The 67,289-nt window shown below is 50.7% G+C and overlaps 11 protein-coding genes across 17 annotated transcripts in view; 3 read left to right on the top strand and 8 right to left on the bottom strand.

Annotated features, from left to right (window-relative positions):
- Positions 1–5,516, bottom strand: part of LOC128274221 (1-phosphatidylinositol 4,5-bisphosphate phosphodiesterase classes I and II) — a 43,290-nt gene extending 37,774 nt beyond the window's left edge. For all 3 annotated transcript variants that reach the window (XM_053012337.1, XM_053012338.1, XM_053012339.1), the window contains exon 1: positions 5,277–5,516. In XM_053012337.1, the coding sequence (XP_052868297.1) occupies positions 5,277–5,516 (240 nt within the window). The remainder of the gene's footprint in view (positions 1–5,276) is intronic.
- Positions 5,517–12,737: 7,221 nt separating this feature from the next.
- On the bottom strand, positions 12,738–13,690 carry LOC128273670 (protein cornichon homolog 4). The gene is made up of 3 exons (XM_053011693.1): positions 13,472–13,690; positions 13,061–13,383; positions 12,738–12,983 (listed from the first exon to the last, which is right to left on the bottom strand). The coding sequence occupies exons 1-3, from the start codon at positions 13,544–13,546 to the stop codon at positions 12,911–12,913; spliced, it is 471 nt and encodes a 156-aa protein (XP_052867653.1). The 5' UTR covers positions 13,547–13,690; the 3' UTR covers positions 12,738–12,910.
- A 245-nt stretch (positions 13,691–13,935) lies between these two features.
- On the bottom strand, positions 13,936–31,508 carry LOC128274797 (calcium uptake protein 1 homolog, mitochondrial-like). 4 transcript variants are annotated; one of them, XM_053013106.1, is made up of 10 exons: positions 31,403–31,508; positions 30,967–31,318; positions 30,717–30,894; positions 30,123–30,282; positions 29,024–29,061; positions 26,086–26,200; positions 15,089–15,258; positions 14,722–14,963; positions 14,433–14,650; positions 13,936–14,366 (listed from the first exon to the last, which is right to left on the bottom strand). In XM_053013106.1, the coding sequence occupies exons 2-10, from the start codon at positions 31,287–31,289 to the stop codon at positions 14,212–14,214; spliced, it is 1,599 nt and encodes a 532-aa protein (XP_052869066.1). In that variant the 5' UTR covers positions 31,290–31,318; positions 31,403–31,508; the 3' UTR covers positions 13,936–14,211. The 4 variants fall into 4 exon arrangements, with proteins under 4 accessions (XP_052869066.1, XP_052869068.1, XP_052869065.1 ...); XM_053013108.1 differs by having other exon boundaries at positions 15,098–15,258; XM_053013105.1 differs by lacking the exon at positions 30,123–30,282 and adding an exon at positions 29,372–29,537.
- On the top strand, positions 21,078–23,683 carry LOC128274274 (carbohydrate sulfotransferase 11-like). Its single transcript, XM_053012410.1, has 5 exons — positions 21,078–21,464; positions 22,393–22,789; positions 22,869–23,131; positions 23,200–23,483; positions 23,557–23,683. Exons 1-5 carry the CDS (start codon positions 21,078–21,080, stop codon positions 23,681–23,683), a joined length of 1,458 nt encoding a protein of 485 aa, XP_052868370.1.
- A 318-nt stretch (positions 31,509–31,826) lies between the features above and the next one.
- LOC128271883 (hsc70-interacting protein 1-like) lies at positions 31,827–33,780 on the top strand. 2 transcript variants are annotated; one of them, XM_053009558.1, is made up of 2 exons: positions 31,827–31,963; positions 32,026–33,780. In XM_053009558.1, the coding sequence occupies exon 2, from the start codon at positions 32,052–32,054 to the stop codon at positions 33,354–33,356; it is 1,305 nt and encodes a 434-aa protein (XP_052865518.1). In that variant the 5' UTR covers positions 31,827–31,963; positions 32,026–32,051; the 3' UTR covers positions 33,357–33,780. The 2 variants fall into 2 exon arrangements, with proteins under 2 accessions (XP_052865518.1, XP_052865519.1); XM_053009559.1 differs by having other exon boundaries at positions 31,845–31,963; positions 32,029–33,780.
- A 66-nt stretch (positions 33,781–33,846) lies between these two features.
- Positions 33,847–35,745, bottom strand: LOC128271082 (zinc finger protein 391-like). The gene is made up of 3 exons (XM_053008518.1): positions 35,599–35,745; positions 35,383–35,534; positions 33,847–35,311 (listed from the first exon to the last, which is right to left on the bottom strand). The coding sequence occupies exons 1-3, from the start codon at positions 35,743–35,745 to the stop codon at positions 33,847–33,849; spliced, it is 1,764 nt and encodes a 587-aa protein (XP_052864478.1).
- Positions 35,746–36,345: 600 nt separating this feature from the next.
- On the top strand, positions 36,346–37,222 carry LOC128273054 (trypsin-1-like). Its single transcript, XM_053010966.1, has 2 exons — positions 36,346–36,400; positions 36,468–37,222. The coding sequence occupies exons 1-2, from the start codon at positions 36,346–36,348 to the stop codon at positions 37,220–37,222; spliced, it is 810 nt and encodes a 269-aa protein (XP_052866926.1).
- A 625-nt stretch (positions 37,223–37,847) lies between these two features.
- Positions 37,848–38,603, bottom strand: LOC128271081 (trypsin-1-like). Its single transcript, XM_053008517.1, has one exon. It carries the CDS (start codon positions 38,601–38,603, stop codon positions 37,848–37,850), a length of 756 nt encoding a protein of 251 aa, XP_052864477.1.
- A 470-nt stretch (positions 38,604–39,073) lies between these two features.
- LOC128273055 (trypsin-1-like) lies at positions 39,074–40,017 on the bottom strand. Its single transcript, XM_053010967.1, has 3 exons — positions 39,963–40,017; positions 39,590–39,885; positions 39,074–39,517 (listed from the first exon to the last, which is right to left on the bottom strand). The coding sequence occupies exons 1-3, from the start codon at positions 40,015–40,017 to the stop codon at positions 39,074–39,076; spliced, it is 795 nt and encodes a 264-aa protein (XP_052866927.1).
- A 1,466-nt stretch (positions 40,018–41,483) lies between these two features.
- Positions 41,484–47,898, bottom strand: LOC128273056 (uncharacterized). Its single transcript, XM_053010969.1, has 4 exons — positions 47,852–47,898; positions 47,169–47,351; positions 42,134–42,291; positions 41,484–42,065 (listed from the first exon to the last, which is right to left on the bottom strand). Exons 2-4 carry the CDS (start codon positions 47,227–47,229, stop codon positions 41,829–41,831), a joined length of 456 nt encoding a protein of 151 aa, XP_052866929.1. The 5' UTR covers positions 47,230–47,351; positions 47,852–47,898; the 3' UTR covers positions 41,484–41,828.
- A 12,565-nt stretch (positions 47,899–60,463) lies between these two features.
- The window catches only part of LOC128271080 (uncharacterized), an 18,425-nt gene continuing 11,599 nt past the window's right edge, over positions 60,464–67,289 (bottom strand). The window contains exons 6-12 of the mRNA XM_053008515.1: positions 66,382–66,541; positions 64,843–64,984; positions 64,427–64,567; positions 63,218–63,385; positions 62,759–63,120; positions 62,157–62,696; positions 60,464–60,935 (exon numbers count right to left, since the gene is read on the bottom strand). Of these exons, the coding sequence (XP_052864475.1) occupies positions 60,464–60,935; positions 62,157–62,696; positions 62,759–63,120; positions 63,218–63,385; positions 64,427–64,567; positions 64,843–64,984; positions 66,382–66,541 (1,985 nt within the window). The remainder of the gene's footprint in view (positions 60,936–62,156; positions 62,697–62,758; positions 63,121–63,217; positions 63,386–64,426; positions 64,568–64,842; positions 64,985–66,381; positions 66,542–67,289) is intronic.

Here is a 67,289-nt window from a genome sequence, read left to right as displayed (position 1 = left end):
TATTTATTTATCTGCTGTGCTCGCGTTGGAAATCGAAACGGTTGATGGCACACTCGAAGATGATCGGGCTATCGGGTAGCGCGCGCGAGCAGGACACTTTTGGGGCGTAAGGCGCTAGGTAGTGCAAAATGTGGGCACAGCGACGTGGCGATGCGGCTGCTGAAATGTTCCTTCCGAGAACGACTATAAGCATCGAATAAATTGATCAATGTAATGAACGGTGAGGTACTGCGTGGCGCGAAATTGGCCAAGAAATGCGGTATTTTCTGCAAGCCTGTATGTGTGCGGCGCGACAGCGGCTCACCGGGTTCGGACCCGACCACAAACAAAAGGCCACCCTATAAATAATAATATCAATCCCTCGGCCACCGGAAAGCTTCGGAAAAGCAAACGAAAAGGTTGCTTTGCTGGAAATTACTTTCTCGCCATCAACGAACGGGCCAACAGGAACTGTCAACAGGGGTTTGTTTTTCGGGCAAACTTTGGCCGGCGAAGGATAAAGGCGAATCCAACTCAATCACCAATACCGCCAACCTTACCGGACCGGGTGTGGGAGCGTAACTCTAATGGTTTTCTGTTTTCCAAGCGGTGGGTCTTTGCGAAACGCCCGCCTAGGACCCTGAGGCGTCGCGCAGTAATCACCACATACATCCTGTGGTTTGTGTGTGCGCTCTTTTCTCCTGTCACGAGCACCACGCAACGCCGCCGGGGATCATTATGGCCGCCCAATCGGTGGTTCGATGTCGGAAGTCGTGCGCTCGATGGCCGGAAATCGATAAGCAAAATCGGCGGCCACCACTAACTTCGGCCATTGACTTTCTGCATTTGGCCTTTCAGCTTTGCCGCGGTGATTGATGGCCGCACGTCCGAACATGCTCCTGTGCCTGGGCCCAGTGGTCGTGATCGGTTAACCTAATGGGGCACATCTGTTAACAAATCATTAATCGACCACCTCCGACCTCCGGACTGAATGATTTTTGTTTCCGTCATCCATTGGGACCATTAATAACGAATTTCCGTGCAGTAACAGCAGTACCGTGTTCCCACGAGGCACCTACAGCTACGAATTCACCTAATGTTTGCATAAATTAGCAACTCGAGTGCAGGAACGGTACGGGGCTTTTGCACTTACAGGACCCGAACGGTCCTTTGATGTTGTTGACTCTATTTATGTCGCTCCGAAGACGAGCTGCATGGTCCCCAAAGTAAATCCAACTCTCCACTTCCCTAGTTGTTTTATACCTTTAAAAGTTTATCCATTTTTAGCCCAAAGCGACCCCCACCAGCTCCGAGCCATTGTTTCGGCCTGTCACTTTGCTGTCAGTTACTGTTCCTGGTCTCGCTGCTCGTATGGTAGCACTCCCTCCCACCAACTGGCTGGCTGGGCTGGCTGGAGCAGACAAGATAACGACGTCAACGAGACGCAACACCACAGAAAAATCCTGCACCACCCCACCAAGGACCCCTGCGATCACGTGTGGCTGTGTAGGAGAGAAGCACAGTAGGGACGAAACACAAAACAAGACCGAAAGGCTCCCACACCGAATATGAGGCGGCGAATGAAAGGAGACAGATTCACACGAGCACGAGCGCCGGGTGAATCTGTGGGCGACGTAAGCGGAAGCCCAACTTCCACCGGGCCAGACCTTGAAGGCTCATTCGTGCCATTTTACTCTTCTCCGACACAACTTTATCATCATCAAGGACCCTAGCAGCCCAGCAGCAGCCGCAAGCGTCAAAAAAGGTGGCATGTTCAACAACCTAACCTCACTTTGGTACCAACGGTTGTCGTACGGAAAAAGCAGCACCGAGGGCCAGCGGAGAAGATCCTTGCCTGGGGATTTGTTGTATCAACAAGAGTATGTAAACACAGCGTGCGACAGAGAGAGTGAGAGACAGCAAAAGAGAGAGAGAGAAAAACCTTGGGCTGGTTGAAGTAGATGGCACTGTGTGCTGCTCATGTTGATAATATTTCTTTGCCGGAGCTCGAGGCTCGAAAAAAGCTAGGAAATGGCCCCACTTCGACTTAAGCAAATGAGACCGACACCGAGGAAGAGATAGAGAGAGCGGAATGCGTCTGGGAAAATGTGGTGCTGAAAAGGAAAAGACGACACCGTGCGGCCGTCCACCACCCAAGCGAGGGCACAGCAAAACCAGCGACACATACAGCAGTGGTGTAGCAGGAAATCTAGTTCAAGAGCATATTTTATGGGACTCGTTTGAAGTGGCTCGTTTCTGCTTCTTTCCAGCGACTGGCCTCCAGCGAGGGAGCTTCTAACGGCGCTCCGGACACGGAAACGGTTTCAGTTGCAGCTTAAGGACACGGGTAATCCTGCACCCTACGTGTGTGTGTGTGTGCGCGCAGCAGGATTACAATGGGCCTGGAATTACGGCCAGCAGGATCAGGGTGCGCTACTAAAGGACACACCACAGCACGCTGCCCGTCGTTGATCGGTGCACCGTTACCAGGAGTCTCTCATCTTTCACTCACTCTCTCTCTCTCTCTTTCTCTCTGCACCGCTAAGTCGTGGCTGTAGATTTATAGGAAAATGAAATTGTAAGTCTCCTCTTATTCCGTGTGGTAATCATGTTTCACCTCGGCGCATAATGCACGAGGTGCACAGGGCAATGTATGCGCCGTCGGTATTTATAGCTCCGTTTTTCTGTGTGTGGACGATGAAAAGCACACATACTGGTTGCGCCAAGGGTGCTACTTGGCCAGCAGTTTGCCAGAGAGGATGAAATTAAATTAAAAGGCGAATTAAACAGGATTTTATAAACCATTTCTTCGGCAAGAATCTGCAATGTGCTAGCTCCAAGTTGTCAAAACAATTCAAAATACCATGAAAACATAATGGTTTGGCTATGAAAATACCGTATTGAATAACTAACGAAGAATATCGTTTACGTATTTATCAGCGAGTTGAGGCCTACTGCTATTTTCCGGTCAATTGAACTGAATGGTGCCGCTGGATGCCATAAATCATAAACTTACCAAGAGCAAATACCAAATAAGGACAGTCAACTCGTTGCACATTGGCCAAATTCCAAGAATTTAACATATTTAGAACAACTCATTGACAGATATGAATGATATCGAGTAATCGTAGCAACCGGCGATGCTCGCTCACCGACTCAACCATCTCAACATTTAACCGACATCGCAACCGTTTCAACCGTTTCCGTTTCAAAGTGTTTATAGGTTTTAATTTGCTGATCTCTTGTTTTGAACTTGGGAATCTCGACAAGTTTTACGCAGTTTAGATCAAAATTATAGATTTTACTGTCAATTTTAAAGAGTTTTAACTAAACAAGCGAGACGCACGTACAGCTCACACCCGAAATAGTGAGTCCCATCGGTCCAGCAAAGAATTCCTAGAATTAAAACTCAGCGCAGCAAAATGCTGCACGTGGGGCAGCTAATTGAAAAAAGCGCAAAGCATTAAGCAGCTCTATCAACAATGCAATTCACAGTAAACCAATGCGCGCCCGTGCACGGTTCGCGTAATCGAATCGAAAAACCACACACTGTTCGCTGCCAGTCTTTGGGAACCTGGCCGCAACGCAGTGGTGGCACTGGTGGCGCCCCACCGCTCCCAGCCCACCCCGGAAAACTCTTTCGGTAATCCGATAACGCGCGGCGTGCGCATCGTAAACACGCAAATCGAACCCATTTGCCATTTGCAGTCATGAACCATCCCCACCGCGTGGCGGCCGTGGCGGCCGTGGTGGCAGCAGCGCACTGTTATGCGATACATTCCGCACACACGGACACGGGGCTTGTGCCAAAACCCGGCCACCGGCCGGTCTTTGGCAGTTGCGGTTTCGGCGCTTACACAGATCGTGGCGATGTGGCCGAGAAACGTGCCGGAACGTCCTTTATCCAGTTCGCCCGGTTACATCCGAGCTGGATCGAGCGGGATTCGATTCAGCTTAGCTTTGCGGTTCAGCGGTATTCTGGCCCGACCATAATCCACAGGAACGAGCGACAGAGTAAGAGAGAGAGAGAGAGAACCAAACCCCACCGAGCGTTCTACGGAAATGCAGTCCGGGCCACGGGCAGCTCATCCCGGAAAGTAATTAGGAAAATCGGCCAACTGACCCGGAACCGGAACCGGTTTGATGTAGCACCGGCGTTAACTAATCTTTGATGGAATGTTTGAAGAAATGTTGATTAAAAAACGCGCAGAACCTGATGGTGGCCACCACTGCTCATCAGTGTTTACACGGGTTTGTGGTGCGAGTACATGCAAAGCGCACCCTGGGAAGGATAATTGAAAAATCTTCAATCCCTCGGCCCGGAGGTGCGGGTGTTCCTGGGAGTTTGTTGCTCGGCTCGGGAGCTGTCTTTACCGGACGAAGCTCTCGACTGATGCTCATCAGCGTAGGGTACAGAGAGAGAGAGAGATAATCAATAACCCATAATCATGAGGGATGAAGTACAGAGCATCCGTGCATCCGTGTCCGTCCGGATCTGGTGGATCCTACGCTTCCGACGTGCGTTCCACATAAAAAGCGTCGCACAGCTTCCAATCAAACACACAGCCATAGTGAAGGAGCATATTCCTTTCGCTTCAATGCTATTTTATGCGCCGTTCCGAGTGCCCTTCAAAACCCGACGGTGTGGAACTCCTGCGGGGTGGTAACTTCAGAGAACCCCACCCCGATTCGACCATTTAACTTCGTTCGGGCGGAAAAAGGATGTATAAATCCTCCCATTTTCCCCTTTTGGCATATCCGAAACAACACCGGACCTGGGGGGATCCCGGGTGAATTTTTACGATCCTCGAACACCGGAGCCGGAGCTGAGTGCCATTTTCTGCGATTAGCGTGTTGGCACATCGCGCCAAATGGAACGAAATCTGGACTGGTTCGAAATGGAACGAAACGTCTGATGAAAATGCCAATTTTCTCAATAGCCGCCAGCTATTGAGAAGTTGCCCGGCCGTTAATTGGTGGTAACGATGTGTGCCGAAAGGATTTTCCCAACCATCACTTGACACCCGCAAGGCGCGAGGCCCTTACGTCAAACCGATTTCATTGTCTGCTCGCCGATCGACGGGCACATTCCGCTTGTCTGTACATTCCGGTAGACCGCGCACTACTGCTGCTGTCGCTGTCAGCTCGAATTAATATCTCAGCCGATTACAGAACCGCCGATAGGCCATTTTCTAATGCAAACCTGGATCCTTGGAACCGGGCAAATACACAGCCTCATTGCATATGCATGGCGCGCGCGTGGCGAGCCGTTTTCCGCGAAGCCACTTTCCACTTACCTCGTCCCATTTGATGAACTTCTCGCCGTCCTGCAGCGCCTTCGGGACGTCCATAACGCCCAACTTGACGGCTGTCGGATTATTCATGGCGGAGGCGGCGGAATTGCCCGTCGTCTGGCCAGCATTCTGGGCGTTCGACGGGGGAGCGCCGATCCGCGGCGAGCAGGACTGGGGCGACACCGACTGCTGCTTGCCACTTGCGTCGGGCGACGTGCAACCGGCCGTGAGCATGGAAGCCATCTCCGCGTCTGTTCGTCTTCGGGCACGGCGCGAAAGGATAACGCGAACCAGCAACCGGCACGTAACCGACCTCGACGCGGCCCCCGAAAAGGGACACCGGCAAAACACTGAACCCGGGACACCGGAACACTGGAGCTCGGCAGCTCCCTCACTCACTCACGCAGCTCAACACGTGCGCCCGTGGACCATACTGTTGCGTTTTAATTAATATTCACACCCGAATGGATACATTTTCAATTAACCACTCTCGGTTCACCTCTGTTTGTCTCACTGTCCGCGTCCGCGGGGAATTCGAAATCTACAACGAAAAAACACAAAAATTGGTAACAATCAATGGGCGCGTGAAAGATGCGAATATTTTATGGGCCTCGGACCGGAATGGAGCGCCGGATTAATTCGTCCGACGCTTGCAGAGACCGCGAGCCAATTTATGCAAACGACAGCACAATCGCCACCGTAAAATCCTTCCCCTTTCGGTCCCGGGGCACGGAGGAACCGAGCTCGCAAATCGCCCAACCCCCCGGAAGATGCAATCCTCGTCGACGGAGTGCACCACCCGTTCGCTGGCGGTTCCCGATGATTGATGGTAACTCGAACGAGATGGGCACAAATTATGGAGTCGGCCAAACACATGGAGCGAACGAGGGGGGAGCACTGGCGAAATCGTTTAGCCGCGTCCCGAGACCGCATCGGGAAAGAAGTCGGAATGCCATTCTCGGCTTCCGATGCTTGTTGCTCGCGCCGTCCACAGGCTGCCAGTGGCCACTCGCCATTCCCTGAGCCGGTGCTCAGCTGTGATGCTGTGCGCTCCGTTTGGCCGCCGCCTGGGTCCTGGGCAAACACTTCCGACGGCATCGAAGCAGGCGGGCAGAAGCCGCCGCTAAGTGATTGATGATGAATGGGCGGCGTCGTCGTCGTCGTCGGTGCACAGCCGACGGATGAGATGATTTGATTTTCAGCGTATAAATGTTTTGCGGATTTATTTTGCCACTTTCTTCCTGGCGTACTGGCCGAAGGATGGTAGCGAATGAATTTTTTATACGATCGTTCCGGCTGACTGACGGGCACGGGCCAACGAGGCCGACACCCGCTCTCTAATGTAATCGTTTTGGTGCGCCAATGGTTATTCAATTCGATTCAAGGAGCAGAAAAAATCCTGTTAAACAAGAATTTAAACCCACCGACCCATGGAACCAGCCTCTCTGGGGATTTTTAGTTGCGAGTGTCAAACCACAACTCCATTCCGATGGATGCTGGGTCCCAGCATGCAAAAACATCCGCCGAAAAGGGTCCCCGCCCTGCCTGCACCATCCTTCGGTCACCATCCACCACCGAGAAGTGACCCGAGCTCGCGGTTGGCGCCTTCACGGTCGAACGTTTTGTTGATTTTTCGCTTCACCGATGGCGTAGTTGGTCCCCGGCCCGTGTTCCGACACATGTGGCCGCCCGCAAACCATCCCACAGCTTACTGTAACTTCTCGTTTCGGTAAAGAGGATCGAGAGTCCACTCGATCTCCGCGGGCACGGTGAGCACAATATTATTCTAAAGCTGGCTCCAATTTGTCCGGTGTTATTCGGCGTACAGAGCGCCACCGTTGCGTCGCGTAAGTTTCCCACGAAAGTCTGTCGAGCGTAAAACGACCCCGCTGCCGACGTACCCGCCCCGTTAAAGGGCTCCGGGCGTCTGTCACCAACGCAACACGCCCATCGACGCTAAGAAAGGTGTGCTACCATAAATCGGTGTGCTACCCGCCCGTCGCCTGCCCTCCCAACTTTGACGGATTGGAAATGGATCCATCATCGTCATCTTCGCCAAGCCAGGGCCAGCTTTCTCACACACGCGAGGAGTACCGACGAACGGTACGCCATGCATGTCCCTTATCCGTCGCCACGACACCGACGATGACGACGACGGCGACGGGAGAGAGCTCCTTGCCAGCTCCCCACAACTGCTTGTCATCGCCATTTATAGGCACACGTTCTCGGGCTCGGAACCACTTAGCTCTCTTGATCGGCATGTAACGCCGAGAGCCCGAGCAGCAAACATATACCTTCCGCACCGGGCACCGAGAAGGGGGCCTGGCTAATTGAAAATAGCTCTCAGCGGCCCAGGTACGTGGAGCTCATGGCACGGCACGGCGTTCTCCGTACGGCCCAGCGCCTCCGGACGAAGCGCCTTCTGATTGGTGGGCCGTGAAAAAGGTTGGTTTTCTAATGAAATACCTTTCGCCGGCTCCTGAAAACGGCTCCTGGTGACACATTCGGATGATGAGCCGCCCGTCGAAGGAAGGCCTACACACCGCAGCAAAACATGACCCGTTCCCTTAGGCTCTCGTGGGACCACTTTCTGGTTTTTGTTCTTGTTTTTGGCTCCCGTACCGTTATCCGTCAACTACAACCGCCGAGCAGTCCTGGCCTGGCCAATAACCTGGCCTGATTGTACGTTGTAACATTTGAAATACACCAAAAAAGCTGTTACGTTGTATGGTTCCGGCCTCAACCTGAATGTAAGTTATTCTATGCGCCCTCGTTCCAACCCGTCCAAATTTTATGAGATAAAACTTTCGGATCTGCCACACGATCGGAACACGCGGAAGCGGATGTGAGGTACGGATGGACGCAGTTTCAGTCCATTGTTTTTAACTCCGCTACTCCGCTACTGCTGCAATATGCATCAGCCGGTTTAATCAATAATCGATACGCGCGCGGACCGGTGCACAACTGCAGCGCAGAAAGTTTTGCATACCCTCGAGTTTCCCGGAAAACTGTGGGGCCGAGAGAAAAAATTCCCGCCTTTTTTGGAGTGGGTGAAAGCCAACGGAAACGGTTGGTCCGTTGGTTGGTGGCAATAACGAAAAATGAAGTGCCGGATAAACTGTATTACGATACGATAGTGTTCGCCCGGACCCTGATCCTATTCTCCATTACTGAAAAGCCACTCCAGGGTGACTTTCAAGCAAGTTTTGAGCGCACACAAACGCGGGAAAACCCGGGCGCCCTTTCAAAGCAAGTTAATTATGAATCAGATAAATTGGATAGACCGCCATAAATAAGACAAACTTAATGCTTTATCATTCCCCGTTTGACAGGGGACCCAACCCGAGCGCAAATAATATTCACCGTGACGGCAAGACACCGGCGTGGCGGCCACCTTTCTTCCTGATTGATTTTTTATTCCGGTGTCGGACAAATTTGCACAAAACGGTCCTAGAAGGGCGCCGTGTCTGCGCCGTGGTCTTATCGCTCGGTGGCGGCACCCTAAAATAAAGATTCATTATAGAAAAATTATTTTTATAACGAGGGACGGCGGACGGACGGTCGGCGGAGTGGTGGGAAAGGAACTTCAGATAATTTACGAGCGCATTTGACTAATTGCAGCTCATCCTTGCAGTGCCGCCGGGAGATGTGCGACTAAGTGCTCTCGGGTCTTGGGACTGCACTTGCTCGGGCTGGTTCACGACTCGGGCGCGACTTGCCCGTAACCGAAACGGTTGCAAAACGATTTTTAGCGCTGCGTCCCTCGTTAGCCATCGCGGAACCACCGGGGGAAACGCGCGTATGAATCATGCTCAAAGCAGAAGGTCCACATGCCGACGACGACGACGATCGTCACATCGATCTTCTTGGCAGAGCTTCGTGCGTCACGACACGCAAGCCGCCCACCAGCGTGCGGCGGTTTGCGTGAAACACCTGCGCGATGCAGTTTGGCGTGCATCTGTTTAAACCAAGTCTCGCGCCGCGCGACTCAGAGTTCGTAACTGGCGCACCATTAGCGTAAGATACTGCCCAGGAAGCTGCCCCGCAACTAGCCGATGGGCATTTAAAAGATCATTTCGATGGGCGAGATTTTAGGACCTAAACTAGATGCGCGGCGCGGCGATCACCACCGTGGCCCCGCCGAGATCGAGCGGCAGTTCTAAAATAAAACCTCCACCGTGGTGCTGCTGCTGGACGGGAAGGGTTTTCCGCTAAAAACAGTTTACGATGCAAACACCTGCCACGCGGCTGCCCGGGTTGCGAAGTTGGGAGCGACCAGAACGAAGCAACGCGAGTTGCGTGGTGATGTTTATTTATTAGGACGTAAAACGTTGGCCAGGCCGCGGTCGCGGTGCCGGTCCACAGACTGGCCGGGGATAATGAGTGTACTTTTGGTAGCAAATCAACGCTACTTTACGGTCCAGGATTGCCGATTCTCGTTCGCCTCACTCAGATAGATGTCCAAATTTCCAAAATGGTTTATTTGAATTGCTAACTGCCTAGGCTTCTTCTTTAAAATATGATTCTACGAAATGAAGAAGCGTGGCACACCTTGATTGACATACATTTCCACGTTGACGAGTAACCTTTGCTCGTCTGTCTCCAAACTGCCAAACTGAAACGCACCAAATTGTCCGCGGTCAGGGATCACGCTTGGCTGAGTGTCGTAGGGCCACAGGCCAATCTTAATGTTAGCCGCCTCTTTAAGCAACCTTATTTTCAGATCCACACTCTAACCACCGCGGAGACTTGTTGATTTGAAACAACTTTCGATAATTTGCCGGAAAACAAAGCCATAATCCGCCAATCGTCGGCCAATGAGTTTACGCGAGCACCGCGCACGCACCACAAAAGCATCACTTTGGGCGGCCCTGCCCAAAAACGTACCTCGCCTCCTCGTGAACGCAAAACTGACCTACACGCGGCGGCGGCGACCCCCGTCGCCGATGATGGATGGCGCTACTGGAGCACTGACGTTTGTTTGGCAACTTCTTTTGACCTGCAAATCACTCTTTCGCACGCACACACACAGAGAAATGCACGCTGTCAGGTCCGATCCTGGCGAAAACAGTTTGTGGAAATGGCCAACGGAAAATGTAGAAAGAAAAAAGGAAACGGTTGCCAACACCAATCGTTCCCACGCGACCAGAAAAGTCACAGCCGTCCGTGTCCACTCGTGCGCCCGACCCAGTGATGAATGTCGCGCGCGCCAAGCGCCAAGAGACACCCGTAATCGATGCTGAGGCTCCACCAGAAATCCGGTCCCACGCTCTCTCGCGTGCCCATTCAAGCTCGCGTCTCTCTGGAAACGCGATGCGCCGGAGAGGGAGAGCCTCGCGCTCCTTTCTTCTCTCGCTCTCGCCCTATTACTCTCGCTCTGGGGAGGTTTATCTCCTTATTTGCTGGCTCTCGCTCGGCACACAGCACAACGCACACACGCACGCAGGACACACACGGCTCTTGGGGGGGTATCCGTGGTGCGCTATCGCGTGGTTAATCCAAGTCATGTTATGACACAGAGCGCAGAGTTTCTTTCGTTTCTTTCGTTCCAGTGTCCGCTGCCGGAGGAACTGCAGCACGAAACATGGGACGAATGGCCCCAAAAAAGAACGATCCCATCAGAAACTGCAGGCAGAACAACTGGTAAGGCCAGCCTCCGCGGATGTACGCCTCGAAATGTGGTTCCACGTATGCAAACGCGACACGCCACCGCAACGAAACGGGGGAGCCCCTTTCTCTAGACACTCCTGCTTACGATCATCACACCGGGAAGGAGCGGGCCGCGACGATCACGGACGAGAGTCGTCCGTTATCTGTAAAAATGATCTCTCGTGCCTCGAGGTGGTGGGTGTATGCGTTGCACCCCCCTTATGCTGATAAGCCTCGACCGACCGTGGCCAAGACCGGCCGCGGGTCCCGGCGTGAAGAACCCGACCCGGTCACAAGACCCTTTTTTGGAACATCGGTGAAGGTTGCGCGATCGTTCCCGATCTCGCGGCGATCGGCAAACGCGTCAACACCGTGTTCTCCTTCGCCGTGACAGCTATGCGTGCACGCGCGGCGTGTTTTCATCATTCACGGCTCTGGTCCTCCTGGTGGCCACTTTGCACTTGTTTACACATTTATGCGTCACAAACAACAAACAGTGGTCGTCGTCGCTAGAACGCGCCCGATCCGTTACACGCACACACACACGCGCGCGGACTTGCTGACAGTGGCCGTCTATGGTCACACGCACGCACTTGGGGACGCGGCGCGTTCGCGAGTGCAAAAAACGAAGGGTGCGCAAGTTGTTTTTCCATTTCAGACCCCCGCTTCGGGGTGCTAACGGAGCTTCGCGATCGCCTGCGTTGTCCACGAACAGCTGAGAGCTGGCCGCGCGTCAATAGGTTCACATTTCTTCTGCTACCGTCTTCAGCGCATTCGGTGGAGCGGTTACCGAATTCCCGGAGGGGGGACCCGGGGAACTACGAATCGCACCAACATCTCTCTGCGTTGCACGCAAAAATTGAGCATCATCACCTGACAACGGCAGCGCCCGGATCGAGGACAGCCACTCGCTCGCTCGCTGCCCCAAAGCATCCGACATAAAGAAGCTGCCCCAGTGGAAGCAATGATTTCACCGCGAACACGAATACTTAACCTGGGCGAACCTAGCTATCGCCTGCAGGGTCCCGTCAATATTATTGTTTGGCTTGTTTTCTGTCCCGTTGCCCGCCGGTTGGTCGTTCCAGCCCCGGCCACGGTGACCTGGTGGGGATGGGGGCCTGCCAACGCACACTCGCCCCCCATAATGCACTCACTTTTTTCAAATCGCGGTCATTCGCGCGAAAGCACGCCAGCGGACGGTGCAACTGGATGGACCAGACCAGATACGGAGTGACCGCAGCAGGAAGAAGAAGGGTGTGTTGCAACAAACGGGCGACCCTCTGCCGCCCTCCGCGATTTTTAGTAGTGATTCGCCCGACGCCCGAAAAAAAACGGATACGGTACGCGTGACCACCCGACTGAAGTAAACGGTGAACTCTGAGCTGTTCCGCGGAGCGCAAAACACACGCAGCCTGCCCCCAACTGTGGCGCGAGAGCGCACGGGCTTTGCGTGAGAGCGCAGGTCAGCGCAAGAGAGAGAGACTACGAGAGAATCGAAAAGATCCGATCCAGATTCCTCGCACTATGGGAACCCAACAGGGAGAAAAAAATAAATGCATCGTAAGATTCGGGGCCCGGAGATGGTTTCTCGTGCGGAATCGGAGAGCAATTTCTACGAAGAATGTCCAACTAAACCTGACGAACCGCCTTGATCGCACTCGCTCACCGTTCTCATTCTTTCTCGCGAGAAACACACACCGGGCAAGTGGCAGTCGCTCCTAGTTGCGATTCCCACGAGGACATGCGAGTTGGGGTAGTATAATAGGCGCGCTAAAAGTAAATCTAAGGGTGACTTTATTTTAATTCAAACGTCCTTAAGCTTAAAACTTCGGAAAATCTTTGGCTAACGTTCTTATGCTCGGCTACTAGAAAAATGTCATTGCTGGCGCTACATGCTACGGAAGAGGGGCTAGAGGCATTGAGCAGTTTACGATACGGGTCGTCCGTATCGAATTTAGTCGTCTTCGAAAACCAGCTCCTTGAAGCGCCTAGAACTCCGTTATGATTTCCTCTTCCTCGTGACGCTTTATTGGATCGCCTTTCAATAAGGCAATTATCATACTGGAAAGAAACAAAACAGAAAGTAAATCAGAAGTTTTCTTTCCGTGAATAAGGTGTTGCGACACCAGAGCCCTTACCAGTACAGATAGATGAAGAAGATAATCAAATAAAACCCCAGTCCGATCATGGTGTCCCGTAGGTGTTTCTTCACCATCCCACGGTTGTGGATCTCGGCCGGATCGTACACGCCAATGTTACCGGCCGGCACCTTGTACTGCTCGTACACCAGCCATCCGATCATCGGAAGGTTCAGCAGACAGAGAATCCAGTTGCCGTGCATGAGCAGCAGGAAGGCCAGGAACCCGTGGCCGGCCAGCTTCGGGATGGACCAAAAGTTGAGCTTCGAGCAGCACTGCTGAGCGTTGAGGTAATCGCATTCCAAATCGGACAGTATAATCAGCTACGGAGACACGAAGTTAAGGAAATACCACTTACTTCGCGGAGCGGACCGCGGACCAAGAGTGAAAAGGTTTGTTTGAAAAGGATACGAAGTAGATCAGCAGAAACAGTATCGCGCCCGTGATGAGCAGGGCCAGGGCAAAAACCAGCGTTTCAGGGAACATTTCTCTATGCGAATAGTTCGCGCACACCGAACAGAACCACACGATCGCTCCGGAGCTAGCAACCAAACTGTCCCTCGTTCATGTTTGGAAGACCTGTACTTTTAAGGAAGAAATGTGTAGCTGGCGGACCACTTTTTCGGTCTCCGTGCGTCCCCAGTTTGACAGATAAACAATTTCGGCAAGGAAACCAAAAAAAAAAGAAACTGGCGCGCACGCGAACTGAAACACATTTTCTGTGACGTGAGTGACGTCACTTACGTCACAGAAAATGTCAACAAACCCGTACACCGTGAAATGAAATGGGTGATAAAATTTAAAATTTATACAACAATACGGTACAGAAGCACACACCAGTTACAACAATTATCGAACATTTATTTTCGCAACAAGATTCATTGAGATGACATTTCTGGATTAGTTACAAACTGGAAATGGAGAAATTGAGAAGCGAATAACAAGCGTCAAGGTTGGTTATGGCTCTTACAAGATGGCCCTCGCAGGACTTTCACAAACACTTTGTTGACTGTATTTAAAATTAAGAAAAACTTATCGATAGGTAACACATATAGGTCCCGGGCAAGATCGCTCTCTACCTGTATTTGATTGACTTGAGGGGTTTCTTCGAACTAGGCGAATGCTAAAAGAATTGCTAAAGAAGATTTCGTTTACAGATCTAGAAGAACGGGTTTGGTGTCTTTTGCGCACTTCAGAATCGAGTGCATCAGCTTCACGAAACCGGTATCCTTCGGTTTCTCCAGCCCCCGTAGCAGACGGTTTTTCATCACTGCCACAAACTCGCGATTACTCAGCTGTCCGTCCACTGCACAGAGAACAATTGAATTAGTTCCCTCCCCAAATGGGACTCAGCTCAGCTTACTGTACTTACTGTTTTCGTCAAAGATCGTAAAAACTACGTCGATCACGTGATCGGAAAGCTCGACCAGCGCAACCGTTTTGGCAACGTGCTTCAGTGTGGCCTGATCAATCGAAGCGCCGGCAATGTGGTAAAACGTTAGTGCCGTGTCAACGTCGTTGATGTTGTTCAGAAAGTGGAAAAAGTTCAAATAGTCCTCCTTTGAAATGCCGGAACCATGATCACGGAACCTGTAAGTAGAAAAATAGACACATAAATGAGAGACAAATGTTTTCCAATTCGCCTCGAATTGCCATCTAACCTCTTCTTGACGCGCTTGATCTTCTTCACCTTCTTCTTCTGCGGGTAGCCGGCGTACGCCAGCAGGAGCTCGGCAAAGTCGGCCTCACTGATGTTACCGTTTTCGTCCGGATTTTTGCGCATAAACTCGAGGGTCAAAATTTCGCGCTGCAGTTGCTGCTGAAAGTCCAGAAACTTCTCGATCGTCAGCTTTTCATCGTTTTTCGGCCCAAAGAAGTAGGTCGTCAGTGCCGAGTTGACACCCTGTGATAATAGCGAACAACCGAAAATGGCGGAACCGAACCGGCCGGAACGGAAATCAAGGAAAGCAAAAGAAAATAAAAAGAGGAGCATTAATTCAGCATCAATCTTTTGGAGAGTGAAATTACTTTTTTTACTTTAAACGTGTTGCCCGTATTTGCATGATCTCTGTGTCTGTTACCAATACTAGTTTGCTGCCGGATCAGATTGGCGACCTTTTCAAACTCTTCACTGTCGACATCACCGTCCCCGTTCAGGTCAAACATCCGGAAAGCTATCTCAAAGTGTCGCCGGGACGCTGCGAAAAAAAGAGGGCACGAAGAGACAGGGGAAGACGGCGCCGTTTAGTAATCACCATTGAAGAGGAAGCGGCCAGCGTAGGCTGGTCTAAATAACAGTACAGGTTAACTAGGAAAATATGAAGACGATTTTCAAAAAAGGTCCAACATTATGCAATTTTTTTATCTATTAAACAATACTCTACATTCAACGAAAACAGCAAAACTGAATAAACGATTCAAGACAATGATATTTATTTTTGATTTGAAACCCTGCTTTAAGTACCTTTTTGTCCAGTGTGCTGATAAAACTTTGGGGAAATTATTAAAGCAATAGTTCTTCCATATTTTCGAAACCAAGCACAGGCCATCGCGTACGGGTCTGTTGAGAACCTATCCGCAATTTCGAAATGGGTCGAAAATGGCCTCATTTCCTTCAGCTCTGCGCGCCACCGAGAAAAGCTTCCCTCATAAATCCTGAACGTCGCGCCAAATCCGCTGTGCAACTCGCGGTGTGGTATAGATAGTGGACAGCCGAACAAAAAATGGCGGGAAAAGAGCGAAACAAAAATAACCTTCTAACTAGCGCCCCGTAGCGCTGCGCCCTAGAAGGCAACAGGAAATTGTCTCATCTTTACTCCTTCCGTTGGCCGAGGCAATTCCGGAGCCCGCTGCTATGTACGTGTGCGCGCGGATAGTGACCGGGAACCTTCGTCCGTCGAATTCAATCGCCAAAAAGCCAAATCATGCCACCTGTTCCTGCCCTCTGCAAGGCTGGTCGGTCCTGCAGATCAGGTTTCTGTTTTACCCGCGGTCCCGTTCATGCATAAAATTGAGTGTGCCCTAATTTTTGTGCCAACAACCGCCAACGAGCCAGCCAGCCAGTTCTCGGCCAGTTCGGCAGAAAAACAATTTTCCGCTTTCCCACTAAAAGCATCGCGCGGTTTTCAGTGACGAAAACAGTGTCCATCGTCCAAAGTGGCACACCACTCTCTGTGTGTCAGTGTAAAAATAAAAGCATCCGACCCGCTCCGGATGCAAGTAAAGACCGGGTGCCGTCCATTGCCACGGCGCAAAAACTAAAAGACGAATCAACGCCGCGAGTGAGCGTGGTGAAACCTTGTGGACAAAAATGTCCTTCGGGCGCGCAAAAAAACCAACGAAGAACTGTGGTTCTATGGTAAAGGAAAAGGATATGTTGGTTCCTCCTGTCTACTTGCTTCGCGGAGGCACCGTGTTTGCACCGTGAAACGGTTCTATTTTTGGATCCTTTTTAAGGACACCCGGCCCGGCCCGGCACGTCATACGACTTCCGCTCGGGTCGCGAAACTAACAGGCAACCGCCACGCCAGGACGAGCATGCTAGTGGCTTCCTGTTTCCGGGTTTCTTTTCTCCAAGGACTTCTCGGTTAATCGAAACACATTTACAAGGGGCACTTAGGGAGGGGAGGTACACGGAAAGCCGCTTCCGAGGCGTGGTGGAAACCGTCTTCGTGGCCCATTAAAATGTAGTCGTTCGGTCGGTGCCGGCCATGGTGGCGGCAATCCACTGGCGGGTGGGGAATGCAAAAAATCCAGCACCAACAGCGAATGCATCAGAACGGGACAAAGAAGAAGTGCTGACATTCGCCACGGGCACTGAGTTCCGTTTCTAGGAAGCGGCCAACAAACGGAACAGAAAATGTTAGCAAAGGCACGGCCAACAAAAACATCAACAACGTGATACGCCGAGAAGGTTCGTTTCCAACCATCGACAGTGTGTGTGTGTGTGACTGCACACCAACCTGTTAGGGCGAGAGCGCGTCGAACAGATTCTTCCCAAAGGATGTGCCCGTGCCCTTGTGTGCGTGTAACCATCTTCCGACGGAGAGAGCTTTTAAGTTTGATAAGAATGCAATTGAAAGCTACTGAGCGTTTGCAGAATCTTCTACGGAACAACCACCAGCTGGTGACTACCACACGAATACTCTCTGCTTCTCTTTCTCTCTTTCTCTATCTCCTTCTCTGTCACTGTTATCCTCTCTTTCTGCCCGGCTTGCTCTCTTAAAGGACATACGTCATTCTAGAGTAGGTTTTTGTTCCTTTTTTACGGGGCACATCAGGAAACCCATAGCAAAGCCAGAAGAACGGCTGTAGCCGGACACAGATTGGATTTGGGGACACAAAACTAAACAAACAAAAGTACCAACTAACATCATCATCCTCGTCATCAGTCAGCCGGCCAGCGACCAAAAGGAGATGGAACAAAACGTAGATGCAATTCCTTTGGCGCTTTTAATGATGACACACCACTATGCGGTCTCAGTGCTGTGCGAAACTTCTAGGAATTTGCGCAAGTCACAATCACAATGTGACCGCTGCGAAAGGAGGCGCATGGTAGAGCGTGGAAGTAGAACACGTGGGGACGAAAATGTTCCCGAGTAGCTGGCGGTGATCTATGTGTCTATTAACAGCTTTTACTTTAAGTTCGGTAGTAAATTAACCGGAACAAATGGAGCTGTAGATGGTCTAAAATATAAAAAAATGAACAAAACAGCTAAGCTTTTATTAAGCTTTTATCGATTTAATTCAGTGTATTGCGATGCGAAAAATTTATCACATCCTCGGAGTGATGATGACGGTCAGTAACAACTAGTCAAAAGATGCAAAATGCATCCAATGGCTGCTAGATTGGTATGACGCCGTCATAAAATTAACGGAACCACTGTTTATACCACCTTTTTACCAGTAACAAAAAAAATACAAATATTGGCCTTTCAAGGCTCTTTTCTCAACCAATTAAGTTCAATAATACTTTTGCAATAACTAGGCACGCAATGTTGGCCCCGAAACGATTGCCGTTCCAAGACGTTTCCAGCTTGAAAATTAATCTGTCTTAAAAGCGACAAGGACTGCTGCGAAGCGAAATTGATTTTCACTAAACGCGTAACACAACTAAAACCCATTCCGGGAATTGGTTTTGCGTCCCTCCTTCGCTCCGCTTGCCATCCGTTATCAGTCGCGAGCAGATGCATGTGAAACGCGCACTCCGAACGCCGCACCGCCGAAGGATGATCGAACTTAATTAAAGTAGCTAATTTTAGCGCCCCCCGGTTCTGTTGATTATTAGACCCACCAGCCGATTCTTCGACGATTGTTTATGGGAGCGGTGCAATTTATGTTCGCACGAAAGGGCAAGCTCTATTAAATTGATCGGGCACCCGACCCACCCGGAGTTCCCGCGCGCTGACAGCTGGAACATGCAAATCCTTTCTAATTAGATCAAATCCCGTCGATAGAATGGGAGGGCCACCCGGCACACAAACACACACACGGCACAACCTTTAAAACCGCTCATCATCAACCTCATTGGGTCCGTGGCGACCGTGGAGAGCCGCTTGACGCAGGTTTTTCAACAACAAATCCTCGTCCAAAAATAGCCACACCAATTCCCCGAGGAGTAGGAGAAAGAGGCACCAATCGTCACGAGCATGATAGTTGGGTTTCATCGCGGGATGAATACTTAAAACAATGCCGGAGGCCAACCGATCCCCGGAGGCCGCTGCCATCAGAGCGAACCGAGAGGGAGACTGCAAACCGAGCCGATAATTTATGATACGTTCATGTGCTGGATCGGTGCCAACGCAAAAGTCCACAGAAAGTGCGGTGTGGTCGCCGGAGTGGTGCCGGTCCGACTCGACGTCCCGGGGAAAACCCGAAAGTGATCGAAAGTGAACGTTTCGACGAGTACGGAACGCGGTTCGATACGCTCGGCGTCGTCGCCTTTTGCGGCCTTTCCCGACCGTTCGCGGTCACACCGCGGTCGAACCGGGAAAGTGGCGCCAAAGTGCCAACTAGCCGTGGCTGTACATTATCTCCGACTGCTGGAACCGGGCAAGTGTACAAGCTGCCATCAAGCCATCAAACGCCCCAAACCCAAACGGTACTCGCCTCGCCGCGCTAGCCAAAAAGAAAGGACAATGCAAAAGGAGTAAAGAAGCTTTGGCACATCGCACAGGGTCGTAGCGAAAGTGATTCCGAAAACTTTTGGTTGTATCTCTTTATCGCTTCGACTCACACAGCCGCAACTGTACGCTCCGGTTCTACGAACACCGTGTAGCTCCGCGCCGTTACTTATCAGAAACGCCGTGACCAATACTGTGACACAAAAAGGACACCCGTTGTGCGATTTTGTAATGTTTTGCTTCTGGTTTTGTGTTGATATGCGCTCGCCCCAATCGGGTGGTCCTTGCGGTTGCCGAGAGATTCGCATCACAACGCGCGGAGCGGAGCAGGCGATGCACACCAAATACACGCGCGCTCGTCGTCCTTTCCGTCGTGTGGCGGTGTGTTGGTGAAATGCCGTCAGCCAGCGCACTCTTTGTCGGGCCCGGTTCGGCTCCTGGTGTCCGCGCGGTTCGGCTCCTGCCAGGCCGCTCCGGCTCCGTAGTGGTGTTGGTGCCTTTCTGGGGCTCTCGGTATAGTGTGTGCGGTACGCAAATTGCAAAACCGACGGTCCGATATCCGTCACAGCGCGGCCACTCGAGCAGGTTCGAACACTTGAACTTCGGTCCTGCTGCATTCAACAAGGTGGCGTGGCACTCTGGTCCTCCTGTGGTGCTGTTTCTGTTTCGGTAAGCCTCCAGAGGTGCTGCTCGTCGCAAATTCTTCGGAACCTCGGAGGTCCGAAAAGCTCAGTGTTGCCGTTGGCTGTCCACGCGGTCGTGTGTGCGTTTTCAGGCTCAACGCAACGAAGGAAATGCGCTTAATTGTCGTGCAGTGCAGCGAGTGGCCCAACGGAATGAATCACTAATTACAAACGTGGAGTTCCGTTGCCTGCTGGGAACCTCGCAAACGAGGAACCGAATGGTGAAGTTAACGTGAACTCTGTGACAGTCCAAGGAACCCGAGCAGAATTCGCCTCTGTTTGTGCTTTCGATTGTCTTCCAGAGCAGCAGAAGGCAATTCCGTTTTTACTGCTTAATATTCCCTCGTGCAAAAGGCACGGATTTGGGACGGTGGGCATAGGCCATAGAATAGTACCATGGTGAAGTTTGTGAGTCCTGTCCCGGCCCCGTAGCACCAGCCCGCCCCCCCGGCAGCAGCAAGATAGTGTTGTTTCGTGTTCCGTTAATACTCCGTCCAATTAACACGGTTTGCCGTTCGCAAACAAACCCCGGGCAGCAAGAGTAAGCAAAAGGAGCACACGCAAGCCGAACTCAATTCCAAGTTGTGATCCACCAGAAGCGCGCTCCTCTTCACGCTTTGGTGTGTGTCCTCCTTGCTTCTTCGTGGCCACTTTCGGGTCGGGGGCTTGCGGAGCACACCGACAACGGCGCGACAAGTGATTACAATATGAGGCTCACTAACACACACCGGTATCTTCGCCCGTTCGGCCCATCCATTTCCGGGGCCTAGGGAACTGGGTTTTGTGTGTGACATAGTGGGAAAAAAGGGGCAGACACCAACAAAAAAAACCACCAATGAAATGCAAACAAACCCTTAAAACAAATCCCTTAACGAGAGCGGACAACAACGAGTCCGTCCCTGGGCGGCTGATATCATCAGTCGCGCGGTCGGAGTATTTTTAATGATTCAATTACTGGCGCACCAAGTACCACCAGGCGATGGTTGCTGACTACTTATTGTGCTTTGTACTAGTTACAGAACCGGTCTACCGAAATCCCGGAGTGGCGGTTACATGATGATGTGAACCAAGTGCTATCGGAGTGTCACAGCGAGTCGTGCCATTAGCGCGCAGCAAAAAAAACGTCTATCACAGTCGGATTCACCGAGCGGATGTGCACCGGGTGGTGCAAGAGTTAGGTGCATCAACTGGTGCGTCGACATCAAACAGAAAATGTACCACAAATCACCCTTCCTGATGGTGGGCTCTCCCATTCTCGGGACTGGCACCGGCGGCGGAACGGTGGTCGGCGGCGGCCCGTCGGGTGGCAGTGACAAGCAACGGTTGCGGAAAATGAGCTCACTGCTACTTCCGGTAAAGCTTAGCAAACGGCGGTGCTATTTGTGTCTGAAGATTGCCGTCCTCGTGGTGGTGTTCGGGCTGTACTTTATGCTGCTACTACGGGAATCGATGAGCGCCTTGACCGCTTCCTCGTCGTCCTCAGCTGCGTCCTCCTCCGCGGGATCGGGATCCTCTCCGTTCGCGTCGTCATCGGCGGTGCCATCGTTTGCCGCCGTCCTCTCGCAACGGACCATCGGCGGCAGGCAGGAAACAATGATGGTAAGTGGGGGACGGTCCGTAGCCCGCCACCGCCACCGCGACAGGTGGCAGTATTTATTATGTAAATAAATTCCCATTCTTGCAGACCCGGGCCCCCGAGAAAGGTGACCCATATATTTCCGCCATTTGCTCCTTCCGAAACAATTTTTGCCTTACACACGGCGGGGGGTCGGACGGGTAGCTAAACTCTATTAAATAATACATTCAAGCGTGTGCCTCATAGACGACATATTTTACAGTAAACGTGCCCCGTTTACCTGTACTCCTCTGCCCTGCCCTGGTCACTCCCTGCGGAAATCAAGCGTTGATGCGGACCGCCCCCCTATGGGGAGGTTATGACTATAATGGACTCTCCGATGTTCGGACGATCAGCGGGGAGCGCTGATAGGAAAGAAGCGAGCTCGGACATAATGCCCGTTATTGCCCCTCAAAGGAGCAACCTGATGGACATCCGATGGGGCAGGACGTCCGCTTCACGGTTGTAAAGTAATAAGGGGGGAGACCCGAAAAGGGTACGGGCGCTCGTTAAATATTCAAATGCGTATTCTTGTCCATCGGAGCCAACCACTTCGCTTATCATTTCTCCCTTAATCAGTGGCCACCCGCCGGAACCGGGAGTAGTGAATGATTGGCGGAGAAAGTGGATAGTTGCGAATCGTGGTAATGAATAATAGACAAACTGCACACACACACCACGAGAAGCAATGGGGCGATCGAAGAAGGCGTAGCGTTCACCACTATCATTCAAGCAACCATCATCGAGGACGCGTCTCCAGTGTGGCGCGCCGTTTGCAATGAAAATGCAAAACCGGACACCGGCCACCGGCCACCGGCCACCGGCCACCGGAGTCCGTGTGGCGGGCGCGATGAAAAGTTGATGGATTTTTGCCACTTTTCTTGCTTTCTTTTCACCCATGCCCTCTGCCAGAGTAAGCGGAACGAGAGGGCGAAACACAACAGTGTGGCGGGCGCCGAGGGCCGTCGGTTTGCCAAAGCGGGCAACAGTAAACAGCAGCGTCCGTTCCCACCGCCGTTGCAACCGGACGTGAAGGAAGGAACGCACGGTGGTCGGCCGGCACCGGCCGGTGGCAATCAGTCCACGTTGAACCCGGTCTACGAGTACTCGGACGAGATGAACGCGGCCGCCGAGACGGACTTTAACGAGCGACGCATGATGCTGTGGAACGTGTGTGCCGAGCATCGGATCATCGGCAAGTACCCACCGAACGCGTGGGAGTTCTTCATCTCACCCGGCCACGGGATCGCGTGGTGTAACATTTTCAAAGCGGCCAGCAGCACCTGGATGTACTACTTCAACATACTCGGTAGGTATCGCGCGCGTACCCGGCAATCGGAAATTATCATACCCTCATCTGTGTGTGTGTGTGTGTCCTCGTATCCTAGGTGGTTACAGTGTGCAGTACCTACAGCGTACCAAGGCTTCGCCCATCGATCTGGCCCGGAAGCGTTTTCCGCGGCCCACCACCAACGAGCTGAACGACTACATTTCCAACACGATCTCGTTCCTGATCGTGCGGGAACCGTTCGAGCGGCTGCTTTCGGCGTATCGGAACAAGCTGGAAGGATGCCGGAACAAGTACTACAAGCTGCTCGGGGAGCAGATTGTGAAAAAGTTCCGGAAAGCAAACCCACTCAAGGGCTCACAGGTACGGCAGACTGAGTTCCGAGGCAGCCGTGTGTGTTTACATTCCCGTTCTTCTTTGCCGGAAAACAGAAAACACCGCACGGTCCCACGTTCCGGGAGTTTCTCGAGTTTCTCGTGAGCCACTATCGGTCGGGGGGCCGCTTCGACGAGCACTGGAGCCCGGTGTACTCGTTCTGTACACCGTGCAGCATCAACTTCACGCTGATTGCCAAAATGGAGACATTTCAGCGCGACAGCGAGTACATCATCCGGCAGGCCGGCCTCGAAACGCTGCTACTCAACAAGATGCCCCGCTACAAGGCTCGCTGGATAACGAATCGTTCCACGAGCGACACCCGGAACTTGATTCCCAGGTACGCCCGCTGGCCCCATCCGTGGCAAACTGCAAATCACCCAGCCTCTCGTTTGTTGACTTTTCATTCGCAGATACTTTGCCCAAATCGACGAAAAGCTACTGACGGACGTGCTGGAAATCTACCAGCTGGACTTTGAGCTGTTTGGCTACAACAGCACCAAGTACTACGGCTACGTTCAGTCGCCCGACTACGGATAGCAGTTTCTGGGGCCGCGCACCGAAAGCAAAAACAAAGACTAAAAAGACAGACAGTGAATGTAGATCGTATCGTCGCAGTGGTCGCATCCGGGCGGGCCAATCCGGGCGGCACCGATAGAGATTCGTAGAGAGTTATTTTGCGCACCCTTTGGGCACCACAGAGTGGTGTGTACCGCACCAAGAATATTCCCATTATACAAACGTATACCATTCGCGTTCGAGATACTTTACTGACCGTTTTTTGCAACATGTACATTTCCTGCGACCTGCGTTATTACAAGAATCAGCTATAGCTGTTTAGTAAACACCCTTCTCTAGTGGCATCCAACAGTGGCTCATCCAGCGAATGCGGCCTCCGGCCCGGGCAGGTGTAGCTAATGATACAGAAACCGACCGTACAAGGACTTAATCCCACCATAAATAGTTATGTATAAGTGGCATTAACGCACTGTGTTTCGATTGTTACGTTTGCAGCGCAGTTTGCTACCGTCCGCCGCAACAGGATGATAGAAACACGAGCACGATTTCTTTTCTGTTCCCCTTTAATGAGCTTAAGAAATCGTATTTGGAACGTTTCACCACCGGAATTAGAAGCACCCGAGACGGTTAACATGGTAGATTTGAAAATCGGTTTGTAGTACTGTGAAGAAATCTGCCACGGGCGAGAAATTGCAAAAGGAAAGCCGGTAAACGACATCAATTCATTTTTAAAGCTTCCGTAATGACGTTCCGTTGCAACAGGAACATGGACAACGCCCGCTCACAAGCCGCATCAGCCGAACAGCGATGATGGGATTTCAAAGTGCCAAAACTGAGAGAACTAGAAAAAACCAAATCTTCGCGCATCTTCTTCGCCAGGATGATGAAGGGTTCCGCGTGTGTTGACATGGTGCTAGCGACAGTGTGCTGTAACCGCCCGGCGATACTCCTTTAGCAGAGTAGGAGAGAACACATCTTTGTGCACATAATGATCGTAGGATATAGAGATAGGCGGGATGGACTCCGCTCGACGAGGTGAAAGCCACAAAACGGCGGAAAAGCATCAGTAGACAGTCGGACCAGAACCGAACGGAAGTGGTCCGGGATGGGGACAAACTCTAGGGAAAATATTTACACAATCGCAATTCCATTAGTATGCAGCCGGAACGCGGAAGAAATGACAAAAATTGGATAAAGATTTACGAAAAAAAAATTGTTTGATGTTACCTGTGTATGTCGTATATATTGTATAACGTGAAATAAAATTAAAAATAGTATATTGAAAATAGTAAGACCGGGCGAACACTGGGGGGCCGATGAGTGATTAGATAGAGGCTGGAAGGTGGAACGTACAAGCAACATAAAGAGACTAACAAGGGAGCGAAAAAAGCAACACAAGCGAAATAGCAAATGAAAAACAGTTTTGTGAACAATTTTTATAAAGATATTTAACCATTTTCGGAAGAAAAACAAATCAAAATTCTAAATTTTGACTCAAACACCGTTTACCGTTTTCTGTTTTCTGTTTTTACTTTTCCTATAGGCGTAATTTGACGCGAGCGAAAGACACAACAGAGAGCGATAAAGAGCGAGGCACAAAAACAAGAAACAAGAAACAAAACAGTATGAAGCACACACCTACACGAAGAGAATCGAACAAAGTTGGAAAAAGATTCAATAATTTACATGGACAGCCAGCCCTCGAAACGAAACCGAACATGAAACACAACACGATAGCTGGAGGCAGCCACATAATAACAAAATAACATAGTTAAAACAGCAAATATTGATGCTAGTGACTACTTCTAAAGGTTAGATCTAAAATATACAGTTTCAACTCTATTGCATCACCGTTCAAAGAGGACAAAACAAATTTGTCAACATTACCAAAACGACAGTTCGTTCAAAAAACGTTCGATAATTATCACCCACAGTACCGCGTAGGAAAGCGAAAAGAAAGTACACATTAAGTAAACCATTTAGAAAAGGAAACGTCACTCAATAGTAGGCTTCGTCATCCAAGAGTGCTAGCGACAGACCGACCATTCTTACACACCCGATGACAACCCGCAATCGACGGTGCAAATGGACCATCGCTTCCTGAAATCCGGAATCTGTATTGCTTACACACACACACACACCCACACGTAAATTGAAACAATGAAATGATATTTAACAACTGCATCCCATCCTTCGACTCGTATTACTATTGTTCGTAGACCCATTGTCGTTTGTCAACTAATGTACCTTCGATATTATCACAAACCGACCGAAGAAAATTGAGGCAAATAAAATACGGAAAAAGTATGCACTTTCTGATACTGTGTTTCAATCGAAATAGAAAGAACCAAAACAGCCACCAGGCATTCAGCGCCACGGGTGTTCCCTATCCAGGTGTAGGTTGGCCCAGGGGATCTACTTACTTGACAGAACGGTCAGCAGAAAAATGTAGTCGGAGAACGAGATCAACCCGTAGGCGCCCAGCTTGTAGAAGATGCTGTCGCTGTCCAGGTGCAGATCCAGGCGCGTCGACACGCTCTGTAAAACCGAAACATCCCGACATTAGTGGCGCAGTCCTCCGTGTCACCCATCGTTACCTAGGTTTTTAGCCATTACTGAGCGGCGGGGCAGGCAACCGGGGAAGGACCGGGGATATAGTAATGGGAAGCGAAGCAGAAACAAATCAATCTTAACTCGATATTGCTCGGGAAAAACGAGGAGGTCGGAACATAAGCGAGAATCACAACAGAAATTGGGGAACATGAGGAACATCTCCCCAAAATCTCTCTGCCGTTCTGCTGACGGAACAACGGAGGACACATATTTTGTCCGGTGCAAAATAGCGAGCGGGTTTGAATCTAGTTTGAATTTTGTGGAGCTGCGTTCGCTCAACACAAAAGGCGGCCAAATTAGCGTCCCAATTTTACGGTACGGCCAATTTCTTTCCCACAGCAGCAGAACGATAGGGCAGAAACATCAAAGGACAGTGCCAGTTGCCAAACTCGCCGAGAGTGCTGCTCGTACGCTAGGTGGCCATACGCAATAGAGTACGAAACAGGAAACACACAGCCAACGAACGTACACTAGGCAAGGGGGGACAGAGCTCTAGAGCGCCATTCCCCCGTTTTGTTAACGCTATTTCCATCTAACAACACAGCACGAACCATCGAGAAAACGGTGCAGCATTTTGTTAGTAATCTAGAGACAAATTGGCTTATGCGCGTACAATTTGGATGTAATGGACACTTGGCTGTTCAGTTGAGCCGTTGGCGGAAAATGCTTTTGAGTAGAGATGGTGATCGTTCCTAAAACGGTCAAGATTGATTCTCGCTAGCAAGCGTGCCCGGCGGCGCCATTACTGCGTGCAGCGAATAGAGCGACTAGAAGCTAAGCGATCGTGAGCCGCGTTAAGTTACTACCGAAAGAGAACTGTAAAACTATTGCTTTAATGTTAAGAATGTCATAACAGTCAGAAAAAGATGTGATAAGGTTAAGTAAGAATTTGTAGCAGCTGTTAGCAGTGCCTATGATAGTCCGAAAGAGAGAGAGAACGATAACAAGTAGCTGCAAAATAGCTCATGCAATAATGTGTGAGATGCTGACGATAAATTTGAACATGTGCACAACAAAACCTTGATCTCCCTTTCATTAATTTCTGTATTGTTAAGGAAGGATTATCGTAACTGAGTATACAAATCAACCTCTTAACTGTCAGTGGCTTAACAAAACCTGTTTTCTATTGCTTTCTCAACACACGACAAATGCACCAAATGTAAAGCTACAAGCCTTGTGATAACTTCTATTCTAAAACTAGCTTGAAGCAACCGAAATTTTGCTCCCAAATTTGAGAGACACCACTTTAAACTAATACTAATGCTTGCTGCTGCTGCTGCTGCTGCTGTTGGTTACGGAATATTGTTTTGTTAGCTACTGTTGGTGTTGAGTGTGTTGTGAAAAAGAAAGGAAACACGGCAAATAATCACAACCACAAGCGCACAGCAGACACAGTTATGTTAAGTTTTACGAAAAGCTATCACAGCATTCAAATAGACAAAAAGAGTTCAAAACAGTTAAACCATAGACAAAGATCTGAAGAAAACAGAGCTTTTCAGCAAGAGAGAGAGAGAGAGTGAGAGAGATATAGGGGGAAATACTGGCTTGTTTGGTTTGGTCTTTTGGCTCGTTTCAACGTTTGGAAGCTTGTTTATTGTTTGAATCGTTTGAAGGCATTTGCTTTCAAACGCCCATTTAGCAATACCTCTTCAACGCTCTGAAAGTACACGAAAGTGAATTGATTGAGCATCAAAAGCAATAGATTAGTTATAGATAGTGACCGATGGTAGATGAGAAAGAGAGGAAACGAAATTGAAGATGTTCGTGACACGTAAACGCAAAAGACTAGGGCCCTATGGTCGGTAAATGGTGATACTTTGGCATGGCGCACGTTGATGTACTAAAACCCGTCGGTTGTGGATGTCCGTTCTAAAGGATCAAAGTGTCTACCATTGGGTCACAGCGTACAGTTTTTGAATGAATGGCTGACCCTCTATTCTAAATGAGCTGTTCAAACAAAAACGATACCACCACGAGTAGGAAAGCGTTAAAAAGTTAATGAAAACCGTTACTTCGTTACTTATTCCGTAACCTCACCACGGAGAGAAAGAGAAAGAGGAGAAAGCAAAACGAACAAAATGCATAAACTGTCTCTTCAATGCTGTACAAAAGTACATCGAAAGCAAACAAATACATGAATTGAATTGAAAAAACATAAACCATCACCCAATTAAGTTAGTTGTGGCGAAATGGCGAAACAATGAAGGATCGGAAAACCAAACCAAAAGAGTACACAACGAAGTACAGGACAGCAAGTCCCAAGAAGGTGTGTAACAAACATCAAAGCTACAGTTTCGAGCCGCGCGCTTGTGTGAAAAACTGGAGAACCGTCATTCGAACGCGGGGGAAAGGGTTTTGGAGAAAAACTTCAAAAGTGATCAAGTGATCTGATTTCAGTGTGATTCAAACTGGAAAAGATGCTGTTGCATAACAGAGAGAGAAAGAGAGAGACAGAGAGAAAGAAAGAGCGAGAGAGGGAGAAAAACAATAGAGCAAGAGTTTGTTTGCAAGGTGAATAGACATAAGATGAGCTTAAAACACTGATCGGCACGTAAGTGTAACAACCGGCGCGGAAGAGAGTGAAGTACAGTTGTCGAGAGAATATGCAATATGATGGCTGAGTGAGAAACAAGGTGGACGAGGAGGTTGTAACGTGATCCGTGTATGTGTGCGCTTTTAGTTTCCGGAAATCAGTGTATGTCGAGTGTGTGCGCATGTAAAAAGTTAGTCAAAATGTAGGCCACCTACCTTCGAATCGTAGCGCTTGTATTGATCCAGTCCTAGGCCTGCGCAGCCACCATGATCCAGCCACCGTTGCATTGATTCGGGAACAGTAAAAATAGGAATAGAATTAGTATGATAGACTATCGATCATAAAGGCATCACATTAACGAAACTACTACGAAGCAGCATGCACTACCCCTACAATCCCCGTCAGAGAAAAATAAGGCGCCAGAAAAATAAAACATAAGAAATTGAAGAAACTTTTCTGTCCGCAAGGGAACGGTGTGAGTTTTCCAAAATAAAAAACCCGAAAGCCCGTGCAATATAGAGCAATAAGTGTTATTACTACACCGAGAATAGTTCCGATAATACCCTCTGGTTGCTTCATTCCCGGTGTCATGCTAGTGAGGAAATCGATCGGAGTCATGAACACCTCAACGCTCTCCCCGGCGCCTTGCGGCGCTTGGATGGTGGCAAAGTAGCGGAACACTTTGTCCGGTGTCGAGTACTGGCGGATGCGGTTCTCATACTCAATGATCTGGCAAAAAACAACGGTGGCGCAAAGAGGCTTGGTGTGAGCTTGGGCACTTGGGTCAGCTTAGAGCATTTGAGGAGCAAAGTGTGTCGAATGTAACTAAAGTGTTTGTGTGTGTATCGAATGATGAATAAACTGATCATAGGTGAAGAAAAGAAAAGAAGTACATAAGATAAATCATAATTTTGGGAAAGATTTTAATTCTTCACATCAAGGGGCATTGTAGTTTAACACCAAACACACGACACGTTTGTTTGCCACACATGCTTGGTTAAGAATCTAAGCTAAATAAAAGAACGAACTAACACGAAGCGATGTTATTAAGCAGCTGTTGTTTAAAAAGCCCACAACACAACAAGATACTCAATACTTGTTATTAGTTATCTAAGCAACGTACGACGACGGTTGATGGTTAGCACCTCAGCCCGGAAAACCACGCAAAAGTCACGGTACCACCCGATACCCGGGTCGTCATTAAACACGAATGCCTAGACTACGGTTAGTCGACACGGAAACGGACGGACAGAGTTCTTTGGTTTCACAATTAATAGGAACAAAACACAGCAAAAGCACGATGAAAAACATTACCATCCGGTTGCTTCATTCCCGGGGTGATTGCGCGCAGGAAGTCGTACGGTGTCATATAGACCGTGGACGATTCCCCGTGAAGCAGCTTGACGGTGGCAAAGTACCGAAAGATCTTGTCCGGTGTCGAGAACGTTCGCATTCGATTCTCGTACTCGATGATCTGCCCCGCCCGGGGACCGCGATCGCAACACATTGACAGGCCGAGGCCGGAGCGCAGGTGCATGTGCATGGATGCAGTAGGTTGATATTTGCATTTTTGGCAACCCAACGGTGTGTTGTGGATGGAATATGGTTTCAGTTTGGCGAGATATTGTGTTCGGCGACAAATGGTGGCAGCGTAACGTAACGTGCGTCAAGCAAATAATACATCAGCAAAGGTCACGGGAACACGCGTATTGAAAGTGTTGACCAAAGGGCGGACGACAAGATGAGGGTACATAGAAAATAAAACGATGACAGTGGGTCAAATAATAAAAGCGCAATCCGGAAGATCATGTTTACACGGTTCTTCTATTTTGGGACTAGAAAGTGAAGTTGATCCTGTCTAGGAAACATTAGTTCACTTCACGGACATCAACAGCGGGGGTCCATTACCTTGCGATCGCGAAAACCTATCTTTTCCTTACGGGGCTTCTTCCGGCCCTGGGCATCCACTTCACCATCGCCGTCGCCGTCTTCGTCGTCCTGCTGCAGCTCCTTGTGGTCGTCTTTCTTGCCCATCTCCACGCCGGCATCGGCATCCACTTTCGGCAAGCCGATGGCGCCCCTCAGTCTTTCGATAGAGCAAAGTGATGTAAGAGTGTGTGGGCCACAAACCGTTTCGGCACAACAATGGCCAACTTACTTTTTCCAGTCCACACACGGCAACACGATCATGGTGAAGAGAAAAACGTAGAACAGCTTCGTGATGAACGGTTCCTTCTCGTGCTGATGACCAAAGTTTTTGTAGCCTCTCCGTCGCTGTCGATTGGAGTCCTGCCAATCCGTGAACGACAGGATCCGATCACTTCCGGTCGGCACTATTGCTTTGCCCGAGGCGAGGCTTGCAAGCAACCTCCGGTGATTGATCGACTCGGTTGCCCAGAGGCCCGGATACGATACGGCCTTCACTGGCAGTGGCAAACCATTGCGATTCAGCACACTACAAACCTGCCGTAGCCAGGCCATCTTCCGGCCGCACGGTCGCCCAGCGGGTTCTACGGAGAAAGATACACGAAACACACAAAGTGGAACGTTTAAGCGTACGTCGTTCGGTGCCTTAGTAATCTGTCGCCATTCACCTTCGCTACACTTGTGCCGGAACCAAACGTTCACGTTTTTCCCGAACTCACAATACTGGAACCACCGAATAATCAATTTTTCGCACCGTTAAAAATAGACCACCACCAACGAAAACACGAAAACATCCCATTTGACATTTGACAGCGCACGAAAGAGAGAGAGAGAGAGAGGAAAAGGGGATTTTCACCACGGTTCGCGTGCGATTAAGTATTCCCTTGTTGAAACGAAAATCGATAAGGGATTCAACAGGGGTTTTTACGGTTTTAATATATCAAGGACTTAGGTGTCCAATGAATGCGCCCTAACTATTGTTCTGATGGTGCACAACGATTTTCATTTTCAAATGCATAACCAAACTTTGTTTTCACCACTCACGCGCTCACCTTCACCTTTACTCATCTTGGTACCGTGGTGATTGGAATAGCCAGAGCCGGAACGCCGCAGCAGAATAGTTCTTTTTTCGTCGCCCATTTCTGACAGTTTCTGGAATCATTCCGAACCGGCAGCGTAATTTTTCTCATCAAAACATCATCGTCATTGTGTTGAAAACGCAAATAAACGTAAGTAACACGCCCTTTCTCGTGGTGCGAAAATGTAACGCGCACACCTTCCCATCCCACAGCAGCAGCCTGCTACGAAAGAAACAAAATGGAATGCCCCATCAATCCGGCCGAGCTGCTGAAGCTCAAAGGGTTCGTCGACTTGTGCCAGAAAAGTCCGCAGCTGCTGAACCTTGGACAGTTGGACTTTTTCAAAAAGTTTGTCGAAAGCTTGGGCGGAAAGGTGCCCGAAGGTCAGCCGGATTTTGCCAATCTGGGCGCCAGCGCAAAAACCACCAGCAGCAACACGCCGCCATCGAGCCACAGTACTAGCGGCAGTGCCAGTGCCTCGGCGGCGGATTCGACCACCACGGCCGGCGAGGAACCGACCACGGCCGGCAAAGGGGCAGAATCGGACCCGGAGTCGGACCTCGAGCTGGACAACGATGGTTGCGTCGAGCCGGACACCGACCCGGACCAGCCGATGGGTGACTCATCGAAGGAACCGACGGAGGAAGAGTTTGACCAAGCCAATGACCTGCGTTCGCAAGCGGCCTGTGCGTACGGAGAGCAAAAGTACGACGAAGCGGTCAAACTGTTCTCCAGTGCAATTCAGCTCAACCCGAAGAGTGCCCTGTACTATGCCAAGCGCGGCCAGGCGTACCTGAAGCTACAGAAACCGAACGCCTGCATCCGGGACTGTGATCGGGCGCTGGAAATCAACCCAGACTCGGCCACGGCCTACAAGTTCCGTGGGCGCGCCAACCGGCTGCTCGGCCACTGGGAGGAAGCGGCCAAAGATTTACGGCAGGCGTGCAAGCTGGACTTTGACGAGGAGGCCGACGAGTGGCTTAAGGAGGTGACCCCGAACGCGAAGAAGATCGAGCAGCACAAACAGAAACAGGACCGGCGCCGCAAGGAGCGCGAGCTCCGGGAGCGACAGGAACGCGTTCGGAAGGCGCAGGAAGAGAAGCGTAAGGCACAGGAAGAGGCGGCCGCGGGTATGGGCGGTGGACCGGGTGGTATGCCCGACTTCGATGCCCGGGCCGGTGCCGATTTGTTCAGCGCGTTCCGCGACCCGGAAGTGACGGCGGCCATGTCCGACATCTTCGCGAATCCGGCCAACATCTCCAAGTACCAGAATAATCCCAAAATCATGAACATCCTCATGAAATTGTACTCCAGCCCGGGCGGTGGTGTTCCAGGCTTCCCGGGAGCCGGCGGCGCGGGCGGCGCCGGTGGTGCTCCCGGAGGTTTCCCGGGATTCCCCGGATTCGCTGGTGGGTTCCCTGGTTTCGGTGGACCCGATGCTGGCGCTGGCGCAGGCGGCGGTGCAGCAGGCACGGGTGCTGGTGCTGGTGCGGGCGCAGGCACAGGCACAGGCGGTGGTGCTCGCGTGGACGATTTGGATTAGGGCAACTTCATCAAGCGCGTGTCCCCTGCGACAACCGGCCGGCCAGTTGCATTTCTGTTTTGTTCTTTTGTTTCACCAAAAGCCATAGAGCCACCTAGGGCCAGTTAGTGTAGGGTTCCGCTTTCACTCCTCTTATATCCTCCTCCTTTCGGTCGATCTTTCTAAACTAGATTCGTAGCTATAGCCCCTCTTGTGGAAAGAGCGGGTGTTCCGGTTAGGACAGCGGACAGAGCGACACTATACAATCCATTCGATATATTTTAAGCGAAAGGGCTAAGAAAATATTGCAAAACATAATGTCGGTCATCGTGGACGGGTAGAGACACGATAACGCTTCCGGCCAGCGTGTGGCGATGTCGTGTGCTCAACTCCGGAATGCTACTTGTTATCTTTAACCGGGGCTGAACAATAAAACAGAACTCCAATTAACAATAATCATCCCAGTTGCGGCTGTTAGCTTTGTTTTATTTTAATTAGCTTTAGCCGGACTTCACTCATCGAAGATGTACGTCGGTTGCGGATTCATGAGACTAGGATTGAGCACGGTCGGCGCCGGCATGCTGTAGCACATGTCGTACCCTCCGAGCTCGTAGTGCGGTTGCTGTGGCGCCGAATGGTAGGGCAGATAGTCCGTCGAGTAGAGGTTAGCACCCGGCATTTGCTGGTTGCCGCTGCCGCCGGGCATCGATTGCACAAACGGTTGGTGATGTAGATGGTGGTGCGGCATTCCGTGATGCTGCTGCTGCTGCTGGTGCTGCTGCTGTTGGTGATGGAAATGTGATGGATGGGTCGGCTGGTGGTGCAGCTGCGATTGGGGTTGAGCAACGGAATGCTGCGGCATGAAGGTCTTCGTGTATGGCATGCCTCCGTACGAGAATGCCGCATCCATGCCGTACGAGGTGGCTACCGACAGTTCCGAACTGGCCGTACTTTCGACGGACCGGTTCTCGTCCACTTCGATCGTGGGATCATCCAGTTCGCCGATCGGTGCCGGTGGAACGACCGGTTCCGGAGTGGCCGGCTTCGGCCGGTGCTGCTGCCGGATGTGGCGCGCCAGGGCTGACGATTGGTTGAACTTCGAGTCACACTCGCCACACTCGTACGGCTTCTCGCCCGTGTGCACCCGCCGGTGGGCGATCAGGTTCGAGCTGTTGGAAAACTGTTTGCCACACTCCTGGCACCGGTGTCGCTTCAGTCCGCCGTGCATCGTGTTTAGGTGCGTCTTCAGGTACGACAGCTTCACGAACGCTTTGCCGCAACGGCGGCACACAAAGTTCTTGAACTCGCTGTGCGTTTTCGCGTGGTTTCCGAGTTCCCGGTTCGTTCGGAATGCCCTCTCGCAGACCGAACACACGTAGTTCCGCTCTTGCGAGTGAGTTTTCAGGTGAGCGTTCAGGTTGCTGGACGTTTTGAACATTTTGCTACAAAACTCACACTGAAACCGCCGCTCGTTGTGGACCCGGAGATGCATCCGCAGGTTCTTGGATTGACCGAACTGACGGTGGCACACGGAACATTCGAACGATTTCTCACACGCTCCCGCCGTTCGCTGGTGCGTCTCCAGCTGACCGGCGTAGTGGAAGAACGTGCCGCAGCGCGAGCACTGTTCCGGTGGCTCCAGTTGCGCAGCGCGTCCCTTCCCACTGGCCACCTTCTTGCGATCGGTGCGTTTTTTGCGAAATATCTTAACCTTCGTACTTTCTACCCACATTTTTTCCTTGTGCTTAACCAACAGTTCATCGAGCTGTGATTTCCGTTTTATCTGCCGCTGGGAACTGCCGCTGCTTTTCGCCGCACGGTGTTCCACCGGTGTTTTCTCGATCTTCGCCGCCGGTGGTTCGGGGCTGTCCGACGGGCCCGTTGTCGTGGCTGACGGTTCAACGATTGGTTCCGGTTCTTCGGGGCCAAATATGTCCGTCATGGTGGCGTACAAGTCGTCCTCTTTGGTGTGCTCACTAGAGAGAGGCCAACGGTGTAACCGGTTGAGTAAGCGAAGGTAGGGAAATGCAGCCACTCGGTCACTTACAGTTCGTTTTTGCTCGGCCCGGGCAAGATGTTGAGGTACTGGCGCAGCTTCTGGTCCGAGGCTTCGCAGCGATTGCGGAACTCGTACGACATGCCCAGTTTGAAAAAGCAATCGTTACAAATCGCCTGTGGCAGCCCATCTTTTTCGTATACCTACGAATTTACGAAAAAGTAACTCAACAGTTGGCCGGTCGTCCTGTGGTGGCCCCGTAATTACCTCTATTGATGTACAGCGTGCAAGCATTACCGAAGGGTTAACGGAGATACTGACGGTGAACAGATTGACCAGCAGCCCATTTTGTAGCTCCTGGATACACAACCGGCAAACTTTACTCAAATCGAACGTGAGATCCGATTTTTGCATGATTCTCGGATAACGAAAACAGCCGCGAAACAGGAATGTTTCGTTTGTAAAGCAAAACAATGCCAAATTCGCTCGTACCAAGGTGCTTACATATGCGAGGTTCGTAGAAATGCGAGCGAAAACCTATGTTTACCTTCCTTCAAAATGCTTAAAAAAACCGTTACCGTGTTGTTTTCTGAAATCAAACAAATCTTTTTTTTCGCCATTTTCATACCTTTCCAATTTTATAGGTAGGCTTATTAGAGCAACCTTCCGCACTGCGATATGCTTTGTTGCTGATAAGTTTGCTACATTTTTCCCAAATGTGTTGATTCTAGTAGTTTTTAATCAAACTTGGTTTTATCTTGCCGGCGTATTGGCGTATTTTCCTATCGTTCGATTGAGGCCGCTTATCGAGTTACACTTCTGATGACGTCGCTCTCGTTCGGGGTTTTCTCGCTGTAAACCCTGATCCGATCCCAGCGAATTTAAGACTATCACCGATTTATCTAATCGTACGCTTAGGTATGCTGTTATCGATACGGTGCCGTGCAAGGCGGTAGTTATAAAACCCCTTCAACTGCGGATTGTTGTAGGTAGTTACCGTAGTTGTTGCTGAAAATGAAGACCGTACTTGCTCTGCTGTGTGTGGTAGCTGTCGTTGCCGCTGCGCCCCGTAAGAAGCCTAATTTGTCTTTCCGGCTGCGCTGTGGCTGATTCGTCTGATTTTATACCCCCTCTAGGCTCGGTGCAGACTAAATACGGCTTCCCGAGTGGACGCATCGTTGGAGGCATCGATGCGCTTCCGGGAGAATTCCCCTCGATCGTCTCGGTTCAACGAGTGATTCTGATCCTGTCGGCTCACGTTTGCGGTGGCAGCATTTTGAACAACTTCTGGGTCATAACCGCTGCTCATTGCATCACCGAGAGTCCGGCAGGAGCCAACTTCGCGATCTGGGCCGGAACCCATGATGTTTCCGCCACGGAAGGGACTCGGCAGACTATCGCCGTAGCAAGCCACACAGTGCATCCGGAATACCTGGGTGGTGTGAACCCGTCCGATATTGCTGTAATGCGGATGGCTAGTCCGCTCACGTACACCGCCTTTATCCAACCGATCACGCTGCCAACCGTGGGCAGCACACCAACTGGTGCTGTAACGCTGGCCGGATGGGGCTCGACCGGTGGAGCTATCCCTCTGCCTGCTAACATTCTTCAGAAGGCCACCAAGCCGTTGATCACTTATGCTGAGTGTGAAGCCGCCGCCGGCGCTGACTCGCCCCTCGGGCCGACCAACATCTGCACTGGCCCGCTGACCGGAGGAGTGTCCGCTTGCTCCGGGGATTCCGGTGGCCCACTGTACCGCATCATCGGTAACGTTCACGAGCAAGTCGGTATCGTTTCGTGGGGCTGGATCCCGTGCGGTACCGTCGGCTTCCCTTCGGTCTATGTCGGTCTCTCACACTACATTCCGTGGGTTCTCGCCAACACTGACTAACCGAACCACTCGTACCTAGGAGTAGCAATCAACAAAATAACAATAAAAACCCTAGACATTCCTGGCCTACAAAATAGTTCTCCAAACGAATGCGTGGTATGATAAGCTCATTTACACATTTAACAAATCGCGCGGCGTGGAAACACAACTTATAAAAAGGAGCAGATTCGGACACTGGTGCACTAGTAAACGGCTGAAGCTTCAGCACGATGACGTTCAAATTTTACTACGCAATTCCGCTGCTGCTTATCGTCCTTATCGCGGCCGAGTGCAGCCCCACCGGTGGCAGAGTGAAGCGACAAAACATGGAGCAGGCCAAACCGTGGATGGAATGGGGCATGAAGTACGGTGGAATCAGTAAGTAATTGATGCCCGGTGTGGCAAAATCTGCGTGCAAAGCTACTAACATTTCCAACGTAACAACTAGTGGCAACTACCGTCATTATGCCGGCAGCTCAGGAAGCGGCCACTATCGCTTCGGCAGGCCGTGAAGGAGGTGGACAACGTTGACACGCGCCGCGCTGAACACGCGAACTAAACGACAAAAAGGCCAATAAAATGTGATTGACGGGGAACGGGGAACGCATTGATTTTGTCTTTACTTTACTGCTGCAAGAATCATACTCTATATCTGAGAATTAAGATTGATCCACTCGACGAACGCCGACACGCGCGTGGTGATCGATGGGAAACCGTCCTGGCCACAGGTCGACACCGGCCAGGAGATGATGCCCACGATCACGTCCTGTCCGAGGATCCGTTGAACGGCCGCACCGCCGGCGTCGCCGCCACACGTTCCGATACCACCGGTGCCCGGACCCAGACAAACGTTTCGATCCGTCACCGGCCCACTTCCGATCGATCCGCCAACCGTTATCTGGCACACGTTGTTCGGCATGATGGGCACGTGGAACATCTGCAGCTCGTTCGATATGCTCTGAAACGGCCCGGAAGCGGTCTGTCCCCAACCGGATATGGCCACCACTCCTTCCGGAATGGAGTCGATCGACGGGAGGGTGATCGGAGAAATGAAGAGAGTATAACCGAAAGGTGAGGCCGTCCGGACGACGGCCAGATTGTACGGACTGGCACTGCCATCGTACAGCGGGTGCAACGTGAACCGGAGCACATTCATGGTCTGCTCGGTGGCCTCGAAACTGTTGAGCACCACCTTACCGGCCTGCACCCGGTAGCGGCTGTTTTCGTAGAACCAGAAGCATTCTCCCGCCGTGAGAACGTGGAAATTGCTCAGGATCGTTCCACCACACACGTGGTTGCCACGCGTCAACAGCATCCGTTGCAACGACACCATCCACGGGAACTCACCGGGAAGTGCCCGGACACCGCCGGCGATTCGCTGCTGACCCGTTTTGTCACCCATGTTAGCTGAAATCGAACTTGGGAATCATTATTCGAGTTATGCGCTAACGCGTGGACTACGAACCCGCCACTGAAGCAATGGCTGCCACCAGAAGAGCTCCAATTAATCGTGACGAGAGCAACATTTTATGGTTCTAGTTTCACAAATCTCACAACCGAACTGCAACTGCCAAACCGATGACAGCTTCATGATATATGAATAAACCCTTCGTTCGCGACCACCTTATCAGGATGGTAATGTACCGCATGTACTGAAACACAATAGCCGGAAAGGATCATCCGGCACACTCCGCAGCACGCGATAAGATTATCCCTAAATAATGGATGGGATGAAGATGAAGCTTATGGTTGGTACCGGTCGCTAGCATGGCCAGCATTATCGTGCTGTGATATTGTTACTTCGAACTTCGAAACCGAACAAACTTAACGTGGCAAACGTAACAGTTTAATATTGAGCTCCATAGGGTTTTCTTACAACACCGAGTTCGCTTGTATCCAGTCATTGAGTGCGGACACGCGCGTGTAGATCGACGGTGTGTTGACTGCGGCGCACGGCAGAAGGTTCCACGAAATGATGCCAACCTGCAGGTAAACGTCGATACCCTGTTGCTGAACGGCGGCCCCACCAGCATCGCCGGTGCAGGTCGATATGCCACCGGTCAGTGGTCCCGTACACATGTTCCGCTCGTCGAACGGACCTCCGGCACCGCCGAGAACGGCGTAGCACTCGTTCCAGTCCACAATGGGCACACTAATTTTCTGCAGCATGTTGGAAAAGTTGTTCCCGGGCAGGATGCTGGTGGTGCGCGAGCCCCAGCCACCGATACGCACGACACCGGAAGGAAGCTGACCCGCCGGAGGAAGCGTAATCGGACGGACGAGATGGTTGTAGAAGAAAGCCGACGAAGTACGCACCTAGAAGGCAAGCGGGGGGCACAGGATTACACGCTGAGCACGCGACACGGGGCACCGCGAGAAGCTACATACAATGGCCAGGTCGGATGAGCTGGTTTCTCCGTTGTACTCCGGATGCATACGGATCCAGTTGACGGCCAGCAGCTGCTGGGTCTCGCTTGCCTGGTCGATGCGCAGATTGCCGGCGACCACTTCGAAGCGCGAGCTCGAGTCCGTCCAGAAGCAGGAAGCGGCCGTCAGGACGTGCATTTGGTTCAGGATACTACCACCGCAGACGTGCGTCCGGGTGGTCAGAATGGCCCGCTGGATCGACACCTGATACGGCAGTTCCCCGGCCAGCGCATCGTATCCACCGAAGATGCGGCGCTCTGGGGGGTGGCGAAATAATTGCGAAGCCAATTAAAGTCACCCGTACGCCGGTGACAGGCCGGTAATGATGGCGTACCTGGGGCCGCTTCGACGAGCAGGATCAAAGAGACGACACACAACAGGACCTTCATGTCTATTGCCCAACCAACCGCTGCCTAGACGCAAATTGGTCAAATGGAGTCTGCCGGTTGGGGTTTTTACGTCGCACACGTCGATATCTAATCTGGCAGATGGCGGACGGACTAACTTCAAGCAGAACACCTGCGCGTGCCCGACGACAAATCGCAGCACGTTTCGTCTTACCTATTATCGCACATTAATTGGAAGTCAGAATTATGATCCGAATCAGCGGTGGCAGCACCCGGGCTATAGGGCGGTGTGTAAAGTCCCAACACATGCGGAGCCTTTTATCGGTGCGCCAAGATAGGAATCGGCCAGATAGACGGCCAGAACAATGTGATTCGAACAAACCGTCCAGGATTGCGCTTGAACATGGATCGGATCAAAGTCAGGTCGACGAGAAGATGCTACGTCGAGAAATGATTTCCGCCATGTACCGATTCGATAGGTCGTGTGGTCGCCAGAAACGATTGATTGTAGGTCCGTATGTACACAGTGACCGGAAGCTAACAGCCGGCTCTCGTATCCAATACGATGGCACACGAAAATGCACTGGTGCAACTGATCCCTACTGTGAGGTTGAACCATCGTGGAATCGGTTCCACGAAGTGTTTGAGCCGAACGGATACGGGATTTGTGTTCCGAGAGCACGGTTACAGTCATAACGAACTGCGCCCATCGTTTTGGACATGTTTATTCATTTGCATAGCACGCCACAGGGCATCATCTCGTGTTCAAAGGGATACCACTGGCTTTCTTCACAATTTCGGTGAAATCAATCGGAGTCCACAAGCACGGTTCAACGGCATCCTGTTTGCAGAATCGTTGCAATAACGATGCGGTTCAAAAACCATCCGGCAGTCTCGGTCCCGGTGGACCTAGGTCTTCATCACTCCAACCGTAATCACCTACTCCGGCCTTGGCTTGATCAGTGGCACCGCGCTGTTTGGGAAGTGCCAAAGCACCATTAGCGATATGATTTTGACCTCTGTTTCGGGGTGTGTTACCTGAGGACCTACCGGCACCTTCTGGTCGGTGACACCATGAGTAGTTGGCTCTTTGGGCGGGGTGTAACGAGAAAAATAATTGTACATTATTCAAAACGGTCGTCTCCGGCTCAACCCGGCGTACCAACGGCGGACAGTTGCACCAGCAGCAGGACCAGCGATAAAACGACGAACAAGAAACACTTCATTATTGAGAGGACTTTCTTTAGTGGCTGCCTTTCACAGAATAGCTCGCGAACCGTGTACCAATTGCGGTTTAAAAGCTAACCCGACTCGGCCGATGATGCCAGTTGGACTCCAGTTTGGAGCGCCCAACTGCGGAATGTATCAGTTTTGATTGCCAAAGCCAAACAGAGGTTATCATTTTTGGCACATGTTCGCGGCATGAGCTTACCTTCTCCGGCAGATAATCCGGTCAGCTTCCTTCTTTCGCCCTCACTCCCATCAACGACGATGTTAGCGTGTTTCGGTTCAAACAGCGGTTGATGTTTTTATTTTTGCCCTTTTACCTATTGTAAATCTCGATTCCCTAATCGGGCTCCCGAAAAGGCCGGGAACCACTTGTTGAATTCGTTTTTTTCATTGATTTTGTTTCTTCTAAGGTTTGCCAAAAAGCACCGACCTAAATTAATGCAGTCTTCTTTTTGAGAATTTAATATAATTTCTTCCCTATAAATACAATTTATCAAAATGGCAGTGTGCAGTGCAAGAGTATCTGAAGGTTTTAGTAAACACACGCGGCCAACTTTCCATCGAGCCGCCTTTCTACCGCTGCTAATGAGGGCCCTGGCAAGTGCCTGGCAAGTGCGCAGCCATTAGACCGTGTTTGTCTTCACCGACGGCGGATTGCTGAGAGCATGCATTTGTTTAAGCAAATTCTTGATGGCCTCCTTGGCTTCCTTCTCGGAAGAGATTGATTCGTTCGAGATGGAGTTGCTCTCGCTGCTGGCCGAGTCCACCTTCTTCACTGTGGTCGGCTTGCTCGCGATGTCATTCCGCAGTTCCTCGTCACTGCTCGACTCCGACGAGAATCGCACCGGACGGTTCAGCTCCTGGCAAAGGTGGCACAACAAAGCGGGTTAGCGGCCGGTCGGAGAGTGGTACTTGCCAAGTGACTTACCTGAATCAACTTGCTGCGAGAGCTGCGACCCGAGCTTTCCTGGAATGCGGCGGCCAGCTCGGGACTGATGGAAGCTAACGGTTGATTACCGAAGCGAATGTAAACCGGCACGAAGCCTCCCTTTTTCGGGTAATCCTTGTGCTTGTCCGGACTCGCATCTACCGTGGGAGTACAGAAAGGAAGTCGTTTAAAAAGCCATCAGCAGTCAGGACGCACCGAACCGTGGGCCTTTCGGGGCGGAACAGAGGAACAAACATCAAACCCCCAAAACACTCTGGGTCCACGTGGAAGCCCAACGTGGCGTACTTTATTGGGAATGCAACGGAAAATCGGGTTTGGTACAGTTTAGTAGAACAGCGGCGCTTTGCGTAACGAAATAAATAACATTGGACGTGTGCTCGATCGCACAGGTAACTGTGCCGGTTAGTGTAACTGGACTCCGTGCTTCGTCATCCTGCGGCTGCGGCCTTAAACCTTCGGTGGTGCCTCCGGCTTGACGGCCGATCCGGCCAACAGTATCTTGTGCTCGTCGGAAGCGGAGTGTGAGTGTGAGTCCGTTAGGCTCGAAGAATGCCCCGCAACACCCTGGTCAGCCTGCAGAGCCTACAAATTAACAGAGACGAGTGACGTGTTCAGATGCGACACATGCTGCGATCAGCTGCGAACGATCAATCACTTACTTGGGCGAGCTCGGAGCGACTTACGCGACCTACTGACTCCTGGAACGCGGCCGCCAGCTCGGGGTTGATGTCGGCCAACGGTTCATCGCCGACGCGAATGTACACGGGCACGTAACCTTCGCGTGGCTCCAACACCTGATAGCGTGGGGCGGACTCTGCAGGAGAACGGTACTTAGTGTTCGTGCGGTTCGGCTGTTACTTCCTGGTGGTCAAAATACAGTGCCAAACTTCCCCCGAATGTACAGATTAGTGTGTCATGCAGAGTGATTAGTTTTGTGGTGGCGATCGTGTTGTGTTGTCTATGTTATGTTGATCGTTTCGCGATCGTGTTTAGTGTGCTTTGTACACTAGTTTCGTGACGGAGCCCAGGAATCAACCGATCGTTGATCTTGGGGGTTGACCTTGAGACGCGATCGGCCCCAAACATCTGCCCCTCGTTTAAGGTAACTTCCCGCCCCGCATGAGGAATGTAGCGTTAAAAAAATCTCTCTCTCTCTCTCTATCTCTCCGTAGCTCACTGTCGATCGAAGTCCTGTCCGGCTGCGCGGCCAAAGAATCCACGCCGAGGGGCCACGTACCAAGCGAGCATTTATTTGCACTAATGACGATAATGATGATCGCTGTAATGATGATGATGATGACGGGCAGCAATTTTGGTTACTTTATATCGCCCGCGTTTCTCGAGTCTCTCGCGTTTTTTTCTGCTGTTCACCGATTTGTTCCGCAATGGCCGCCGCCACATGGACGGATGCCGGTGGGGTTGCTAGGATTGATGAGATTTTTCGACTTTTATGGTCTTCTCTTCTGCTCTTCTCTCTGCGAGCTGTCCGGAGCGTGGTGTCTGACAGTAACGGTTAGGTTAAATTGTTGCAATTCTATTTAGCGGATCGCTATTTAATAACCATACCGAGGATCGCTCAATTTGCCGCCGCAAGTCGCAGCTTCAACATTTTGTGTTCATTTGACGTGCGCCGAAGTGACGCTTATTTTACTTTATTCCAACTCGTTCCAATGAGTAAATGAGTCAGGCAGCAAAGGGAAGCTTTCTTTCTGTAGATCCGGTTAAACAAATTCCAATCCAATCAATCAACAACCCGGGAGTGCCGCACTGGAGTAGCCTGGCCGCCGGGCCTAGCCTGCCTAGTAGCCTGCCCTTCTTAACCTCTTTCCACCCCATATTTGCCGTGCAAATTTACACTTCATTTGCCCACGCCCGGCCAGCCGGCCGGCCTTGGGGGGCCCGGAGTCAGTCGCGCAGTGGAAACTCGTTTTCACGACCGCGACCACGGCTAGAACGTTCTACCAGCGCCGCCCAGCGCTCACGTGGAATTTTAAAACCGATCTCGATTTCCTATCAGGCGAACCTAGGTGGCCCTAGGACGCCCGGGGCCGACGGAGCGACAAAAAGGGAAAATAACAATAATAATAATGCGCAAGTGCAACCAGTTTTCGATGCGCGTCGCTGCGCAGCTGCTACTACTGCGCCATTCGCGAGAGCGCGGGTGGCATCGGAAGGGTGACATTGAACCATCTTTCCCCCCCACCGGCGTTGCATATTTTTAGCCCTTATTTCCCGGTTCCCCGATAAAGTGGCTTGGCGGCTTCTGAGCCTCGCAAACTTCTAAGTGTGCCGGTTCGGTGTTGAGAACCGATTCTGCCGGCGTGTTTCCGGAGGGCGGTTCGATGGGCCACGGGTAGGACAATAAAAACCGGCAACGGTCTAATGGGATTCAGTTCCCGCCGCCGGGTCGGGTTGGCGGTGCATGCGAAATTGGTGCCCGTACACGGCGCAGTTTAACGCCACCGGTCGGTCGGTCGTCGCCGGTCAGCCGGAACCGGTTTTGGGTGGTGCACACGGATGATCGAATTAACGACCACCGGTCCTGGTGGTCAGAACCAACCTGCAGCCAGAAGCCCCGTGGCCTTCATGGCCGCGCTAGTCGCGGGGGTCGGGAGCGAAATGAAACCTGCTGGGGTTGCATTTTATTAGTTCGAATTTGTTATCGAACTTCCTGGCGGGTTGCAACAGTCGGTGGCCACGAAGGATGATTAGTGTGGCAACATTAAATTAAAATATAGAGCATCGTTTCAGCCGAGATGAGAAACATCTTTTGCTGATTTTAGTCCTAACTCTCTCAGCTATCAATATTCTTGAACAACGAAAAGCAACGGCCTACTGGACTATGTTATTTGATTATTTTATTTATTTATAGTAAAATCGTTTGCCTAATTTACGTATTTCCTTTCTCATGTTTCCGAGCTTCGAATAACGGAATGCCAAAATATCATCAACCCGGCACCCGATGTCATTGGCACCTTCCCCGGAATGGGGCTCCCGGGTTGCATACCCTCCTTTCGCCGGTCTTTGGCTCCCCGCTAAAAGGGGAAAGCGTCTAGCCCCGGCGGCCCGAAGTTGCACTTGTGCAGCTTCTGTCCTCTTTTTCTGACTTTTATGATCGCAGGGCTTCGATATCCGCCGGCGGCATTGGCATAGACATTCGCGTAGGGCCGTCAGAAGAGCAGCGGAGCTAATTATTCTACCATTTTCGTTTCACCGTGCGTCGTTTCGGTCAAGCCACGGCCTAGCGGGAGAAGCTCATCCAAGCGGTTAATAGGCGCTGGTGCTGCTGGTGTTGCCACCGGTTGTGGTTTATTTTATTTCGTATTTTTATGTGTTCACTAACTTTTCCATGCTATAGTGTGGGCAATGGCGTTCTTTAAAGTTAATCGTTGCTGTGTTTTTTGTGCCAAGTGCGCCGCTTTGCAATTGCTCCCATTGGCGCGGCCAATGTCCAACTTGCCTTGCCGGTTCAGGGTAAAAGAGTCCCTGACAGAGACTGCCAACGAGGTGCCTATTAGGCGGTTCTGTTCGAAACCAGAAAGGACCGGACCATTGGGCCGTACAGTACATTAACATCCGTTAACTTGAAAAAGAACACAGCGGCAGTGGCCAAGAAGGCACGAGCGGAGTGAAACTGCGTGTACTTCACGCTTTCGGTGGCGGCTGAAGCGGCGCCGAATATGATGTTTCTTATTTCTTACGGCCGCAATTTCGCCTCGTGGCAGCATTCGTGTGGTTCCGCAAATCAGCTGTATGTTGTGTGAACTATCTGTTAATCTGATAAAAACCAGTTGTGCATTAATGTATGCAGTACGTGGGCAAGGCCAAAGACTCGCTTTCAAGCAGAAACAGGATACACGGATCGCTCCGTTGCTCCTAAACAATAATTAATAAGCTCCAACAGCAGGAAGTAGTGCAAGATTTTTATAGCATCACCTCGAGGGGCCGCGCTCAGGTCACGATCGATCACACGGTAAAATATTCATCCGCCATGCGCCAATATATGCTTCCGACGAGGGAGTGTGAGCCGCGTTTTCGTACGTCCCTTTTTAAAGCCGTGTGGGGCCGACCTTGTGCGGTTCGTCGAATAAAATGAAGATTGGGCTTCGGTAGCGTCATCAGGCCCAGCTGGAGCAACAGACCGTGATACATGCCGAGTACGTGTAGACGTGAGGCACGCCAACGGACGCGTCACGCCAACTCCGTGCCTGCCTCCGTGCCGTTCCATGCTTCCGCGTGCCAAAGCGGAAACGGCGGAGCAAAAACAATTGTAGCAACATAAATCAACAAAGTGAGATAATGGCACGGGGTACGCTCCTTTCATCTGCTTCCACTTCGCTGCCGTTCGCTGGTTCGGCAACTAATTATGCTTCGTAGCGTTTTGTGCAACATTTGTAGCACTTATCAGCGCAGGTTAATGCGCATCAGTTGGCATCGGTTTCTATTTATTATCACCTAAAAAGCGGTGAAGAGAAATAATTGAGCAAGTAAATGAGAATTCTATCGAACGCTTCAATTTAGTCTTTCCCGTCAGCTTAGCATCATTCATTTGGCTGGACAACGGATTTCTTTTCCTGTGCAGGAGGATAACCCATGTAAGGTCGGGTGCGAAGGCGTTGGAGGAAGGCAGACTTCCCATAAATCAATCCTGCTACAGTAAACCGTTGTGAGTGCAAATGTTAAATATGACAAAGATTTTGATAATGAAAAACAAAACGGATGTTTCGTATGAGAAGGATCAATCCGCGAAAGAAATTAGGAAATAGAACATGACAGAGTATACTACAGACAGATAGTGACAGAAAAGAAGCCAGAACGGAAATGAAGATTTGAGCTAACCGGAGGGCTACTAGTCGATGATATATACACTGTCAAAGGGTTACCACTTATGTACACAACACTTTATACACGATCTATGCACAACGAAATGAAGATGCATGCACATGAAGATCACTTGATCACACAGAGGTGAAAAACGTGCAATTTTATAAGAAAATTCCCTTCAAAAACTCACCTCCGGCGTGAATCACGCACGCAATGACCAAACAGCTCAGAATCATCCACTTCATCGCCATTGTAACCGTGATTATTTCGGGATCACTTTGTCGAGGATCACTAGCGATTGCTTTTCTATTTTAAAACTTTTTACACACACGCACGCGCGTACGGACACACACACACACACACACGCTGATCACTGAAAGCACGGAAGGGAGAAGTTGTAAGATTATCACTAGGATTGGCACCTCGTTGACCGTCCTGCCCGTTGGCCAGTTTGCGAGTCAATGATTGATGGAGACCGGGCTGCTGTGGCTTTTTAAGAAGGGGCAACTTAATCGTCGATCGAGAGAGGGAGAGACAAATGAAAAGAGAGGGAAGGAGGGAGAGAGAGAGAGTGACTCAAGATGGCAAGTCTCGCGGGGACGTGGGGCGACAACACACAAGCGCAGAACCGCCGAGTAGAACCGAGACGGCTGATCAATCGATCATCGATCGCGAATGCGCTGAGTCAGCTTCGTGGGGCTTGTGCGAAAATAAAGTGCAGATTGATCGCGCGGAACACTCCACGTCTTACGGATCGTGGATCAATTCTTGCTTCACTAAATCCCGTCGAGCATGGAAGAAGTTGTTTCGAGTCAACAAGTCCCGCAGTCAGAGAGCAGGTCGCGTACTCCGCGATCGCGAACAGTCGCGTACCGTAGTTTCGCGCACCCCACCAGAGTTCGGCCAGAGTTCGTTCGTATACTGAAGAAACGGACCTCGCGGGGAGTCTCTTTTATAAGATGAAGGGACCCCACCGACACCCAACCCCCGCGAGTGGCCACGCAAATCGCGGTTTCGGTTCTCGGGCTCGCTCTCTCTCGCCGCGCAAAGGATAGTGAAAGGTGTACGAAAAAAAAAACGGAGGCCCCGTTCGCAAAACGCGCGGACGTCATACCCCTAGCTGACAACCGGCCAAAGTGCCGCTCGTCTTCGCGGCCACGGAAGTTGAAACAAGTTGTGAGTAGTTTTGCGGTTATACGCTCTCCGAAACCGCTCACAGGCGCCGTTGCTCTTGTTCTTGATCGCCGCCGCGCGCTTCTTAGAACACGGCCAAGACGGTGGCCAAGCAAGTGTTGCGTGACCGCCCCGTCGACCGGTGTCGTTTCGTTAACGGGTTCCACCATTTCAGGCGATTAGCACCATTAATTGGTATCTGGCTTTCTAACGGAATATGAACGAAAATAATCAATGTTTGCTATTGGTTATTCGTTACCTTTGCGTATTTCGTAGGAAAAGTTCTTGTATCCGGGCATCTTTTGCTGGAGTTTGCTAGGTACAAGTAGCACTATTTATTTGAGGGTTCTTAAGCAATATCGCAAATCGACTGTATGTGAAGTAAATTTGGCCTTCTCAACTTTATTGATAGTGATGTTTTACTTGAGCCTTAAGTCATCTAACGTGGGAACGAACTGTAAAGCGGTAACAGTTAATCTGCCCAAAAACTGCGCCGAAACAGAACCAGAACGAAGCTTCCGACATCGTGCCAGACGGACGTGTTTTCTCTCTAAAACAAGCTCTTGTCCCCCCAGGAAGATGGCTTAAAATGCGTCAGAAGCACTGTGCAGGGAAAAGGGAACGTACAACAACGGCGGTCTAAAGTCGGTCGGCGTGGAGGATGTAAAATTTGCGGAACGAAGTGTGGAAGCCACCGTTTCCTGGAACGGCGTGAAAAAGAGAAACGTCCAAAGGAAGAATGAGACAGCTGACGATTTGACATTTCCCATGACGGAACGGAGATGAAGTGCAAAACTGGTGAAGTGTTTCCATCACCGTCGAGCCGACCCCGCTGCTGCTTGTGGTAACACTGACCTACCGGAGCATCTCGGGCTGGGAGGAATAGCAATTCACTTAAGACGATCACGCCTTGGGCCCCCGGGGCGCACGATTGTTGGCGATTTTCTTGGAGAAACTTGCCCCGTCGAAGAAAGAAGACTCTGGAAGACCCAGTGGTCAGTGACATCCGTTTTGTGGACGTCTCTCGAGAACTTTGGTGGAAAACTCAAAAGAGAGAAACTCGAGACGATCTGCGGAATGGAGGCGAACGATTAAAATGCTTCAGCTGTCTCTCTACTGCGCAGTTAATCGTTTTTGACGTGGCGCAGCTTCCGCCAAGAAGCAGAAGTTTACGCAGTCGCAGATTGTGGCGAGCGCTGTAAGCGAGACCATTCCAGGACAGAATGGCCGCGCTCTGTCAAGTCGAAATGTCAGGTACGCGCATGGACCGTATTTAGCACAGTTATTAGAAATAATTGACACCAACTCCAAAGTAGGCGATGGTTGGCTTCGTGACGTTGTGGTTCACGTCGTGGAAGCAACACTTGAAGCTAAATGTTAGCGATTTATTTATTAATCAATATTAATTTCATTTCATTTCACCTCGAGCTAAGATTCATATTGTCTGGGGTTTTATGAGTTAATTTAACAGGTAGGCCCATCTTCTAAACAAAAGTGAACAATCCCAATAGATTCCAACTGTTAGCGCGAAATCGATCAAAATAGACCTCATCCTTCCTCCCGATTCTGTTTCGATATCTAAACAACACGAAGAACCAAAAAGAACTCTAAACGCCGGATGCGAATATCGTTAAACGGAAGCGCATCACGCGAACGCTGCGATGATTTATGGTTTTCCTCGACGGAAAATTCGCATTCTCCAGACACTTTGCTGCTACCTTTTCCCCGCATAGAAGCGTCAAAAAACAAAGCGCGTCGGGTACGGAAAACAACACGGAACTCCTTCCGGACCGGAGTGATGAATAAACAAGATTACGCCCGATGTTGCTTCATTTTTCACTGCCACCGATTGCCACCCGTCCGCGGGTCCCACGTGCCACTTTCCTGCGTAGTCCACAACGCGGCGTCAAATCACGAACCGATGGATGGATGAATTGGCATTACGCTAATATTGCACCATTTCCAGCTGTTTATTAAGAACGTTCGCTCTTTCGCCGGCCATGCTTTGGCTTTGTGTGTGCGTTGGTGCCACATTGTTGTGGGCGCACCTTATTTATAGCAACCAGCCAGTCCACGAGAGAAGCCAGTTTTTTTGTAATTTCGCGCGCACATCTCAATGCCGAGGCATAAAGAAATTAATAAATAACTTATTCGTCCGTCCCGAACTCGGGGTCTGCGGTCTTGTCGGGCCCCGGAAGCTGTTGCGTAACGCAATGTGATACGATTTGTTTCTCCGTCTCTCTTCGCCTGTTTTTTCATTGACAGTATCACGAGAATTATTTGCATTCCCCCGAGAGACCCTAGAGAGAAAGAGTCGGCGTATGTAGGCCACCGTCCCCGCCGCAGACCGTAGGCAGATGGTGCGTGCTGAAACAATTTGATAAACGGTGACATGTGGAGAACATCATCATCATCAACCTCATCTTCATCATCACCGCCATCATCATCATCCGCCGCAGCAGCCGCCGACCAGCACCAACAGCTGGGGCATCCGTCAAATACGATTCCTCGGCGACCCGCCGAGCAGACGAAGTAAGGACCCCGGTGAAGGTACTTTTGTGTCAAGACGAAGTCAACGAGCAACATATCGTGGGGTGGAGAAAAGAACGCGCCCGCGGAACACAACGCCGAAGCCATTCTTTAATGGACTCCGCACACCGCCTGAATACGGATAGGCAGGCGAACGGGCCTCCGAACGGGGGCCATAATGATGATGCTGTAGGTGACGGCGATGATAATGATTTGCATAATGTAGACGCCGACGTCGTACGCCGCGGAGTTTGGTGCTGGGTTTTGTGGCGGGTGCTGCCGCTGCTGATAGCGCGGATTTGTAGCGCGTCTCACGTATCGCTTTTCACGGTTGATGTTGATGATGATAGGATTTGTTTTGTCCCTCGGGGGTGGTGGAGGACCAGAATCCGGGGCCTTTCCTCATTACTTTGCCATCGACGGCGCGCAAGACGGGTGCAATATTTGAGGCGCACTAATTTGACGACATACCTCTTGGGGCAATGGGAGCAGGGGCCCGTCTTTAAAGTACGATTTAAAAGCTACCATCCGGTTGAATACTTTTTAACGCAAAACGCCCCAACAGTGGTTCGTTCGCACTCTGTTACAGCAACAGCGTAAGCCTAGCTTAGCCGTAAGTAGACTTACGACGACGATGCAGATTTTCGTACATGGCCTTCGATGCACGACCCCGGAAAGTCTCGCGAGAGAGAGAGCGTTCCGATAAGGATCAGCGCGGAGTTACATGACATTATGTTGCATCCCGGCAGTACCATTTCTTATCACGAGCAACAGCGACGACGCCATCCTTCGCCGCTGGGACCCGGTTAGCTCCGGTTCGATGCCGATTTGGCAAACAGCAAGCAGATGCGTCCGTGGGGCGTTGACATGCCAACACTCGGCCAAAGGTCTCGGGCTCCGGACGCAACCAGTCCGCAGATCCGCTGGCCGGAAAGTGGAACGATGCGATGAGAAAATATGTTGATTCGCTTAGCTTCGATCGCCATTCCGCTGGGCGCTTAGCATCGCAGATTTGGCCATGAATAAAGCATTATTTGGGGTTTTTTTTAGAATAACATTATTCTGAGTCGCTGTTGAAAGGCTAAATAGACCTAAACCGCGCGTTCGCGTGACGTAGACAGATGGCGGATGAATGAGATTACTCGTTTGGATAATTGATAACAAACGAGTGTGGAGAAGCTCCCGGTTTTTTTTCGAATCATTGGCAAATCTAATTCCGAAGCCCAAGTTGAATTAAGTTAAGCTCCACCGCTGCCAACTTGAAAAGTATTATTCGAGATCTGAAGAGGAACCAAAATGCAAATCGCTCTCGACGAACCACCCGAAGGAACATCGAACATTGCAGTCCCCTCGAAAGCTGTTAATAATTAAAGAGGCTTTAGCATGCATAAGCACACTCTCGCGCCGAAGAAAAGAAATGCAAAACATCTCTAATAAGCTGTAACTCGCCCACCCTCGGAGTTCTCTTCTTTACCAGTTCCCGGGTACGGGGTCGGGTCGCGTATTTGCGTTCTTCCACTTATGCCATTTTACGGACGGAGTTTTGTGTGTTTGAAGCGGAATACTAAAAAGGCTGCAGAAAGTTTACCGAGCCCGGGTTTGTAAGAAAAGAAACTCCACTCCAAAACGCCGCTAATAAGGCTGTGGCGCCGTAGGACGTTTTTATCTTTCCAGCACAAAACAATAAACCCACAACCTTCTGGTGGCTTCTGGTGCCTCGGATCCTGCATGCCGTGCCGCCCCGCCACCGACGCCGTCGTCGATCATAATGATGATGGTGTGCCGTCGGTTTGATTGTCGCCTGTCGCGGAAGGATAAGGCTCGCTCTGAAGCTGTGAGCAGTTGCGAGCCAAGCGACAAGGAGACAGATCAAACGACTACCGGAACGCTGCTGGCTTCTGGCTCTCTTTAATCTTCAAACAGGCTCCGAGCAGCATGCGCATCCGCGGGTGTTTCGGATCGTCGTCGTCCGTGCAGTGTTTGGATTTAGAATAAAGATGTTTATGTTTTCGCTGGGGACCACGACGACGACGGTTCTCGCCGCGGTGTGTCGAACCCAATGAGTTTCCGGTTGGCCCACCGAGAGCCGAAATGCCGCCGGCGACCCGCTCGAGATAGCATGTGGGGAGCATTATTTACTAATTCGCATTTGATACCGCGCACGCACCGGAGTCCGTCGAGCGGAGAGGAGTACAACGACGACGGAGTCACCGGAGCAAGCAGCCTCCGGTAACGACGTTTAGCTTTCAATCCGATGCAGGAAGGGTCTGGGGCATGTTTTTGGCAAACGATCGTGTACTGCTGGGGGCCATTTACGCTAATAATGAAGTAGACTGCGCGATGGCTGAAGATGAAAAGAGTCCTTGCGACCGAGCAAATTGTATTGATGATAAAATGGGGCCAAATGCCAGTTTAATGCCATGTCTACACACGCTCAAACACCACCACGCAATATACTTTCTGCGAATTTGTTAAATGTTTGTACAAATTGGCGAAATAATTTGAGCATCCTTTTGAAAGTTGCTTTTATGTTTTTATTTTTTAACCCCCTTAAAAAATAGATCGAAACGTATTAATTCGCGGAGCCGTGGCCGTGGTGCTCCCGGGGACGGCACCTTTGCCGGATTCTTGGCCCCTTGTGTTTTGCAGTTCTCGAGCCAACGCCATTGATTTATGGAATGTCAGAAAATATCTTCCCAATAACGCGCACCAGCATCGCAACTGGTGGGCCCGGCATTTGGCCCAGAACCTTTTCTAACGCCCGATGATTGAAATGTAATTCCGAGGCTCGTTTTTTTTGTTCTACTCTTCGGCTAGTTTTTGTTCATTTTCGGGGCTGCCGGTCGCCGGATTCGAAGGGCAATGGCAGCACTCAGCGGCAGTTGGTGGAATCATCAATTTCGCCCCATCGTTCGCCCCTTGCCACTGTCTTCGTCATCGAATTATCTAATTTCCGTCGTTCGACGAGCCAACGTCGATAACGGTAGCCGAAGTGACCGGACCGGCAAGAAAGGATGTGGAACAAATGCAATTAACAGACATCCAAGTCCTTGGTCCAGGACGGTGGCGTGGGATGGTTTTTCCGGTTCCGGTGTAATGGGAGGGTAATTTCATATACCGAAGCGTCCGATCTCTGTGATTGTGTGGGCAGCTTGGAATCCAGGCACAGGGCAGACCTAGATTGGCAAATGGTATTTAGTAAAGTGAAAGATAAAGTTCAACCATCGTCCCGATGTTTGCCGTATGCGGTTGATCTTTAAACCAATTCAGAAACCATTTATTAAGCTCTCATTAACGCTATCATCAATGCTGTATGATGGATTAAAAGTTTTAATTTGAAAACCGCTGTTGCATTAAATAATCAACATATCAATACGCGACACGGCCCGCCCGAAACCGAGAGCCTGAAACTCAAACACGCAATTTGCAATAGCTTTTAACAACTTAACCTAGAAGCCAAACAGCCCGTCGATCGCGCGGTGCGAATCGAGTAACAACTTTGTTCGTTAAATTTCAAACCATGGCACATTATTTGGCCGTGCACACATCGGATTATGGCGCAATCGGGAGTCGGGAGTGAGGGAAAAGTTTCGCTCAGTTTCAGCCCAAACTATCGGGCGGGGATGTGACATTTTCTTTTACGATACCACGCCATCGTAATGGCGAATTGGAAAATCGTTATGGCCGCGACCGCGCCGTCGTCATCATCGAGAGCGCGTGTTTACCCGAAAATCGTTAGATTTGCATTTTCGCTTCCCGCACCCGCAGCTCCGGGATGATGCTAAATCCCAGGACCCAGAAGAGACGCGAAATTGAAATGAGCGAAGTTGATCGAAAAACAAATCACAAAATCCATCATGGCTCCACTGTGTGTTTGCAAAAAGTCGCTACCTTATCAGTGAGTGGTTTCGGAAATCCCGTCTTTCGCTTATCAGCGAATGGTGGCTCTTCATCGTGCTTCAGGAGTGGGCAAAAAAGAGAGAGAAGAGGAGAGATGGAGAAAAGAAAAGGCGAACTTTTTCAATCCGACATTTCGACCACCAAATCGTGTATGGTAAATCATTGCTCTACAAATATCTGCCCTACAACATGGCAGAGCCTGAGAAGCTTTCCGTTCGTCAGCAGAGTCGAATGGCGGGATAATGCCGTCAATTGTTGTCGCTCTGTATTGCACCTTCATCCTCATTCGATGTCCCGAAGAAGGCGACGCAAAATGTCTCTCTTCATCGCCACATCCGCCAATATGAATGTTAATGCTACACAAAATAAGCAATCTTCCCAAACAAGGTGCAAGACAAAAAATAAAATTATGGATCCCGCTGCTCTAGCGGCTCGCCACACCGGAGGACACGGATTTCAGGCAAGCCACGCACTGTGGGAAATCATCCAAACTGGGCGGTTAAAAGTAATCTTTGCCCTGCGGGCACTACGTGCATTTGAGCCGCAAACCTAGAATAGTCTTTCCTAAAACTATTAGTTTTATAGAAAATCAGACATTACAAAAACAAACGAGAAAATGGTACTGTTTCGATTATTGACCAACCTGTTGTGGCAGCCCACCGTGGCGCTATTGGATTGAATTTGAGCACGAGATCTGTGTTTTATTGCCCATGGAAAATAGCAAATTCAATCATGGTCTGAGGCTCTTCTTCGCTCCCAAAGTAGGCTTTCGTGGCCGCGTCGTTGCTCCAACGATCTAAGAAATACAGGCACACACACACATGGGCATCGTAAGACGACTGCGTCCCGACGGAACGCTTTCTTTCGGCGCGCCACCACCTACTAGCTACTCATCATTATCCCATAAGCTGGGGAAGCGATGGAAAGAATATTATTTATTGCTCCCCGATGTTCGGTGTTGATGTTGTGTGTAAATCCACCCGCTGATGGAGTGCGATTGTTCGCCGACGACGACGACGACGACGACGAATGAAGATGTTTCCGGTTTTGGTGATGATTGGGAGGAATCGCTGTTTTGTACGCAATAAAATATAGATTTTATAACTTGCTTATTTGGTAGCCCCATTCCGGGGCATACGCTTCGACTCGATTGATTGACTCGATTGAGTGGCCGTTCGCGTGGAACCGCGTATTTTGAGTTCGTTCTTTTTTATGATCCATTGCCTTATTAGCGATTGTCGTGGTACAAAGAAAGCCTCGGGTGGCTGCTCGTCTATTGTTCGATACAAGCTCGGTCTTTGCATTGTTAGTTAGCGAAACTCGCGTACGAAGCATGGGAGTGCTTCGAAAACGCAAATAGAAAAGTCCTCGTCCCGTCGGGGTTAGAAGGAAACCCACGCGTGTCCTTCGTCCCGTGTGTTCACCTTCATCTCGGCCGTGCTGACGACGACGCTGGCACTCCGCAAGCTTCGGCTCCGGAAGCGCAGGAATGGTTTCGATTCATTCATTTCGTTATTCATTTCACGAACGAGCATATGCTGCATATGGCCATGCTGTCACAAGGACGCATCCGGATAGGATAAGGAATAGGGACGAAACCGTCGTATCGAAGCGCCAGCCGTATGCTCTGGCTGAATGGGTAAGCGCGTTCCTTTGGAACTATCCAGTCTTCCGGGCTTCATTTCCATCGCCGTACGCTTAGAAGAGCTCCATTTTTCACACTCTTTTATGGAGTCGTTTGCTTCTTCCTTTAGCACTTCCGTTTCCGATGGGGAATGGGTCAACGGTGCCATAAATCCTTATACCAGCGGTCACACACACACACTCACACATGCACACTGGTTTTGAGTTTAAGCCTTGATAGCGACTGCAATAAAAGCATGGATTAGGAAATGGAAATTGATGTTTTAACTGCGTGCCCTCGCGGCTTGCACTTTCGGTAGGATTACTGTTTCTCTATTGCTGCAGGATGGGGTATATTTCACGCGGATCTTCAATAACATTTGTAATGGAGCGGTCGGTAGGTACTCGGCGTGCAATTGCGTATGCGTAATAAATCGAGAACGGAAGTATACTTTTTCTTCGTACGAAATGGCAATCAAAGTGTGGTGCTCCACCAAAAACAGACGATTTAAGCTCCGGTGCATGATTCCTTCCGTTAATAATTTATGTCTCAATTTAGATTCAAATTGTACCAATCATTCACCCCCAATAATCGCTGGGTTCAGTTGAAATTGAAGTTCAATAAAACAATGTTTTAAATGCGAGTAGAGGAAAATTGAAAACTTAAATGCTAATAACAAAGTCCTTTCCGACGCTTCTTTCGTTGACACCGACAATGTTAAACCGACTAAAGTTGTGCCGCCTGCTTCGATACGCCTTAAAGTAGGCAACATTGGGGATCCGAGCAACATGCGTTCGAAATGCGACAAAGAGCCGCATATCAGGCGCACGTCTGCTAAAGGGTGCGATGCTGTCTCCTAAGCCTACGCTGTCAGTCTCTCACTGGAAGGATTTTAGTAGAATGATAAGATACGAGCGTTTCCATCGGGCGTCCATCCACTTGGCTTAGCAGCCTTTTTTCCTGTTGGCGAAGACAGTCCGCAAAGCCGTCGTTAGGCTAATGGCGGTTCTGATGTTCTGGAATTCGAAAGCCGACTCGGAGAGCCTCGAGTCGGGTCGGATCGCCTCACAAACAAGGACGAACGTAGGTGTTTCATTAATTCGATATTTGGTTGGCGACACAAATTATAGTCCCTCGATGAAATTCGTTTTTAATTTATTGTTTCAGCTGCGTATGAATATTTCATTTGACCACCTTGCAAAGCGTTGACATAATCCCTCCGACATTTAACCATCCATTCAAGTAACATCTTATTTGCTCTCATTTCCTGTGCGCCGTTTAATAAGGGGTGCTTCGAGAATAGTGAACCTGGAAAAGGTTCGATAAAACTATCCATTGTCCCGTAAAAGGAAGCGAACGATGGGATTGTGCAAGGCGCAAAGCGAGATTCAGCGAATGATTTGCGGAAGCAATTTGGAACTGTGTGCAATCGACTCGACCATAAAACGGTGCCCTCACGAACATAACCCACTCTGTGGCCCGAACAGGGTAGTTCCGGTCCAGTTCACTCGACGCAACAGACTTTTATCAACGACCGAGACTTGAAATCTCGATCTCGGAATGGACGGACCGAAATGGTAAGATTTAAAAGCTCCTCCGAGAGGATGCACCAGGGATTATCGGTCCATCCGTAGACTGCACTCTGCCTGCACCATCAGGATGGCGAGTGATGCGAACATTTCTTTTAAGTGAATGCAGTGCAAACCTTCACAGTTGCTTCACCGAATGGCTTTTCGCTCGCCGTTTCACTCATTGCTCCGGACATCCTGCCGGACGGGGCAGCTGGACTCCGAACACCGACTGAATGTAAATCGTTCAAATAGGATGAAAAATGTGACCGAAATTGTGACCATTATTATGATTTCATTTTCCAGTTTTTCGCTCACTTTACTTTCGCCCACCGGGACCGGGGGCGCCCTGCGGGCTCCCTTGAGTTTTGTGCAACTGTCTGAATCCTCTGGATGCAGCGGGAAGTAATGGACATAAAACAAAGGGTGTTCTTTTTGCTGGACGCTGCCGACCCACTAGAAGACAGCGCGTTCTGTTAGCTACGACGGGTTCCTTGCTATCCGGCGGACATATCGAGTCACGTCGTCGTCGTCGTTGGGGATATTAGCTTTGCTAGAAACGGAATAGTTCTCTTGTTTTCACTGTTTTTTTTTCGTCTCAAGCGCTGATGCGCTGAGTGTAAAAATAATGAGGAACTGAGCAATAACCGTCTGTGCAGTCGGATTCGTGTTTGGAAAAGAGCATGCTGCGCTACGGGAAACTGTCGCCCATTAAGAGATAGTGCTAACGAAGGCCGTCCATTCCCAATATCATTCCCTTTAAATCGATTGAAAGAGATCGGATTCGAGCAAAGGGAAAACATTAATTCGTATAACGAAATTGTTCGTTTCACCACTAACAAATTATGGTTGACTCTTTAGTAGATAATTGTTTCCCATCGTTTCGTGTGCGATAAAAATGACCAACAGATAATTTATTGCCAAATAATGTTTATGAGAGAAAGAGAGATACGATTGCAAATGACGAATGATCCGTTAACCTAGGCACTGGCCGGTGAATAATGGATTCCGTGAAGGCGATATAGCGATAGAGAGCTGGTTATGTGGAAATTTAAAGCCATTATTTCCTTTCCCGAGAACCAGCTGGGCGTTGCTGTGTGATGCTTTTAAAGGATAGGTTTTTAATTTGAGGGCACCACCTTAATTATTCACCAGTGGCCACAACGGAGAGGGTGTTTCGCAGTCAGTGTTGCAAATTTGAAACTGCTGAAAACCGATACAAAAGAGCAATGAATAATTAATTCGCTGCTACATTCCGAGAATAAATGGCTGCAGTGCATTATCCACGATCAACAATTGGGGTGCGATAAGTCATTGAAGCAATCAACCGAGTGTTTCAGTTCAAAAATCAACTGTTTATTAAATATTCTCTCCCGAATCTCGCGTCCCCGAAAAACGGATATTCAACTGAATCGCCTCCGAATACCAAACCTACTCTAACTCGTCTCGTCAGCGTAACACATAAATTAGAACGAAACACATATCGGAAAACATTGTTATAATTATCGCGCGACTCCGGAGTCGGTTCTGAATATCTCGCCATTTGACAATAATTTGCACTAATCAACATTATGAATTCGTTAGGATTTTGACTATGGATTTAGGATGTGCATTCCGCGGGGCAGGCCACCTAGTGCGCGCCACCCGAGTGTGTGTCACATCGTTCATTTTATTTATTTATATACGCGTTTTTATATTTCGCTCTAAGCCTCTACTCACTAAAATGGCCACCGCCGCCATCCACACACCGCCGTCGCCATCTGCGCCAGTTCCGACTGGCTTCCGGGGCTCCCACTAATCCGATTGAGCTGTCGGGCACGTAATTATAATTTAATATTTTATCCGAAACAATCACGCGCACGATTTATGTCACAATTGGCACCTCACGGGGGGGAAAGGATACTGTGGAACCGATACGCGGAACTATTTATCGGTGCGCTAATGCGCGTGACGATTTGGAATTCGATCGATAATAATTTCATTTTCCATCCAAAATGCCCGCTTCGCAATCCACCGCACCGAAAAAGGGGCATCAAAAAACTGATAAAAAGCTGCTTCTTTAGTTAACAACCGAGATGCAAACAAAACGGTGTGGCTCCGCAGGTCTAGTGATTCGATTCTAGTGGTTAACGCGCACTTGTATCGCGTGCTGATGATCGGTGGAAAATTTGCAATTTAATTAGAACACCCCACGCCGAACGCCACGGGCATGAAAATTGGTCGTCTCGCTCTTTGTTTGGCGTGGGTCGTGGGCAGTTTGTGCGTCGACTTTACTTGTTCTACTGTTTCCATGGAAACCACCTCCCGGTTACTGTGCATCAGTTTACTTGAGCCGATCGATTTCGAGAATTGATGTTGAATTTGTGCGTGTTTCGGCTCGGTTTTGCGGATTTTCACCCAATTCGCCGTCGTGCGTCGCGCTTGGCCGCCCATTCCGATTGGGCGACCACCCCAACATTGTAACTAGTTATTCGACTTTCGCTTGACCTTCGCAGAATTTAAGTCTAATGACGAGTCGTTCCGTTAGCTAAAGTTCTCAGATACAACTCCCTGTCGCACGCCTTTACTTGTGATTAAAATACCTCACTCGCGCTCCGGTCCTACGCGGATCCAGGTTGTGCTCTACGAAAACAGTCCCTCCAGCAGGTGCAGCGAGATGCACAGGAAGAACTTGAGAATTTTAAACTTTAGTCAAACGGACGTCGTGATCTGCTCGACCACCTGAATCGGGCGATTCGGACGGCAGAAGTTGACCCCGCTGGCGGTGGTCCAGTGGCAGTGATTCCAGTGACAGTCGGCGAACGCACCCCCGGTGGCCGGTCCCGGCCGCCCACCCAGCCCCTCCGGAACGCTACGGCTGCGGGAAGGTTGATACTGGAGCCCGTTCGCCGGATACGGTGGCAGTTGATGCTGATGATGCGGATGATGATGCTGATGCCGTTGCTGGGTCTGATGATGAGGATAATGGTACGAATGCTGCTGCTGTTGATGGTGGTGGTGCGGTGTTGCCGGTTGATGCTGCTGCCCCACGCTTCGTTGCCGCGGTGTGCCCTGGGTCTGGGTGCGACCCGTTTGCCCACCCCGGAAGCTCTGCTGCCGACCGAGCGTGTCCCGGTGGACCGTCACCGGTGTCGCTGCTGCTGACGGATTGTGAACTTCACACCTGCGTGCGTGGCGAACGGGAAATTTATTACTTTCGGCCGGCCTTATTCATGTGTTAAGGTTCGATAATTGACATTGATCAACGGGATGGAGAAAGTTTGGCCGCACGAGAACCAGCCGGGGGGGGTGAAACAAAGAAACCAATAACCGATCGCAATACTGTCCCGATGTTGTCAAAAACTTTTCGTTGGCCCCCCTTTTATTTTATTAGTTTCGAAACGGGGCGCCATTATTTGATTTTGATTATGCGATTATGAATAATGTTTCGCGGGGCTCTTAAGGGGCTCGGGATAGAATCGATCGGTTAATGCCTTTATCAGCACCAAAGCCAACTAAATTAACAACTATTATGCGAGTTGCTGAATTATTCATGAGGCTATTGGTCGGCTCGCAGAAGTTTCTTCAGATCCACTTTCTCGTGACAGCAGCCAAAAGTTAGATAAATGGGTTTTGTGTGACTCCATAAATCCTGCTAAGCACCACGAAATTTTTCATCGCCCTCCGTGGATTTAGTGAGACGGTTGTGGTGGTGCACGCTCGTCACGTCAGCCCAGCCAGTGGGCTAAATCTGGTGAGAAAATAATTTAAGTAAATTTATTATCCTCCTCAACGCGGAACGTGACACGACAGCCAAACAAATGTTGCCCACATTAAACAAAGTCCAACAGGGGCTTAAGCAACTCTCGGGGCAACGTTTGCTAAATGATTATTGGCCGGCATTAGAGCCGGGCCGGGAAAGTGTCACCGGAGAGTGAGCCGACGAACGTGTTGCTGTGTGTAACTGTCAAACACAACTCTCGCTCCAGTTTGACACATTACCTTCGGCTGGTATCTTTTCCTCCGGCAAAAGTAGTGGGCCTGGGCAGCACGACGACTGTCGTAGCAACCGTTTGCCGTATCCTTCGGAATGCTTAACATCTTTTGGTTGGGTCGCTGCTTCATTTCGCATATTTTAATCTTCATTAGCTGTGGCCACACTTTTCCAGAAGGGTTCCTTGGTGAGGACTTTAACACGCGACCCGTTTCGAGGAGGCACTCGGACAACAAAAATGCCCTGGTAGAGGAAATTCTATAACTTTCTAAGGAAAATGCGATGACGCTGCCTTTAGTCGGGAGAGTCCTTGTCGTTAACAAGCGCCTTAGTTGGTGGGCTCGACATTTCGGGCCCTCCAAACATATTCCATTCCGGTCTACGCTAATTGGCACGAAATTAAGGACCCACCTGGAGTAGCACCGGCTCGGGGGATAATCCGCCGCATACGACGCCAGCTGGCACGTGTGATGGACCGGATCGTCACTGAACATCGGTGTCTGGAACGCAAACGAGAGGCTCTTGTGCAGCCGGCCGTGCGGCACCGTCCCGAAGCCCGCCTGGCCGCAGTACGGGCTGTGGTAGCTGCCGAAGGGCTGGCCACTGCCGGCGCCGGGTGGCGGATTATCGACGGACTGGCTGTGCGTGTTGCCTAGCAAGTGACCAGCGGTACCGCTCGTTCCGGCCGTTGCCCCCGAGGACAGGTTGAGACCACCGTTCATGAATTGGCTCGTCGAGAGGCCACGCTGCAGTGTGCCCGGAGGGCCGGACGCCGCACTAAAGCTGCCCGTCGTTCCGTGACAACCGTTCGAGAGGTTCGTGGCGAGCGTGTTGCTGCCGCCGCCGTACCACGGCGGGTTGTTGTAACGGTGCGAGGAAAAGCTGCGATCCAGAATATGCTGACAGTCGGCGCTCGACGACGTCGGGACCGTGCAGCGGGAAGTGATGGACCTGCAGGGTGGCGGAACGGAACAGTGACGAAGCGAACGCTCGGCCTCAAGGCCTCGACTTACCCATTGGTGGAGTACTTCATGTTGCGCCCGTCCGGGTAGCCGACGAAGAACAGGATGATGGCGGAGATGGCGGCGCTGGCGGCGCAAATGTAGTAACCGGCTCGGCCATACCGGTGCGAGGAGTCGTTCAGGAAGGCGCACAGGGGCACCCCGAACAGCACCGGCAGTGACTCCGCTCCCTTGATGAAACCCCACGCCTTGGAGAAGTACTTGCCGCGGATCCGCTCGATCGCCAGCATCTTCAAGGTGTACCGATAGCCACCGAGCCCGAGCCCGTAGGCCCACGCCGAAAAGCAGAGGCCCCGGTAGTCGGCCACGGCCGATAACACTAACAGCGAGAGTGACACTAACGTAACACAGCCCTGTCAGCCCCCGGGGGGGAAGCGAACGTGTGCTTGTGGTTAGACTCGACTCGACGTTTGGCCTTTGGCCCGTCACATCTGTCCCATCCGTGCTCACCTGACAAACATATTGACGCGATATCTGCACCTTCCGGAAGGAAATTTCCAGCGTCTTGTTGATCGATGAACCACTAAACACTATGCCTAACGCTATCGACAGTCCGAGAAACGTTTGCAGCAGCACCAGGTCCTGCATGTCGTAGCCCTCGCTGAACCCGTGCAGGGACTAAAAAGGGAAGGGAAACGAGACGGCTAAAGCGATTAAGCTGAAATCCTCCCCAAAAATGTACCACAAATGCCGCGCGATCCGGGCCATACGTTGGCGATGGTAGGTGTAAAAGCTTGGACCATGGAACAATCCCTTTGTGCGCCGTAATCCTCTCCACATCGGTGGCCGCCGAGGCTGCCGAGTGTTTCTAATAAATAAAGGTATTAGCCACCATTTTACTTCGCACGATTCGCGTCCGTGCGATTTTTCCCCCATTAGTGGCCGGATCGTGCGAGCCGGGACATGTAGTCCCGAACCGGAACGTGGAAAGCTGCGGCTTAATGACGATTTAATGGAAGCCCACGTTCCCGGGCCGTGGCCGTGAGGCGGGTTTTATCGAAACGAGCGCGAACACTTATTTCCTGCAGTGCGGTGGCCATTTTGTGGTACTTCCATACGCGCGTGTGTGTGTGTGTGTGCGAGTGGTCACACTGATGGACGCTGGGAATTGAATTATTATTTGAGTCAGCATGACAGCTTGCGGTGGGGGGGTGGGGGGGAGGGCGATTTTATGGAGCAAATTGAAACACTCCCTCGCTCTCTTGCTAATCGCAACCCGACCCGGAATTTTGGCCTCATTTTGTCCAGTAACCAAACGATTAATGTTGTTGGTACCGCGGACTGCGGTCATCGGGGTGTTAAGGATCACCGTTTAAAAAACCCATAACTAGTGAGCATCCGTTCCATCACGCAATGCTTGTCCTTTTCGGCTCGATTTCGGATTCGAACTTCATATTGGTTGGTTCCGAGCTGGGAATCAATTTTCTTCTCAACCGAGCCGATCCGATATGTTGATTGATTTACGCCCCGAGCCAGGCGGTCGGGCTATTTTTGGGTCCTTAGTTAGCAAAAGAAAACGGATCTGCCAATGGGTGGATCTGCCTTTTGGGCGATGCCGGGTGTTTGCCTTCGTTCCGCTTCACACACGGATCTAGGGGTGAAATAAAACCCTCCTACGGGCCGGAAGGATCCTAGGGAAACGCACGAATCGAGACTTACCAGAAAGAATATCGGAGAATAGATGCCAAGTGCGGCCACCGAGGCCGATATGGACAGCATTCGCACCGACGACGACTTCAGGGGCGTGAAATCGAGAAACGGTGGCTTCGGCGTACGGACGTGAGTTTTCTTTTCCTTCACCTGCGGTATCGAAATATTTACGATGAAAGAAAATTAGGGTTCAGATTGGAAAAGTTCTTCCCTTCAACGCCTTTTACTTGTTAAGCATTGTGAATTGGGATTTTTTATGAGTTTTTTTTAACGATTCAACTGACGCCGAGGCTTAGGAATTATTTTTTTTATAGGCGGCGGGCTGCGGTGATGGCCCCGTTTGAAGCCGCCTGTGGTAAGTGCCGGAAGGACTGTGACGGAAGGACACAACAACCGCCAGGAACCACGCAGAAAGCTCGGGTTACCTTTTTCCTTTGGTTTTTCAAGTGCAGTATCGCGCGCCGCTGCGGATGGTACAGCGAGGCTGGCCGGTATAGCAGTCCCATGAAGAAGCTGAACGACACCAGCCCGGTGACGGCCTGCAGACCGAGTCGCCAACCCATTTTCCTGGAAGCGAGAGAAGCGAGAAAAGCGTCACAAAAATCCCCACCGGATCGTGAAAGCGATTATGGCCCGAGCCGGGACCGGGCCCGGGCATAAGTGACAGGACATTCGGCGTAAGGTAAACATAATAAGACAACGGAGATCCTGCTGATCCCTGCTCCATTGTGTGCCACAAAGAGAGTGCGTGTCTGGGCGCGGCTCTCCAAAGACTCACAACGAGTTGAAGACCCGGCCGCCGGCGAGATGACGACGGATTGAAGGAGTTATTTACTACCCGCCGGCGTCCTTACTACGAATTATGCTGCAAAATCTTTACCTACTTCCCGAGAAGCCCGCGCAAGAGAGTGAAAGTGAGAAAAGGGGCAAACACTTGCCGGGCAAGTTTACTGGGCTATCACTTTCAGCGCGGGGCTTCCTTTGAATAATGTTTCGCAAATGCCCTCAGGGTGGTTGGGAAGTTGTTGCACGTGATTTTGAAGCTCCATAAATCCAGGGCTATAGGTTAGGGCTCCAGGATTTCTAGCGAACGGAACGGTAAAGGTATGTTTCTTTTGCAAAAAGTTTAATCCTATTCCTTGTGCTCAAGAAAGTTGTGGGAATATTAGAAATACTAATTCGCTCATTTCACAACTAATAAACGGGCTTCCTTTTTTAAGCCGCAAATACCGAATCGCTGTCTGATCGATTCCCCGGTGCACGGTGATGGGTTGGACGGTTCCAATTTAACTCGACAGCGGATGCCATCATCCGGGAGGAAATGATAATGGATTTCTGTTGGCCAAGGCATCATCGGAAGTCGACGTTCACCGTTCAAAACCGCACGAACTGATTGTGCAGAGTCCGGCCAGTTCACTTCGCTGAATCCTTGTGCGATTCGCTGGTGATTGATTTCGCTACGCTTGGGTTCCACGTTAGCGCGTGATGTTTGCTCGCTGAAATTGAGAGCCACCCCCAAGGTGGATTCTCTGGAGCTGCGAACGGCTATCGGCGAGGCAACCACCGGCAGTCCGAAAAGCTCGATAAGCGAAACCGATTCCACGAAGCCTTAACGCAACGGGGCTAAAAGGAAAATAATCTTTTTGCTGGTTAGATTTGATTTTCGTTTCCTTTACGGCTGGTAAAGGATACGACCAACCGTATGGCAAGAGTTGAAGATTGTTTCTAGGGATCGGAAAAATAGGACATCGGAAACTTCGGAAATGAAAACGAAACTAAATAAATGTCAGACTTCAAGTTGACGGACAAAACAACAGTAGGCTGTGAGGCTTGGTCATATTACGATCAAAGCTCTAATGTGTGGGCCTTCTCTCGGCGCCGAGCCGAGACAATAAACAACCGCAAGGTAGACGGGGACGGGAAAAACCGTAGGGACCATATCGCAACTAAACGGCTCGACTTACCCGACGCCTTCCTTCAAGATGACGGAAAATAGCGCCACACCGACACCCTCGCCGGACATGGTGATCATTTCGACAAATTGTCTCCGACGTTTGAAGTAATGGCCCAGCATAACGGCGGCCGACTCTCGAACCATCGCCGAACCGATACCAACGATGACGCCTGCAAAAGAGAGAAAAAGGATGATGACGATGGGTTCGGCGCAAAGGACGCCATGACACCGATCCGACAACCGTTGGGGAGCGCGCGAGCGAGAGGGAGAGAATGAGTGGAGAAGAAGAAAGAAAGAGACCCCAGCGAAGGATGTGGAAAATGCTAAACTGTGAAGTAGTAGGCTCTGCTTGAAACGGGAATAGAGTCCTGTCTGCCTGTCAGCGATGCTACCGACGACGACGACGAACGGTGTCAAAATGTGGGTTAGTATGGTGTCCGAAGTAGGAAGTAGGGGCCGCCTGGAGTTTTTGCTGTTTCGCTCCCCAAGTCCCCAAGGTCAAAGGACAATCGGCGCGCCGACTGAAGGCAGCCCGGGCAAGAGCGGATGGAATTAGGCAGAAATGGGTTTCGGTGGCGGTGGTCGGTCGGTGGTCGAAGTGCCGAAGTGGCTTGTCGGGTGGATGCCACATGGTCAACGGGACGGAACCACCACCGGTAGTGGAAAATATCTGGGTTAATCGTACATTCGCCATTCTTTCGGCTTGGATGACTCCGAACGGTCTCCCGGTCGGTCGGTCGGTGAAGTGAACCCAACCGTACGAACGCAAACGAATTGTAAGTAGTTCCGAACCTCGGTCCGCCTCGGTGTCCTTTGGAAACGAGGGCTGCCCTGCGATCCTATCGGGGGCAAATGTTGATTGCAGGCGGCTGCATGCGGAGCAGAAACATAATCCATAATGAAGCCGATGCGATCTGG

Source organism: Anopheles cruzii, chromosome 3 (assembly GCF_943734635.1).
Source record: "Anopheles cruzii chromosome 3, idAnoCruzAS_RS32_06, whole genome shotgun sequence".
NCBI classification, from domain to species: domain Eukaryota; kingdom Metazoa; phylum Arthropoda; class Insecta; order Diptera; family Culicidae; genus Anopheles; species Anopheles cruzii.
Note: the sequence above shows the minus strand (reverse complement) of the source record. Positions and strands in the feature narration are given on the sequence as shown.

Coding starts and splice junctions, on each gene's coding strand:
- LOC128273670 (XM_053011693.1), bottom strand. CDS start 13,546: ATGTTCCCTGAAACGCTGGTTTTTGCCCTGGCCCTGCTCATCACGGGC. Junction 13,384..13,471: donor TGTTTCTGCTGATCTACTTC/GTATCCTTTTCA, acceptor GTGTCTCCGTAG/CTGATTATACTGTCCGATTT. Junction 12,984..13,060: donor TTCTTCATCTATCTGTACTG/GTAAGGGCTCTG, acceptor GTTTCTTTCCAG/TATGATAATTGCCTTATTGA.
- LOC128274274 (XM_053012410.1), top strand. CDS start 21,078: ATGTACCACAAATCACCCTTCCTGATGGTGGGCTCTCCCATTCTCGGG. Junction 21,465..22,392: donor GCAGGCAGGAAACAATGATG/GTAAGTGGGGGA, acceptor GCCCTCTGCCAG/AGTAAGCGGAACGAGAGGGC. Junction 22,790..22,868: donor GTACTACTTCAACATACTCG/GTAGGTATCGCG, acceptor CTCGTATCCTAG/GTGGTTACAGTGTGCAGTAC.
- LOC128274797 (XM_053013105.1), bottom strand. CDS start 31,289: ATGGCCTGGCTACGGCAGGTTTGTAGTGTGCTGAATCGCAATGGTTTG. Junction 30,895..30,966: donor CCGTGTGTGGACTGGAAAAA/GTAAGTTGGCCA, acceptor CTCTATCGAAAG/ACTGAGGGGCGCCATCGGCT. Junction 14,651..14,721: donor ATCAAGCGCGTCAAGAAGAG/GTTAGATGGCAA, acceptor TTCTACTTACAG/GTTCCGTGATCATGGTTCCG.
- LOC128271883 (XM_053009558.1), top strand. CDS start 32,052: ATGGAATGCCCCATCAATCCGGCCGAGCTGCTGAAGCTCAAAGGGTTC.
- LOC128271082 (XM_053008518.1), bottom strand. CDS start 35,745: ATGCAAAAATCGGATCTCACGTTCGATTTGAGTAAAGTTTGCCGGTTG. Junction 35,535..35,598: donor CACGCTGTACATCAATAGAG/GTAATTACGGGG, acceptor GTAAATTCGTAG/GTATACGAAAAAGATGGGCT. Junction 35,312..35,382: donor GGGCCGAGCAAAAACGAACT/GTAAGTGACCGA, acceptor GCCTCTCTCTAG/TGAGCACACCAAAGAGGACG.
- LOC128273054 (XM_053010966.1), top strand. CDS start 36,346: ATGAAGACCGTACTTGCTCTGCTGTGTGTGGTAGCTGTCGTTGCCGCT. Junction 36,401..36,467: donor TGTCGTTGCCGCTGCGCCCC/GTAAGAAGCCTA, acceptor TACCCCCTCTAG/GCTCGGTGCAGACTAAATAC.
- LOC128271081 (XM_053008517.1), bottom strand. CDS start 38,603: ATGGGTGACAAAACGGGTCAGCAGCGAATCGCCGGCGGTGTCCGGGCA.
- LOC128273055 (XM_053010967.1), bottom strand. CDS start 40,017: ATGAAGGTCCTGTTGTGTGTCGTCTCTTTGATCCTGCTCGTCGAAGCG. Junction 39,886..39,962: donor GCTCGTCGAAGCGGCCCCAG/GTACGCCATCAT, acceptor GCCACCCCCCAG/AGCGCCGCATCTTCGGTGGA. Junction 39,518..39,589: donor GCTCATCCGACCTGGCCATT/GTATGTAGCTTC, acceptor CTTGCCTTCTAG/GTGCGTACTTCGTCGGCTTT.
- LOC128273056 (XM_053010969.1), bottom strand. CDS start 47,229: ATGGCGATGAAGTGGATGATTCTGAGCTGTTTGGTCATTGCGTGCGTG. Junction 42,292..47,168: donor GTGCGTGATTCACGCCGGAG/GTGAGTTTTTGA, acceptor CTCCCACGGTAG/ATGCGAGTCCGGACAAGCAC. Junction 42,066..42,133: donor CTCGCAGCAAGTTGATTCAG/GTAAGTCACTTG, acceptor CACCTTTGCCAG/GAGCTGAACCGTCCGGTGCG.